Below are 72089 nucleotides of genomic sequence, written 5' to 3'. Positions count from 1 at the left end.
TAAACAAGCTTCTGTCCAAGTTTGGTAGAAATCCAGTATAGTTTAAGAAAGTTATTAAATTTTCAAAAACTTTAACCACAGAGTGAATATTTGTGGACGCCGCCGCCGACGGAATGTAGGATCGCTTAGTCTCGCTTTTTTGACTAAAGTCGAAGGCTCGACAAAAACCAAGGATGCAGAACATTTGACACACATTCCTAAACCTCACCTAAGTACATCCTTAAGCTAATAATATTAAATAAAAAACTATTGTGATAGTTAGCAACTAACCACTTTTTACATGTATAAAATTAATCAATTTTCTTTTTTCCAGGTTAGAATAAATTACCTTCGTTCAAAGAGATTTTCTAAAGTCAATATCGCCTCAATAGTTACAAGAAATTCAAAGGCTTTATCCCTGACCGTAGAACAGCTGGATGGACAGTTAGGATACTATCAAAAACAGTTTAAACTTTCAGGTAGGAACACATTTTTAGTGTCTTTTTGTCTGCCTATGCTATCCATCACATACATTCTTGTAAAAAAATTAAAAACAAGAAATGAGAAGCATTTATAAAACACATTTATAGACTATTTTTGCTACAAAGTGTTTTTTTTTTACTGTGGATTCATAACTGTGGATTCATTACATTATTATTCTTTGGATACCAATTTTCGTGGGAATAGATGAACCGCGAAATTAAATGTTCAATGAATACCAGATTTTCTATAAGCTTGTATGCAGATTTCTCCAAAACCAAGAAATTAAATATCCACAAACATATAAGTTTTCCTCAATCCACGAAAATTGGTATCCACAAAAATAAATGAATCCACATTATTAATCATTAGGTACTCATTTAAAGGCTTTCTTTGGTAAAGGTAGCTGATTTAAAATGTTCAAACTAATGTAGTTGTTTTATAGGCTAATGTCATTACACTTCTTTTGGAATCAAATACTGTGGATTCATTGATATTCATGGATACCACTTTCCGTGGATTTCGTGGGAACAGGAGAACCACCAATTGAAACGTTCAAAGAAATACAAATTTTCTAAAGGAATGTATGCAAACTTTTCCTAAATCAAGAATTTTAATATACATGAATATGCAAGTTTTCCTAAATCCATGAAAATTTGTAGCCACAAAAATGAATAAATCGACATTATACACGTACAAGAAAATTAAATTTTTATTCCAATTCACAAATATTGATATCCACGAAAAAAATGAATACTATATAGATATAGGAAGATGTGGTGTGAGTGCCAATGAGACAACTCTCCATCCAAATAACAATTTAAAAAGTAAACCATTATAGGTTAAAGTACAGCCTTCAACACGGAGCCTTGGCTCACACCAAACAACAAGCTATAAATGGCCCCAAAATTACTAGTGTAAAACCATTCAAACGGGAAAACCAACAGTCTAATATGCATGTAAATAATGAGTATGTGTTCCATTTCAGGTAGTGAGGTGCGACAGTCAATGACTAAGTGTCCTAAGTTGATTACACAAAAAAGATTTAGAGTACAGGTATACTGTAAATTATCAAGAAAATAAAAAAAGGGGGGTATATATTTGTCAATAAGAAAGCAACCCAAGAATAAAAGCAACTAAATGGCATATAGAGAGCAACAATAGACTGATGAGATGTCTGACAAATCTTCAAGCTTGTTATTGTCGAAAGTCTTCACTTGTAAATTGAACCAGATTAAATTATAAAATTCTTAATTCCAGGGTATAATTGATCTGCAATTAAAAAGCTTACTAAATTTGTCATTTTCTTAGCTTAAAAAATTGTATATTTTAGAATTGAATGCTTCTTTTTGTAACTTCATTGGGGTGTAAAAGCGTTGAACAAAGTAAATTTTGTATGAAGCGCGGAAGCCCTTCATTCTAAAAATGTGCACAAAGTCAACGCTTTTACAACCCAATGAAGTTACAAAAAGAAGCATTCAATACTTATAAATACATTTTTTAGCTATGATCAGGGGTCTAAATTAGCGTGGTGGTCCGAGACCAGTAGAATTTTCGTCAGATCAGTAGACTTTGTCAGCTGGTGGTTCAATGGATCAGCAGAGAATTGTCGATTTAAATCACTAACTGCTTGGTATTTCAATTTATTTACCAAAAAAATGCCTGTGAATTAAATTATGTTTATTGGGGGTGGGGGGATGGGTTATTATTCATATTAGTGTTTGTGGAATGAACGACATTTTTAGGACCAGTAGATTTGGAGCCGGACCAGTAGATTATTAGTCCACTGGTCCGACTGGCCAGTACACAAAAAAGCTTATATTCGACCCCTGGCTATGATCATGAAAACACAAATTTTATAATTGTTTTATTTAATTCACCTGTAAACTTTATTGTGGGACCATGTGTTATCATGATTGAAAAGTTTTATGAGTAATGCAATTGCTTAAGGAATAACATGTGATGTGCAGTTAGCCAATCAGAATAAAGTATTATAATGAAACATACATCTAAGAGGGTGGTAAAGGGGGGTACTGAATACAGAAACAAGTGACATAAAAATCGCAAAAACGTAGCAAAAATTAAAATCGGGAAAAATGAAGCACGAGGTATAAAATCGTAAATATTAAGAAAAAAAGTACCAACAGTTGTTACTCAGCCGTTCTTGTAGACATTGTTAATGAACGTAAAGACCTTGTGGTCACCTTTTAGCGTATGCTACTTGCATATGATTTGAAGAAAAAAATATTATTATGATGGACTTTATTACATGTATAGCATACATGAAATTATACAATAGAAAGTAGAATGGTAACAATAAACTACATCAATTTCTATTAAATTACACAAGTTTCAAAAGGTACAATAACTCACTGACTTTGAGTTAGTTCCAATTTACTTTTTAATCAAATGTGGAACAATGCAAGAACGAAAAATTAAGAGCGCCGACACGGAACACGGAAAATAAATAAGGGGAAATACGAAGCACGCACATCTAACAAAACACGAGAAAACGAGAAATAAAACACGAAAACATGAAAACATGTGAAATAAAAAGGCAAAAAACGTTGTACGAAAATAACCCTTTACCGCCCTCATCTAATGTAATTATTTGTTTTTGCATCTTGATCTTGGTTTAAAACTGTATTTTTTAAAGGCAATCAAGGAGGACTTATTAGATATACTTGGTTTCACTCAGAGCGAGGTCAAGAAGATGTTTATGTTAAGTCCTAATATACTGCTTACACGTAAGTTAAACAATAGGGTGTTTATGTTAAGTCCTAATATACTTCTTACATGTAAGTTAAACAATAGGGTGTTAATGTTAAGTCCTAAAATACTTCTTACATGTAAGTTAAACAATAGGGAGTTTATTTTATGTCCTAATATACTTCTTACATGTAAGTTAAACAATAGGGTGTTTATATTAAGTCCTAATATACTTCTTACATGTAAGTTAAACAATAGGGTGTTTATGTTAAGTCCTAATATACTTCTTACATGTAAGTTAATCAATAGGGAGTTTATTTTATGTCCTAATATACTTCTTACATGTAAGTTAAACAATAGGGTGTTTATGTTAAGTTCTGATATACTTCTTACATGTAAGTTAAACAATAGGGTGTTTATATTAAGTCCTAATATACTTCTTACATGTAAGTTAAACAGTAGGGAGTTTATGTTATGTCCTAATATACTTCTTACATGTAAGTTAAACAATAGGGTGTTTATGTTAAGTTCTTATATACTTCTTACACGTAAGTTAAACAATAAGGTGTTTATGTTAAGTCCTAATATACTTCTTACATGTAAGTTAAACAATAGGGTGTTTATGTTATGTCCTAATATACTTCTTACATGTAAGTTAAACAATAAGGTGTTTATGTTAAGTCATAAGTCGGGTTAGGTAGACACAAGATAGTTTGTAAGTGTATTAATTCCTGCTCTAATATACTTCTTACATGTAAGTTAAACAATAAAGTGTTTATGTTAAGTCCTAATACACTTCTTGCATGTAAGTTAAACAATAGGGTGTTTATGTTATGTCCTAATATACTTCTTACAAGTAAGTTAAACAATAGGGTGTTTATGTTAAGTCCTAATATACTTCTTACAAGTAAGTTAAACAATAGGGTGTTTATGTTAAGTCCTAATATACTTCTTACAAGTAAGTTAAACAAAAGGATGTTTATGTTAAGTTCTAATATACTTCTTACATGTAAGTTAAACAATAGGGTGTTTATGTTAAGTTCTAATATACTTCTTACATGTAAGTTAAACAATAGGGTGTTTATGTTAAGTTCTTATATACTTCTTACACGTAAGTTAAACAATAGGGTGTTTATGTTTAGTCCTAATATACTTCTTACATGTAAGTTAAACAATAGGGTGTTTATGTTATGTCCTAATATACTTCTTACATGTAAGTTAAACAATAAGGTGTTTATGTTAAGTCATAAGTCAGGTTAGGTAGACACAAGATAGTTTGTAAGTGTATTAATTCCTGCTCTAATATACTTCTTACATGTAAGTTAAACAATAAAGTGTTTATGTTAAGTTCTAATACACTTCTTGCATGTAAGTTAAACAATAGGGTGTTTATGTTATGTCCTAATATACTTCTTACAAGTAAGTTAAACAATAGGGTGTTTATGTTAAGTCCTAATATACTTCTTACAAGTAAGTTAAACAATAGGGTGTTTATGTTAAGTCCTAATATACTTCTTACAAGTAAGTTAAACAAAAGGATGTTTATGTTAAGTTCTAATATACTTCTTACATGTAAGTTAAACAATAGGGTGTTTATGTTAAGTTCTTATATACTTCTTACACGTAAGTTAAACAATAAGGTGTTTATGTTAAGTCCTAATATACTTCTTACACGTAAGTTAAACAATAGGGTGTTTATGGTAAAACCTAATATACTTCTTACACGTAAGTTAAACAATAAGGTGTTTATGTTAAGTTCTTATATACTTCTTACACGTAAGTTAAACAATAAGGTGTTTATGTTAAGTCCTAATATACTTCTTACACGTAAGTTAAACAATAGGGTGTTTATGGTAAAACCTAATATACTTCTTACACGTAAGTTAAACAATAAGGTGTTTATGTTAAGTTCTTATATACTTCTTACACGTAAGTTAAACAATAAGGTGTTTATGTTAAGTCCTAATATACTTCTTACACGTAAGTTAAACAATAGGGTGTTTATGGTAAAACCTAATATACTTCTTACACGTAAGTTAAACAATAAGGTGTTTATGTTAAGTTCTTATATACTTCTTACACGTAAGTTAAACAATAAGGTGTTTATGTTAAGTCCTAATATACTTCTTACACGTAAGTCAAACAATAGGGTGTTTATGTTAAGTTCTTATAAATTTCTTACACGTAAGTTAAACAATAGGGTGTTTATGTTAAGTCCTTATATACTTCTTACACGTAAGTTAAACAATAGGGTGTTTATGGTAAAACCTAATATACTTCTTACATGTAAGTTTAACAATAGGGTGTTTATGTTAAGTTCTTATAAATTTCTTACACGTAAGTTAAACAATAGGGTGTTTATGTTAAGTCCTAATATACTTCTTACACGTAAGTTAAACAATAGGGTGTTTATGGTAAAACCTAATATACTTCTTACATGTAAGTTAAACAATAGGGTGTTTATGTTATGTCCTAATATACTTCTTACATGTAAGTTAAACAATAAGGTGTTTATGTTAAGTCATAAGTCAGGTTAGGTAGACACAAGATAGTTTGTAAGTGTATTAATTCCTGCTCTAATATACTTCTTACATGTAAGTTAAACAATAAAGTGTTTATGTTAAGTTCTAATACACTTCTTGCATGTAAGTTAAACAATAGGGTGTTTATGCTATGTCCTAATATACTTCTTACAAGTAAGTTAAACCAAAGGATGTTTATGTTAAGTTCTAATATACTTCTTACATGTAAGTTAAACAATAGGGTGTTTATGTTAAGTTCTTATATACTTCTTACACGTAAGTTAAACAATAAGGTGTTTATGTTAAGTTCTTATATACTTCTTACACGTAAGTTAAACAATAAGGTGTTTATGTTAAGTCCTAATATACTTCTTACACGTAAGTTAAACAATAGGGTGTTTATGGTAAAACCTAATATACTTCTTACACGTAAGTTAAACAATAAGGTGTTTATGTTAAGTTCTTATATACTTCTTACACGTAAGTTAAACAATAAGGTGTTTATGTTAAGTCCTAATATACTTCTTACACGTAAGTTAAACAATAGGGTGTTTATGGTAAAACCTAATATACTTCTTACACGTAAGTTAAACAATAGGTTGTTTATGGTAAAACCTAATATACTTCTTACACGTAAGTTAAACAATAGGGTGTTTATGTTTAGTCCTAATATACTTCTTACACGTAAGTTAAACAATAGGGTGTTTATGGTAAAACCTAATATACTTCTTACACATAAGTTAAAAAATAGGGTGTTTATGTTAAGTTCTTATATACTTCTTACAAGTAAGTAAAACAAAAGGATGTTTATGTTAAGTCCTAATATACTTCTTACATGTAAGTTAAACAATAGGGTGTTTATGTTAAGTTCTTATATACTTCTTACACGTAAGTTAAACAATAAGGTGTTTATGTTAAGTCCTAATATACTTCTTACACGTAAGTTAAACAATAGGGTGTTTATGGTAAAACCTAATATACTTCTTACACGTAAGTTAAACAATAGGGTGTTTATGGTAAAACCTAATATACTTCTTACACGTAAGTTAAACAAAAGGATGTTTATGTTAAGTCCTAATATACTTCTTACACGTAAGTTAAACAATAGGGTGTTTATGGTAAAACCTAATATACTTCTTACACGTAAGTTAAACAATAGGGTGTTTATGGTAAAACCTAATATACTTCTTACAAGTAAGTTAAACAATAGGGTGTTTATGTTAAGTTCTTATATACTTCTTACAAGTAAGTAAAACAAAAGGATGTTTATGTTAAGTCCTAATATACTTCTTACATGTAAGTTAAACAATAGGGTGTTTATGTTAAGTTCTTATATACTTCTTACACGTATAAAGTTAAACAATAAGGTATTTATGTTAAGTCCTAATATACTTCTTACACATAAGTCAAACAATAGAGTGTTTATGTTAAGTCCTAATATACTTCTTACACGTAAGTTAAACAATAGGGTGTTTATGTTAAGTCCTAACATACTTCTTACACGTAAGTTAAACAATAAGGTGTTTATGTTAAGTTCTTATATACTTCTTACACGTAAGTTAAACAATAAGGTGTTTATGTTAAGTCCTAATATACTTCTTACACATAAGTCAAACAATAGAGTGTTTATGGTAAAACCTAATATACTTCTTACATGTAAGTTAAACAATAGGGTGTTTATGTTAAGTCCTAATATACTTCTTACAAGTAAGTTAAACAATAGGGTGTTTATGTTAAGTTCTTATATACTTCTTACATGTAAGTTAAACAATAGGGTGTTTATGTTAAGTCCTAATATACTTCTTACAAGTAAGTTAAACAATAGGGTGTTTATGGTAAAACCTAATATACTTCTTACATGTAAGTTAAACAATAGGGTGTTTATGTTAAGTCCTAATATACTTCTTACAAGTAAGTTAAACAATAGGGTGTTTATGGTAAAACCTAATATACTTCTTACATGTAAGTTAAACAATAGGGTGTTTATGGTAAAACCTAATATACTTCTTACATGTAAGTTAAACAATAGGGTGTTTATGTTAAGTCCTAATATACTTCTTACAAGTAAGTTAAACAATAGGGTGTTTATGGTAAAACCTAATATACTTCTTACATGTAAGTTAAAAAATAGGGTGTTTATGTTAAGTTCTTATAAATTTCTTACACGTAAGTTAAACAATAAGGTGTTTATGTTAAGTCCTAATATACTTCTTACACGTAAGTTAAACAATAGGGTGTTTATGTTAAGTCCTAATATACTTCTTACAAGAAGGTTAAACAATAGGATGTTAATGTTATGTCCTAATATACTTCTTATACGGTACGTAAGTTAAACAATAGGGTGTTTATGTTAAGTCCTAACATACTTCTTAATGTAAGTTAAACAATAGGGTGTTTATGTTAAGTCCTAATACACTTCTTACACGTCAGTTAAACAATAGAGTGTTTATGTTAAGTCCTAATATACTTCTTAAACGTAAGTTAAACAATAGGGTGTTTATGTTTAGTCCTAATATACTTCTAACACGTAAGTTAAACAATAGGGTGTTTATGTTTAGTCCTAATATACTTCTTACATGTAAGTTAAACAATAGGGTGTTTATGTTAAGTTCTTATATACTTCTTACACGTAAGTCAAACAATAGAGTGTTTATGTTCAGTCCTAATATACTTCTTACAAGTAAGTTAAACAATAGGGTGTTTATGTTATGTCCTAATATACTTCTTACAAGTAAGTTAAACAATAGGGTGTTTATGGTAAAACCTAATATACTTCTTACACGTAAGTTAAAAAATAGGGTGTTAATGTTAAGTTCTTATATACTTCTTACAAGTAAGTAAAACAAAAGGATGTTTATGTTCAGTCCTAATATACTTCTTACATGTAAGTTAAACAATAGGGTGTTTATGGTAAAACCTAATATACTTCTTACATGTAAGTTAAAAAATAGGGTGTTTATGTTAAGTTCTTATAAATTTCTTACACGTAAGTTAAACAATAGGATGTTTATGTTAAGTCCTAATATACTTCTTACAAGAAGGTTAAACAATAGGATGTTAATGTTATGTCCTAATATACTTCTTATACGGTACGTAAGTTAAACAATAGGGTGTTTATGGTAAAACCTAATATACTTCTTACATGTAAGTTAAAAAATAGGGTGTTTATGTTAAGTTCTTATAAATTTCTTACATGTAAGTTAAACAATAAGGTGTTTATGTTTAGTCCTTATATACTTCTTACACGTAAGTTAAACAATAGGGTGTTTATGTTTAGTCCTAATATACTTCTTACACGTAAGTCAAACAATAGAGTGTTTATGTTAAGTCCTAATATACTTCTTACAAGTAAGTTAAACAATAGGGTGTTTATGTTAAGTCCTAACATACTTCTTACACGTAAGTTAAAAAATAGGGTGTTTATGTTAAGTTCTTATAAATTTCTTACATGTAAGTTAAACAATAAGGTGTTTATGTTTAGTCCTAATACACTTCTTGCACATTAGTTAAACAATAGGGTGTTTATGTTTAGTCCTAATATACTTCTTACAAGTAAGTTAAACAATAGGGTGTTTATGTTATGTTCTAATATACTTCTTACATGTAAGTTAAACAATAAGGTGTTTATGTAAAGTCCTAATACACTTCTTGCACATAAGTTAAACAATAGGGTGTTTATGTTATGTCCTAATATACTTCTTACAAGTAAGTTAAACAATAGGGTGTTTATGTTAAGTCCTAATATACTTCTTACACGTAAGTTAAACAATAGGGTGTTTATGTTAAGTCCTAATATACTTCTTACAAGAAGGTTAAACAATAGGATGTTAATGTTATGTCCTAATATACTTCTAATACGTAAGTTAAACAATAGGGTGTTTATGTTAAGTCCTAACATACTTCTTAATGTAAGTTAAACAATAGGGTGTTTATGTTAAGTCCTTACATACTTCTTAATGTAAGTTAAACAATAGGGTGTTTATGTTAAGTCTTAATATACTTCTTACACGTAAGTTAAACATAGGGTGTTTATGTTAAGTCTTAATATACTTCTTACAAGTAAGTTTAACAATAGGGTGTTTATGTTAAGTCCTAATACACTTTTTACATGTAAGTTAAACAGTAGGGTGTTTATGTTAAGTCCTAATATACTTCTTACACGTAAGATGAACAATAGGGTGTTTATGTTAAGTCCTAATATACTTCTTACATGTAAGTTAAACAATAAGGTGTTTATGTTAAGTCCTAATACACTTTTTACATGTAAGTTAAACAATAGAGTGTTTATGTTAAGTCCTAATATACTTCTTACAAGTAAGTTAAACACTAGGGTGTTTATGTTAAGTCCTAACATACTTCTTACACGTAAGTTAAACAATAAAGTGTTTATGTTAAGTCCTAACATACTTCTTACACGTAAGTTAAATAATAGAGTGTTTATGTTAAGTCCTAATACACTTTTTACACGTAAGTTAAACAATAGGGTGTTTATGTTAAGTCCTAATATACTTCTTACATGTAAGATGAACAATGGAGTGTTTATGTTAAGTCCTAATATACTTCTTACACGTAAGTTAAACAATAGAGTGTTTATGTTAAGTCCTAATATACTTCTTACAAGTAAGTTAAACACTAGGGTGTTTATGTTAAGTCCTAACATACTTCTTACACGTAAGTTAAACAATAAAGTGTTTATGTTAAGTCCTAACATACTTCTTACACGTAAGTTAAATAATAGAGTGTTTATGTTAAGTCCTAATACACTTTTTACACGTAAGTTAAACAATAGGGTGTTTATGTTAAGTCCTAATATACTTCTTACATGTAAGATGAACAATGGAGTGTTTATGTTAAGTCCTAATACACTTCTTACACGTAAGTTAAACAATAGAGTGTTTATGTTAAGTCCTAATACACTTCTTGCACGTAAGTTAAACAATAGGGTGTTTATGTTAAGTCCTAATATATTTCTTACACGTAAGTTAAACAATAGAGTGTTTATGTTAAATCCTAATATACTTCTTACACATAAGTTAAACAATAGGGTGTTTATGTTAAGTCCTTATATACTTCTTACACATAAGTTAAACAATAGGGTGTTAATGTTCAGTCCTTATATACTTCTTACACATAAGTTAAACAATAGGGTGTTTATGTTAAGTCCTTATATACTTCTTACACATAAGTTAAACAATAGGGTGTTAATGTTAAGTCCTTATATACTTCTTACACATAAGTTAAACAATAGAGTGTTTATGTTAAGTCCTAACATACTTCTTAATGTAAGTTAAACAATAGGGTGTTTATGTTAAGTCCTAATATACTTCTTACAAGAAGGTTAAACAATAGGGTGTTTATGTTAAGTCCTAATACACTTCTTACACGTCAGTTAAACAATAGGGTGTTTATGTTAAGTCCTAATATACTTCTTACACGTAAGTTAAACACTAGGGTGTTTATGTTAAGTCCTAACATACTTCTTACACGTTAGTTAAACAATAGAGTGTTTATGTTAAGTCCTAACATACTTCTTACACATTAGTTAAACAATAGGGTGTTTATGTTAAGTCCTAACATACTTCTTCCACGTAAGTTAAATAATAGAGTGTTTATGTTAAGTCCTAATACACTTCTTACACGTAAGTTAAACAATAGGGTGTTTATGTTAAGTCCTAATATACTTCTTACACGTAAGATGAACAATAGAGTGTTTATGTTAAGTCCTAATACACTTCTTACACGTAAGTTAAACAATAGAGTGTTTATGTTAAGTCCTAATACACTTCTTGCACGTTAGTTAAACAATAGGGTGTTTATGTTAAGTCCTAATATATTTCTTACACGTAAGTTAAACAATAGAGTGTTTATGTTAAGTTCTTATATACTTCTTACACATAAGTTAAACAATAGGGTGTTTATGTTAAGTCCTAATATACTTCTTAATGTAAGTTAACAATAGGGTGTTTATGTTAAGTCCTAATATACTTCTTACATGTAAGTTAAACAATAGGGTGTTTATGTTAAGTCCTAATATACTTCTTACACGTAAGTTAAACAATAGGGTGTTTATGTTAAGTCCTAATATACTTCTTACACGTAAGTTAAACAATAGGGTGTTTATGTTAAGTCCTAATATACTTCTTACACGTAAGTTAAATAATAGGGTGTTTATGTTAAGTCCTAATATACTTCTTACACGTAAGTTAAACAATAGGGTGTTTATGTTAAGTCCTAATATACTTCTTACACGTAAGTTAAACAATTGGGTGTTTATGTTATGTCCTAATATACTTCTTACACGTAAGTTAAACAATAGGGTGTTTATGTTAAGTCCTTATATACTTTTTACACCTAAGTTTCACAATACACTAGTAGATATCAATGTGTAAATAGAATGGTCATTTAACATAACTGACATTACAGACAAGGTACTGGTAGTTGGAAGGTGAGGGAATTACTAAAAATTTGTAAGTGTGCCACGGAACCCAGTGTCTTGCCTACTTTTGCTGTTAATCACACACTCAACAAAAATGATAAAAAAAATCAATAAAAATGTTCCCCTCGATACTATCTTTTGATTGTCAGAAGCTTCTGTCCAAGTTTGGTAAAAATCCAGGATAGTTTAAGGATCTTAAAAATGTTTTAAAACTTTAACTGCACACTTTATGTAATGTTAACTGGAAGAAAAACTAAGTCCATTTATAAGTAAAATACAGGAAAAATGTGATTTTTTTTTACAAAATTTACTTCTGGATACTATCTTATGATTAGAATCATGATTCTGTCCAAGTTTGGTACAAATCCAGGATAGTTTAAGAAAGTTATCAAGATTGTTAAAATTTTAATCACACAGTTTCGGCAAAAAAACTAAGTCCAATTATAAGTAAAATCTGGTTCTGTTTAGAAAGATATTAAATACTGTAAATTCAAATCATTGCATGCATTTATTATTGGGATTTTGACATATTAGATGCTAATGCAATTTCAGTTTTTACAATTTTGGAGAAAAATCCTGTTGAATTCATATGAAATATTTGAAAATGTGAGTTTAAATTATTCCATTTACAACTCTCGCATTTTTCACAATAATTAAAATCGCAATTATTTCTGAATTTTTTACTAGTTTGGTACCAAACATTATTGACCTATCACATTGACTATACATCATTGTCGTTTCAGATATAAAACAACTTAGTGCTAATTTTGACTATTTACACAACGTAATGGGACTATCACACAAGGACGTTCTTATGTGGCCACAGATCTTCCAAACCATTACGGACAGATTAAAACGTAGGCATCAGTTCTTAGCTAGCTTGGGAAGAGATCAGTACGATCCTAAAAAGGAGAATTTTGTCTCCTTACATGATCTTGTTTCTGGTACAGATAATTATTTCAGTGAAAATGTAGCAAAATCGACAATAGAGTTACATGATGATTTTATTAAAACATTATGAAATGTTTGTGTCATTTTGAAAATATTGTAAGGGAAAAATCTGTTAGCATTGATGACAAACATTGCATGACAAACACTTTTGGTATTTAGCTGTATCTTGCCTCCGAATGACCTTAGTTGGACTCCGAATCACCTTTTGACGTCAAGCAACAATCACTTTTAAATTGTGACGTCAAATATTTTAAATTATGATGTCAAAGTTTACGGGAACCTGTGTGATTTTACGTAATGGCGGACAAATTTGCATACAAGTGTAAATACGTCTATTATAACTCTTGTCTGTCTGTACGTCTGTTTGTCCCAGGATTGGTTTATGCTCTCTTAACTTTAGTTTGCCTCAACTAAATGTTATGAAACTTATACACAAGACTTTATATTAACACAAAATACAGATAAAGTTTAAATTTTACTATTCTAGAGTTATGCTCCTTTACAAATGGAAAAAAAATAGTTTATAGATATAGGAAGATGTGGTGTGAGTGCCAATGAGACAACTCCCCATCCAGATAACAATTTAAAAAGTAAACCATCATAGGTTAAAGTACGGCCTTTAACACGGAGCCTTGGCTCACACCGAACAACAAGCTATAAAGGGCCTCAAAATTACTATTACTAAAAAACCATTCAAACGGGAAAACCAACGGTCTAATCTATATAAACAAAACGAGAAACGAGAAACACGTATATATTACATAAACAAATGACAACTACTGTACATCAGATTCCTGATTTAGGACAGGTGCAAACATTTTAGTTTGATTGGCTTCTTATTAAAATTAACCTTCATTTCAAAATGAAATGTAACAATCATGATGACAGGAGCTTCCACATTAAAGTGCACAAGTAAATAAAAGAAAATTCAAGAAATTATTTGAATCTAGAATAATTTTAAATTCTGGAAAATTGATCAGAAATTTATGATGAAAACTAACCCCACTAAAGGGTGGTTAGTTAGTTTATACTGAAATGATAGTGAAAGTAAAATTGACCTTGTGTATGGCTAACCTTATTTCATGTATTTAGTTGGGTTAGTTTTCATCATACATATTTAAGCAATAGGTTAACTATATTTGGTGCACAGAATTATTAAAAGTCAGACAGGGTTCAACTGACCTTGAACCCATTTATATGCATCATTGATAATGTTAGTTTTATGTATAACAAATAACTCACACACTCCTTATTAATGTAGCCATCATCAAACAGGAATATGATTACCTATTAATTCCAGTTAGCTTTGTATACACACTCAAGTTCCTTACAAAAAGGTAAATTGGCATATCAAATGCATCTTCAGGACCAGACAAATAATAATTTGTGCAATAATATTGTGAGACCTGTATTAGATTAGACTGACAAGCTGAGCTGGCTTTTTTAACATGCTAGTTCACAAGGTAAAGGAATGTCATCCTAACCCGTAGACCTTATTCTAACAACAAGCTGACCAGTCTTTTATTTAGACCTGTTACTACAATATGTCAAGTGCTTAGCTGAGAAGCAGTGAATACCAATTTTACACTCTTTTAGAGTGTCAGACCTAGCTGGGGTACAAACTCAGAACCTCCGACACTTGAGTCAGTCCTGTAACAGAGAGTAAACAAACTAGAGGCTTGTTAAAGACTGTCATTCACATTCAACAAAGGAAACTCTTCAACAAATGATGAGAATAGAAATCAAGGTTTAATGGAGTACATTTATGTCTGTGTTATGTATTGTCTTTTTTTGTATTTATCCTATCTGCCCTGGTATTGTCTATATACATGCATCTTTCATTCTGCTGGCATCATATTGTTTTTCCATATGAATAAATTGTGACAAGAGAGAATTGTCTCATATGTGTGCAATTTGAAAAGTACATTGCAAATGTTAAAACAGGTATTTCAAATGACGGTTGGAACCTATTAAAACGTTAAGTGTGAGCCAAGGCTCTGTATTGAAGGCTGTACTTAAAACTATAATGGTTTACTTTTACAAATTGTGACATGGATTGAGATTTGTCTCATTGGCACTCATACCCCATCTTCTGATATCTATTTACGAAGTCATAAGTGAATGAACAATGAATGATAGGGTTGGGGTCACATGATCTTCATAGAAATGAGAGGTGCCAATACTAATACAACAGCACACCAAATAGTATGGTGTTACCAAAAGTAATTCCTCTTAAACTGACCTAATTATATATCTTAACAATTTTGACACAAGCCATACCAGAAACAACATGCCTAAATCCCGTCTCAACTACTTTGTTGTTGTGTTGTGGGGAGACAAAAAAAGACAAAGTATAAAGACAATTTTTTATATATAATTGTGGCATTCACATATCAAATGATGCCATATAATATAACAAGTGACATAATACAATGGAAGGATGAAGGATTCACACAGCATCATTCTGACAAAGAGGGGTCCATTCTTTTCTAAAAGGCAAATTATAGAAACATACATGTGGCAGAGACAGCCCACTCTTACTCCACCCAAATTTTTTTTATTTTTAAATTGTCAGATTTTTTCCTTTTTGGTCCTCTTTGCTGAAAATTCTGGATCGGCCAGTCATACAAATTTAAAATCAAGGAATAATTCTCACAAATGAACATTTTTCCTAGGCAATTGTTTTTTATTTTAAGGATACAACTTATTACCCGTAAAACCCAGGCCCAATAGATTTAAATTACAAGTTTTATTTGACTGTGATTTAGCATATTCCAAGGATTTGTATAGTAAGTAACTATACAAATCCTTGGCATATTTATAAGGTTTTTAAAAATTCTTCAATTCCATTGGTAGAGAAAATATGAACGGGTTCCTGGTCTAAATTATAACTGATGTAGGAATGTGCTGTGATCACTTAAGGAATCTCTTCATCAACAAAACCCTGAATTTAATATCACAATATCTATACAATATAACAAATGGCAACCAAAATAAACATATTTACAATCTGTCAATAAAAAAACAAACTTCTGGACTGTCTCAAAGATGACATTATTTCAATTCTGGACTGTCTCAAAGATGATATTATTTCACTTCTGGACCGTTTCAAATATGATATTGTTTCAATTCTGGACTGTCACAAAGATGATATTATTTGAATTCTGGACTGTCTAAAAGAACAAATCACAAATTATTTATAAATGCTTTTAAAAATAACTTCTAAAATGCTGTTTAAAAATAACTCCTAGAATGCTTTTTAAAATAACTCCTAGAATGCTGTTTAAAATCACTCCTAGAATGCTTTTTAAAATTACTCCCGTAATGCCATTTAAAATAAGTCTCAATGCCCTTTTAATAAAATAATTCAGAAACTGAATGGTAAAGTATCACATATAAAATCATTATAGATATGTTATCTTTAGGAATCCTCTACTTCCAACACAACTATACTGGTTATTAGTTATCAAAAGGTATCAGGATTAAAATTTTATACGCCAGACGCACGTTTCGTTTACATAAGACTCATCAGTGATGCTCATATCAAAATATTTAAAAAGCCAAACAATTACAAAGTTGAAGAGCACTTAGGATCCAAAATTCCAAAAAGTTGTACCAAATACGGCTAAGGTAATCTATGCCTGGGACAAGAAAATCCTTTGTTTTTTTGAAAAATTCAAAGTTAGGGCTAATACGGAATCTATAAAATGCAATGTGGTCAATTTCTAACTTAAAAATAATAATTTTTATCAACATAACGTTTTACAGGGTTACCCAACACTTCAACTAAAATTAATTGGCTTGTTTAATTTTCATATAATTTAGACAAAATATTAACTTTGATGTGTTGTGTATAAATATGTCAAGAAATTTGAACCACACAATTTACATATTTTTTTTTTATAATAGCCATGTAATCTTCTAGCAAAAAATCAAAACCAATTTTATTATGTGATATTTAAACCAGCAAGCAAGTTCTAACTTGTGGTTTGCCTTATATCTCTACATGCTCTTTATCTAAACACTAAGGGGGAAAAAACCCTGTAAATATTACAAAAGCTACATTTTCATACTGTATAGTGACATTTGGCAAGAATGTGGTCATTTATACATTTTTTGTGCATAAACAATATAGTAAGCACTTCTTGGTAAAACATGGCATATGATAAAGTGATGAATAAAAAACAATGTACATTAATGAATATAATTTACATACAATTATGACACAATGAATACAAATGATTATGGGTAATTCATATATTTTTCCTTTGATCTTACTGGTTATATTTTCAAGTATCAACGTACTGGCTGTATCACTGAAAATATTAGGCAATACATTGCGTGACTTCATAACATTGTGTGACGTCATAATTACTGATAAACAGAATAATAGGTAGTTTCGTTTCTGATACTGACTATATCATGTTCAATATCTTAACTCGCCCTAACGGGCTCGTCTAGATATTCCATAATGATATAGTCAATATCAAAAACACATCTACCTATTATTCTCTATGTATTTCAAATCTTTACCAAGATGAGACACTAACATTATATAACACTTTGTTAACAAACACCTCCAGACAGATAAAACTAGGTAAATATGTTCATCTTTTATGACCATATTTGACAACTGTACTTTTGATGTCATATGACAATTAATTTTGTAGTGTGGCATAAAACTGTTTATTTTGTAATGACAAAATTTAATAGAAACCAATCTGTTTTAAATTAAATCCTTGAATTGCTCTGGTCCTTGATGCGAGACATATTAGAACTGGAGCAACTCAAGGATTTAATTTTAATTAGCTTGAACAGGACTATTTGTGATATCTAATAGCAATAAGGTGTTTGTAAACAATCATATCATCTGCATATTCCTTAGTTTAATATGTTTGATGTTAATAATTAAATTTTTAAGTCTCAACCTATTCAATACTTGTTTGTGAAATCTAGATACATTTTGTCAAAAGAACATGTTTAAATGTACAAAAATGATGTTTAAAAATGATCACATCTAGAAACCATACACAAAATTTATCAAATATCATACATTGTACAAAAATATACAAATATTTGGATGGAATTTTACATTGCATTATACAACAAGTATTTATAACTAAAATAGGAGTGAGTATATTTAATAAAAGACGTCACCACGGCTACTATTCATTAACTAGCAAAACTCGGCTTAAAAGTTCATTCTTAAGGTGGTACCCAACACTTCCACTTCCAAAATTAGTTTGGCTCGTTTAATTTTCATAAAACTTTGTCAAAGTATTAACCTTGACCCTTTAACAAAAATGCAAAATTTTCTAAAATTTTAAACCAACCCTTTTGTCAGAAAAAATACACTGGTTATATAGCAGTTTGACAAACACTAATTTAAATCATTGAGAAGCTTAATATTCCCATAACAACACAACGTCATTAAAATGTTTAGGTGATTTTACAGAGTTATCTCCCTGTAATGTTAGGTACCACCTTAAAAGTTCATTCTTAAACTTAGGAAATCCAAAAACTTATTGTGCTATTGGCAGATCTTTGAAAGTCTATTAAATTCCTTTAAAACTATTCTTGACAAGGAACATTTTTGTCCACCATGGGACATAAAATCAACTATTTTGACGAGTTATGAATCTCGTAAATATGAGTTGTATGAAAAATTGCATTGTAAGTGCATTCAAGTCAATATTTCTTTTAGATATATGAAAAACATTTTAAAGAACAAACAAACTATTATTTTCACAGTTATTGAAACAAAACAGGAAAAAAATAATTTCCTGTAAACCATTCTGACCTAAACTATTTAGCAACATCAGCAAATGATCTCAAAATTAAATATGTGATAGCTATTTGTTGTTCACAATATAGTTTATACTGTGGATTCATTATTATTTTTGTGGGTTTCAAGGAAACAGGTGAACCATTATTCAAAGGTGCAATAAATTAGAAATTGGCAAAACCACAAAAATCAAATATCGACAAATATGCAAGTTTTACCCAACATGAAAAATAATACCAATGAAAATATATAAATTCACGGTAGTTACAAAAATGACAATGGGAGTCTCATTGGGGGGTCGATCCCGGATCCCACTTACTGTTTTGTTAGATTCCCGTATCCTGCTAACACTATGTGCGTAAGCAATTCTATTTTTTTTGTCATTTCCCGGTTCCTGCAAGAGCTCATTTCTCATTTTCACGACACAATAATTTGACTTTCACATTTCTCGCTTATGATAAATCGGCAATCCTGCATCAAGCTTAGACCCCAATGAGACCCACAACAATGTCAACAAGCTACATTTGTATTAATAAATGGATAAATGGTCAGGTGAGATATTATTTACAATTATCTATAAAGAAACTACCTGCAATATATTCTGCATATCAAATTTATAAAAGTCAATAACAAATTGATATATTATCCTATATAATGCTGTTTCTCCACAACAATGAAAGACAACAAAAACAAATACCAACAGGGTCAATTATACATACATTGTATTATACTCTAGTTTCAAAATATTTTAAGTAACTAAGTATTTGATTATATGATCCAAAACAACTAAATTTACAAAGGATTTAATTTCGTTTCTTTTGTGGAAAGAATATATCCAAAACACCATGAAAATTTAACCTGCATATAAGATCACTTCCATTTACTATGTAAAAAAAAACAATGAAATTTTAACCAATCAAAAATTAATGTTTCTAGTGTATATGTATGAAGCTTTCCCTAAAATAGCAATAATTTCTGAATTTACAGTACTATACATGAACACATATTTTGACAATTTTGAAATATGCTGAATGCAAAATTTGTTTAACAGCTGGACTGCTTGACTAATATTTGAACACAGGCTTCCATCTATGACTAGATTTGGTAAAAAACAAAATGCATTTTGTTATTAAAAACAACTGACCAGAAATAAATTTGATCACTTTTTGCTTTTATGGAAACCATGCTCACTTCAAAGGGGGGATAGGAGGGGTCCTGATCCAGAAATCCCAGGCTTAAAAACACGAAATCCTGAAATCCCTGACTTAATAACACGAAATCCCAAGGTTCAGAAATTTGAATAAAAAATTCTCGGATCCCGAAAGGGTCAATCCCAAGCTTAAAAAAACCCGATCCCAGAGTCACAATAAAGGTCCTATCCCCCCTCACTTCAAGGTCAGGAAAAGTCTAACTTGAGAAAGGTCAAGCACAACCTTGAAAAAGTTGTACTTGCTTCTGATGCACTTAAATTTTGGAGTTTGAAATAATATCATGAATGTCCTTGGATCTGACGAAGTTAAAAACACTGGTGTGAAAAGAATTCCAGGATTCAAATCTATATCAGTTAAACTTTCTTATTTTAAAAAATTTTAATGCCCATTTCACTGACCCTTGCTATGTCATAAGAAAAAAAGTTTTCATTAGTGGAAGAAGCCAACAACATGGAGAGAGAAACAGGGTGACAGACATTCTGCAGAAAAACTGATAATCCTTGTAAATTTAAACATTTACCACACCTTGCCATTCCAACTTCCTTAAAAAATATACATGAAATGCCAAAATTAAAGATTCAAGTTGTTTTTTAATATCATCACAGATAACTGGACATTCCTGTTTCTAATTCTACAAAACAATACAAAATAACATATGCAATATAAAAACAATTATCATCCTTAGCAATACTGATACATATTTTGGCTAATATTTGATTCCAACAAGGCCACATTTAATAGAATGTCTGTTTCCCCTCCCCCGGGTCTACCCTTTGTAAACAGACCAGGAAGGCAGGTTCTTTTTTTCTTTTCTTTTTTAACTGGGTCACATGAATGGTTTGACTTGTCCAGTCCAGGCCACTTATCAGTTGTTTGTGCTCAATTTTGAGTGAATTTATTTAAATTATCAATCCTTCTACTTTCAAGCACTTTCCAGAAATGGAAACAAATTATTTTCAGGAAAAAAATAATTTCCAATTTTTTTACCCAGGGGGTTATTTTTGACCCGGGTGTGGGGAGGGGAAACAAACATATTTTTAATTTTGGCCCAACAATAAATTACATCTTGCATTGATATTTTGCAACAACTTCTTTTACAATAAATAACATAAAAATATTTTCACACCTCAACTTTAGCATCCAGTTTATATTATATAACCTCTTTTAATCACAATTCTATAATAAATCAAGTTCACCTAACTCCTATTCAAATACAATTTTAATAACTTAAAAATATTTACTCCTTCAAAAAAAATAATAATGAAAAACTATATACTGTAATATTATAGTTTTATATCTATATGTTTTGTCATAAATAAATCTGGTGGGTGCACAAATTAAAAAATCAAAGAATATATATATATATGTTTATTCTCTTTCAAGCACAGAAGATATTTTGTCTTTAATGATAAGGAATAGGATTTATTAAGTCTATTTAAAATAAATGAAGAATATGTCCATGGGACACAGATGATGCTCCTGCCTGCAAACACAGATAAATAATGGTAAGAGGAACGCTACCCACATACAAACTTGATATGTGCTTTGTGGTAAATTGTAATAAGCATTGTGTACAAGTTTCATAAAACTTAAGTTAGAGAATGTTAAACTAATATTAGGAAAAACAGACGTACAGACAAACTAGGATTACACTTAATGCCCACTTGCCGTGATATAGCCTTGTGCTAATGCGGCGTAAAGCAACCAACAATCAATCAATAATTCAATTAATGCCCCCTTTGCTTCTACAGGGTTGCAATATTATGTACCAGTACTCAAAAATCAAACCTAAATTGCACATAACTAAAATATCATATATATATATTTATTAAAACAATTTAAAAAAAAAATGTGAAAGTATCATGACTTGTTACTGTGTTACATATTTAAAACTTTTGTTTTAGTATTCAAAATTTTAGTTTATTTCAACTTCACAGGTGAAAGACACCAACCAAAAAATAACTTCATGCACAATTTGACAAAGTTACAAAATCAAACTGCAAAAATACAAACATCTTACATTTGAACAAATATTTAACCTAAAATATACACAAGCACTTAGGAAACAATAGGGTCTGAAAGCTCCGTAAATCACACTGTAGATTCTGTATCAAGCATTGAGGAAAAGACAGTTGGCTCACAAGGAACATCATCTCCAGCTTCAGAACTCTTGTGCCGATATTTTAACTTCCTGTTCCACTGATCCGGTTCACTGAACTGCTTGTCAGATTCACCATCACCTGAATGTTTGACTTCACTTTTTTTGTCTTTTGGATGTTTGTAATGTCTTTGGTCATAATCCAAATCCATCCTTTCTACTGAAGACACAGAATTAAAAATATCTCTCACCTGCAAAAATGAAAAAAGAAAATCAAGAATACTGAAATCTCTAGGGTTTTATACAAATTTTGCAGTATTGATTTATCTACGCCTTTTGAAGAATTAAATTTTCAATGACATTAATTTCAAATTCAAATGTATTTTAAGTTTCCTGAATCATTAAGCCCCTCAAAAAGTGCTATGTTCATAATATAAAATAACCCTTTAATAGATGATTTTGTCTTTGCATGCAGATTCAGGCAAACTTTTGCTTCCAGAAAAATACAACATGTTAATATAAACATTGCAAATGTGTTAAACATGGCTATTTTTAAAATCAGTACACCAACAAAGCTTCATGTCAAATCTGCTAGAAAAGGCAAAATGTGAAAAAAATATCCCCCCAAAAGACTTTGTTTTTGTAAATAAAACTAACTGTTATGGTTCCTGTGTCTTCTTTGTCTCTTATATACATCAGTACCCATACAGAGAAAAATAATATAGCACCTAGACACTTCAGACCAGCTGAAACACCTGAAAAACAAATCAAGGAGGAAAGTTAGAACTATAAATCAAAACACAGCACTAAAAGTGAAATATAATGTAGCCCAGGAAAACTTTAATGACACCACTGTGATTGATTGATTGATATTGAATATCTTCACCAAAATTGACTGCATATATGTTCCACTTCGTACTTCCACAGCATCCAAGATTATCCTCAGGTTTTTGGTGGTGTTCGTATTGTTTCGGTTTTAAATTTTCTATGACATGTTATGTAGACTCTTTTGTATCTTTTATTCTATGTTATGGTATCATCGTTGGTTTTTTTTTAATTGTGATATTTTGGTGCCTTTTCTTTTTATCTGAATTCATTACAAGCTGATTCATCTAGACTTAAATAATACACAATGAAAAACTATGAAGTCAACTAATATTCCAATAAAATTGCCTGCAAATGAAAACCTTCAATATTTATCAAAACATTTCTACAGCTGGTAAGAACCAGTTTGAAAGCTGTTCTATTTATTACTGAAAATGATTTATCTCCCTTAGGCTGCTTCTCTCATTATCTTTTAATTATTGGATCAATCATTTTGTTTTCTTTCTAATCGATTTTCTTACTTGTCTTCATATTTAACTTATATTTTTTAATTATTCTGCCTACAAATAAGTGGTTATTTATTCTTTTTGATGCACTTATACAGATAGCATAACAAGAATGATCTGTTTATTTGGTTTTACTAATATATATATTACATACCAACATATTTATATCTAAATTGTACAATATCATACAACAAACATGAACCATGATTTCACTAGCTAAAGTATATGATTACATACCAAAATATTTATATCAAAATTGTACAATATCATACAACAAACATGAACCATGATTTCACTAGCTAAATTATATAATTACATACCAACATATTTATATCTAAACTGTACAATATCATACAACAAACATGAACCATGATTTCCACACTTCGTATTCCAAACGAGACATGAGGTATCTATGGTATTACCAAACATGATAGGAGCTGGAATATAGGCTGAAAATAAAAATAAAAACATTTAATTTCTCATCCTAAACCAAACATGGATCCTTATTCACTTCTATAAATTAGGCAGATAGTTTTCTCATTAGAATTCAAGTTTTTCATGGGTGACTAAACAGTAGCATTTTTTTCTCATTGTTGAAGGCCTTAAAGTGACCCATAATTGGTTTTATCTAAGATGTTTGAACTCTAGAGAATAGGCAATGATACCACACATCTCTTTATTTTTATATTGAAGTATTTATTGTATTTTCAAACATGACAGAAGCAGGAATAAAGGCTTAATCAGAAAAGAATACATTTTGGGCTTACCAAATAGTACAATTTCTTTTTTTAAAACTAAATGTAATAATTAATGGAGTAGAGCCAGAAACATGAATAAAAGGCCAGTAAAGGTGTGTTTTTGATACTTCAATGATGAAAGTTAATCTAAAGGATATGTATATGCACTCCTCAAGAAATGATATTTAAAGATATTAAATGAATATTGTAAATTTTATTGAAAAGTGAAGCATATGGTTAATAAAGATAAATTCTAAACAAAATATTTAAGGGAGGATGGCGTCACAGTTCATTTAAAAAAAAAATCAAAAATTTTGCAGAATTCTTACCAAACAGTCTCAATATCACAAACTGTAAGCCCAAAGCAAAACTCTTTTCTTCTTCATGAACAGACCTACAAAATAAAAATATTGAGACAAAGGCATACAGTATCATGAATGTATATCAATATCAACACATAATCAGTATCACTTTCCAAACTTTGTGGGGACTATTTTACAGAAGATTTACTGAAGAAAAATTTTTGTCATTGTTTTTCACTATTTTTAATCTTTCTTTTCGAAGCAAAAAAATGTTTTTTTAAAAATATCATGACTAGCATTCACAAAATATAACAAAAGGTCAATACCATAATGCCTATATTTTAGATCCCAAATCCCTTTTTATTCTTATATACAATAGGTTTGACAGTATCTATGTTGGTGCTTAACATTACTTTCAGCTATTTGACTATATCAAAGTTGGACAAATTTTATTGGTGGACGATCCAGACACTGGAACACTGGCAATCTACAATAATTGATATAAGAGTAGATAACTCTTACCTCAAGGTCACCATTAATAAAGGCATCTGTGTACCAGCCACAGTGAAGGTCACAACCACAAGTAGAAAGAGGAATGGATAAAGATTATGACATGTTGATTTACATGGACCATTGGTTGCTACGGGTGACACAATGACCTCTGGTGATACAGGATTATCCATGATACATGTACAGCCACTGAAATTCTGAAAAAAAGGAAACATGTAATAAATCCAATAATTTGTCATTTTTCTTAAATCTACATTAGGTTCCTTTTTTTCTAAACTTTATTTCTCCTCACCAGTGAAAAATTTGTTTTCAGCAAATTATTGGTTGAAATTTTAAAGTGAGGTTAACTTTTCTTCATTTATTCGCAATTTTCCTATTGTAATGTCACATAACCAGGAACTTAATTTTCTTCAAATCTTTGAAAAGGAAGTATAAAAATCATTAGAGAAACAGATTTCACCACTATAACTCATGTATTACGAAATTTCTCCACCCTCAAAAGTTAAATTTTAGTTATTTAAAAATCTTGGCATGCCTCATGCTTTAAATATTATAATGTAATTGTCTCAAGTGGAGAAATATTGTAACACATTTGTTGCAATTGTCGTTGTTGTGGAATATATATCTTATATTGATATGGTCCAGTGCACACATAAGCTGGCTTCTTATCTATCGACATGGTCCATAACACAGCAATTACTGTGGATTCATTTAAATTTTATGATAAAAAAATTCTAGGATCTGGTGGGTGCAGGTGAACTACGAATTTCAATGTTCAACAAATTACAAATTTTGCATAAGGTCAATGTGTGCAGACTTTGGCAAAACCACAACATTAAATGTCCACGAAAATACTTTATTGGTAATTATGACATCACACAATGTATTGCCTAATATTTTCAGTGATACAGCCAGAATGTTGATACTCGAAAATATTAGGCAGTAAGATCAACATGATCAAAGGAAAAATATACGAATTACCAATAAAAAACATTAATGGTACCAATGTAGAAATATTTTCATGAAGAGCCCTACTATGAGTTTTTCTACAGTGTTAACTACAGGCTCCTGACTTGGGGCAGGCTTATAATGAATGTGGTGGGGTAAAACATTAGTTTGTTTCTATCAACATGGTCCATAATATTCAAGCAATTACATTTCTGGCCTTGCACTCTTGCAGTTTTTTTGTATTGAAAGATTAAAATAGTAAATTTTTTTTTTTACTAAGACAGCGAGACTAATTAAATTTCTAAAATGTAGAAATGTTCGTATGAAGAGCTGTACCATGAGTTTCTCCTCTGGTGTAATGTAACTATAGAACCGTGTACATCCAGCGTGACATGGAGAGAAGTATGTGATCCCATTAATACCACAGATAGGTTGTGATTCTCTCTGGGAACAATCACAGTTCATGTTACATGTAGATGTCAAGTTAGCTTCTGCATTATCCAAGTCAAAACCATAATCATCAAAATCAGTACTGAAAAAAAATAAAAATATATGTATCTTTGATTAAAACATAATCATTAAAATCAGTACTGAAAAACTAGAGGCTCTAAAGAGCCTGTGTCGCTCACCTTGGTCTATGTGAATATTAAACAAAGGACACAGATGGATTCATGACAAAATTGTGTTTTGGTGATAGTGATGTGTTTGTAGATCTTACTTTACTAAACATTCTTGCTGCTTACAATTATCTGTATCTGTACTACGTCCAGTTAGTTTCAGTGGAAAATTATAGTGAAAATTTACAAATTATAAGAAAATTGTTAAAAATTGACTATAAAGGGCAATAACTCCTTAGGAGGTCAATTGACCATTTTGGTCATATTGACCATTTTGGTCATATTGACTTAATTGTAAATCTTACTCAGCTGAACAATATTGCTGTTTACAGTTTATCTCTATCTATAATAATATTCAAGATATTAACCAAAAACAGCAAAATTTCCTTAAAATTACCAATTCAAGGGCAGCAACCTAACAAGTGGTTGTCCGATTCATCTAAAAAATTTCTGGGCAGATAGATCTTGACCTGATTAACAATTAAACCTCACGTCAGATTTGCTCTAAATGCTTTGGTTTTTGAGTTATAAGCCAAAAACTGCATTTGACCCCTATGTTCTATTTTTAGCCGTAGCAGCCATCTTAATTGGTTTGCCCGGTCACAAAACACAATTTTTAAACTAGATATCCTAATAATGATTCTGGCTGTGTTTGGTAAAATTTGGCCCCGTAGTTTCAGAGGAGAAGATTTTTGTAAAAGATCATGGAGATTTACGAAAAATGGTTAAAAATTGACTATAAAGGGCAATAACTCCTAAAGGGGTCAACTGACCATTTTGGTCCTGTTGACTTATTTGTAAATCTTATTTTGCTGAACATTTTTGCTGTTTACAGTTTATTTCTATCCATAATAATATTCCAGATAATATCCAAAAACAGCAAAATTTCCTTAAAATTACCCATTCAGGGGCAGCAACCCAACAACAGGTTGTCCCATTCATCTTAAAATTTCTGGGCAGATGATCTTGGCCTGATAAACAATCTTACAACTTGTCAGATTTGCTCTAAATGCTTTGGTTTTTGAGTTATAAGCCAAAAACTGCATTTTACCCCTATGTTCTATTTTTAGCCATGGTGGCCATCTTGGTTGGTTGGCCGGGTAAAAAAACACAAATTTTAAACTAGATACATCAATGATGATTGTGGCCAAGTTTGGTTTAATTTGGCCCAGTAGTTTCAGAGGAGAAGATTTGTAAAAGATCATGGAGATTTACGAAAAATGGTTAAAAAGTGACTATAAAGGGCAATAACTCCTAAAGGGGTCAACTGACCATTTTGGTCGTGTTGACTTATTTGTAAATCTTACTTTGCTGAACATTATTGCTGTTTACAGTTTATCTCCATCTATAATAATATTCAAGATAATAACCAAAAACAGTAACATTTCCTTAAAATTACCAATTTAGGGGCAGCAATCCAACAATGGGTTGTCTGATTCATCTTAAAATTTCAGGGCAGATAGATCTTGACCTGATAAACAATTTTACCCAACTCAGATTTGCTCTAAATGCTTTGGTTTTTGAGTTACAAGCCAAAAACTGCATTTTACCCCTATGTTCTATTTTTAGCCATGGCGGCCATCTTGGTTGGTTGGCCGGGTAAAAAAACACAAATTTTAAACTAGATACATCAATGATGATTGTGGCCAAGTTTGGTTTAATTTGGCCCAGTAGTTTCAGAGGAGAAGATTTTTGTAAAAGTTAACGACGACGGAAAACGACAGACGACGGACGCCAAGTGATGAGAAAAGCTCACTTGGCCTTTTAGACCAGGTGAGCCTAAAAACAAAAAACATTTATCTTTCATTAAAATATTTAATATTCAATGATTTCAATCCCACTTTTATAACCTAATCAGTATTTGGCACAACCTTTTGAAATATTTGGCCATTAATGCTTTTTAACTTCATCCTTTATTTGGCCTTTTTATAATTTTGAGTGTCACTGACGAGTTTCTTATTGATGAACATGTTTGGTATTTATAAAAATAATCCAAGTTATTTTTAAGCATTTCTGTAATACACTAAAAGATCTTACTATGCATATCTGAATTGCACATCGTGTGAAAATGTTTAATTTTTTTTTGAGCATTGGTCAATAATTAATATTTATCTTTAATACAAAGATCAATTTTCTATGAATCAAAAAATCATATACAAATTTTGTTAACCCCTTCCTCAAAAATCTAATCACAAATTCCTAAGCCTTAATCACAATTCAACTCAACAATGTATCAATTACAATTTATTTTTTTAATATACTTTGTGTTTTTTTAAATCAACAAATGGCATAATCCCACTACATGCACTAAAAACCTATCAAGAGATTCATTTTTTATGGAAATAGAAATTGCAAAATATATTGTAAAGATGACATTATGAAATGCACTTATCAGAACATTGCACAATCTTATGACTCAAAGTATGCACTATAATCACTTATTGATTTTTAAAGTAGATTAAATTTGATCTTAATTCAAAATTTGCGTCCATTAATTTCGTGAAGTGTAAAACTCATTTCATATTTTTGCTATAAGGAATAGATATTTAATTAATTTTGAGACGTAGAACTTCGTCAGTTACATCAGAGGTTATAACTGAACATGAAATTCTAAATGAATGTATTGGTTTTATACAAGGCTTACGTCCTGTATAATTGTGTATAAGATGTATGTGTCATAATAATTACACAATGACTAATCTATAAAGCTAAAAGAGAAATCATTCCTTGAACCTTTTTGTTCTTGGAATTTTAGAAAATTTCACCAAACATTGTTCAAGTCAAAGGTCTGAGCCTGCTTCTAGTGTGTCAAACATCACATTCATGTTAGCTTTTTAACTTTTTAGCCATAATAATTATTCAGAATTGAATTAAATTTAAAAAAAAAATAGTTTTAGGTGAAAAACATAAATGTTTAGAAGAAATTACATATCTCTTTTGCCACAGAGGTTAAGAAGTCTGTTGTGACCTTCCGAAGTCATTATTGACCTTATGAATAGTCTACAGGAATGTTGTAATTTCCTATTAATTTGCAGTAGAGTAAAACCAAATGAACACATTTTTCCTATCTCTTATTTATATCACTGAGGTCAAACTGATAATAGAAATATTTATTCTTGTGGATAAAAGTTAACAGGCCACAGCCATAGGAGAATCAAAATACTGTAAATTCAGAAATTAATGCGAGGTTTTTATTATTGCGAAAAATGCGACTGAGTTGTAAACGCAATAATTTAAATTCGCATTTTGAAATATTTTATATGAGTTTAACCAGATTTTTCTCAAAATCGTAAAAATTAAAATCGCATTTAAGTCTAAAATGACAAAATCGCAATAATAAATGCACGCAATAATTTATGAATTTACAGTAGTTCATTGAACAAATCTTCTTCCGATTTTCTTATCTAATTTTCATACACTATGTTATTCTTGTGCAGTGTTCTCCCCAGATATTTTTTATAGCATCCTGGTAAACAGGGACATTTGAAATACCATTATGTTTCTGAAAAATGATAGCATCACATCCACAAACCAAATCAGATAGCATCACATTCAAGAGTGAGAAATATAGCATCATATTGCCATGATGCTAAAAGGCCCTTGGGAGAACACTGATTTAATATATCAAATATAACCTCTGACTGCATAAAACATTTGAATTAACATAATTCCAATCAAATTTCTAAGTGTTAAACAGCAAATTGATTCAAACATTTAAAGTATTTACCTGTTAACATAAGCATGATATGGAAATGTAGCCCCTGCCATCTTGACATTTTCACAACCGAGCACCATAAATAAAACAAAACCTGACAAAGCCAGAGCATCTAGCACCAAGGCCAACTTTATAGCACCTGAAAATACACAATCAAAAACAACATAGTACTATAATAAACTTTTTTTCAGGAAACATGATATTTACTAATTCTCATCCTTACTTTTTGTGTATTGTTTTATAAACTGTTATTTCTTTATGGGGGGTCTCATTGGGGGGTTCCGATCCCACTTACTGTCTTGTCAGATTCCCGTATCCCGCTTATACTTTGAACGTAAGCAATTTTCATTTTTTTTGTCATTACCCAGGTCCTGCTAGACCTCATTTCCTGTTTTCACGACACAATAATTTGACTTTCCAGTGGCATGCTTACCAAAAAATGTCACGCCGTGTCACGCTTAGACCCCAATTATACCCACTTTATGGGTTTTTATAGTAGGGTTTACTGGTAAGTGTTGTGCGGTGTTTTGTGGGCAGTTAGTTTGGGACCCTCTATAGCTTGCTGTTCTGTGTGAACCAAGGCTCTGTGTTGAAGGCGGTACCTTGACCTTTAATGGTTTACTTTTTTAAAATTGTTATTTGGATGGAGAGTTGTCTCATAGGCACTCACACCACATCTTCCTATATCTAGTTACATGTAGTTGTCTTGTTAGACAAGTTTTGCACTTACATAACTCATACTTTATAAATTTTGAAGTAGAATTTGTTTGTTAACTTATCAATAATATTGACAGTATGAAATAATCACTGAATCTACAGTAAGTATTCCATTCTAATTCCCAGTACTATACTGTGGTAAACCTACTTCTGATTGACCCTAATCTAAACAACTATGTTATCAATGTTATCTTGTTCTGATATCAATTTATCGACTAACCAAACAAGTGAGGTTAACATATCCTTTGTTTCAATGTTTGTCTGTCATGTCTTTAGTTATCACACTAATGTCCAGACAAGATGGAATTTAAGTATCACTTAGAAACAATGATGTGGCTTAAGTAAGATCAATAGATCAGATACCGAAGATTCTTTTTGTTATGCGTCATAGATAATAATATGTCTTTTTTTTCTTCTGACACAAATGATGCCCCTCTTTTGCATATATTTACAAATGTAACACTAAAAAGGGGCATAACTTGAGAACAGTGAAAGTGATGCCCCCATCCCCAAATTGGAACTTAATCTGGATTTTTTTCTTTCAGTAATCAGCATTGTTAAGTTTCAGAAAATTTGGTTGAGGCAAAGTATCACTTTAATAGAAAGAATGATTTAGTTTAAGTAAGATTAATAGATCAAATACTGAAATTTTTGTTTGTTATGTGTCATATAGATCAGCTTTTTTCTTCCAACACAGATGATGTCCCTTCTTTTATATATATAACGATATAAAGGGGCATAACTTTAGAACAGTAAAAGTTGTCCCCCCTCCCCCTTAAGTTGAACTTGATCCGTGTTTTTTTTATGTTTGTTTTGGTCATAAGCATTGTGTCCAAGTTTCATAACATTTGATAGAGGCAAATTAAAGTAGTGAACAGAAACCGATTTTGGGATAACGTTACTCTTAATTACCCCTCCCACGACAGCTAGGGCATAAAAGTATTAAGAATTCAAAATAACTGGCATGTCACATATTTTGTCCCTTTAAAGTAAGCTTAACCTTTTGGAAACTATGTCAGAAATAATTTGTATAGGTTGAAAGTATGTCAACCTTTCTAAATCACTTATTACACAATTATTTGCAGAGACACTGAATAAATATTGGATTGAAGTCACAGTACACTGTTCATTAACTTTGGTTAAAACAACGATACTATCATGATTATCTTGCTCTGATTTTATTTATCTACAAAACAAACAGTTGAGGTTAACTTTAATATCCTAAATGTTTGTCTGTAATCAGCATACTTACATGACTTTACTGTTTAGTGGAAAAATTTGAAAAAGGAGTTTGTTTTCACTAATTTCTTCTCAATTAAGATAAAATCATAAAAAAAAATCCTATGCTTAATTTGACTTCAAAGGAAGATAAGAATCAAAGATTAGGTTTAGCCTTAGGAATTCTAAAATAAAAACACTCCATGAAAGTAAACCATTTTACAATGTTATAATACTACAACACACTTATAATATATTATTGTTATATTATAATATTGTGATGTACCTTTAGGATGTAGCTGGAATCTTTTTAATATAAAACCTCCGACAAGTAATTGTTATATTATAATATTGTGACGTACCTTTAGGATGTAGCTGGAATCTTTTCAATATAAAACCTCCGACAAGTAATTGTTATATTATAATATTGTGACGTACCTTTAGGATGTAGCTGGAATCTTTTTAATATAAAACCTCCGACAAGAATACCAACTACAGCACCAGGTATACCTATACCACCTGAAAATACAAAACACGTCGCAACATTAAATAATTATTCTAAATCAATTAATGCATGGAAATTACATAAAGAGACGACAATGCACAAATAATACAATAAGAAATTAAATTGCCATTTCTATTTTATTCTCATAGTTTTTTCCATTGCAAATTTTTACATGAGGAAAGGGAAAAGCTTCTCATGCTGTAAGGCAAAACAAAGTTAACTCACATACATCTTTGTTTGGCCTTACAGCATGAGAAGCTTTTCTCAACTTTGTTTGGCCTAACAGCATGAAAAGCTTTTCCCTACTCATACCTACCCTAATTTTATTCCAAACCTTCAAGTGGTTTTTTTAACCATTTTTGGTTAAAGTCACAATATGTTTCTACCGTAGACTCAATGCGAAATATTTTTTTCAGCATGTGGTTATATTTATACACATAGATATAGGAAGATGTGGTGTGAGTGACAATGAGACAACTCTCCATTCAAATTTAACCAGATGCTCCGCAGGGCGTAGCTTTATACGACCGCAGAGGTTGAACCCTGAACAGTTGGGGCAAGTATGGACACAACATTCAAGCTGGATTCCGCTCTACATTTGGATTGTGATTAAATAGTTGACACAGCATAGGTTTCTGACACAGAATGAATGTATTCAAATGAACTTAAAATTTTTGTTTTCTCTTAGAGCAATTCACTATGCTGTTGAATATTAATCCTCTCAAAAAAATGTTTGAAGAAATTTTCTTTTTATTTATGAAATTTCAAATGAGAAAAATTGAACCCAATTTTTTATTCACATCCCCCTTTCCCTTATTCCAAAACTAATTTCAATTAAAATATTCTAATGGAGTTTGCAACAATAACTACTCATTTAAATACATCATAAAATATTAAGATGTAAAAAAACTGCTTGTTATCACTGAATGGTAAAGATTATTTAAATTTATCAGTTGGTAGTAAAAAGTGAATATACATTGTATATTGTATATAACAAAGATTTAAGTTGATTCTGGACAAAGAAAGATAACTCCAATTAAAAAAAAATCTTGCAGATATTTCATGCTTACTATACTGGACAAAGAAAGATAACTCTTAATTAAAAAAAAAATTGCTATTTCACAATATTGTGAAATTAGATATTTCTTGCCATTGCACAATACTGTGCAATTGAAAAGACTTGCTATTGCACAATACTTAATATAATAATTTTAGATCCTGATTTGGACCTACTTGAAAACTGGGCCCATAATCAAAAATCTAAGTACATGTTTAGATTCAGCATATCAAAAGAGGCCCAAGAATTTAATTTTTGTTAAAATCAAACTTAGTATAATTTTGGACCCTTTGCACTTTAATTTAGACCAATTTTAAAACTGGGCCAAAAATTAAGAATCTACATACACAGTTAGATTTGGCATATCAAAGAACCCCAATTATTCAATTTTTGATGAAATCAAACAATGTTTAATTTTGGACCTCGATTTGGGCCAACTTGAAAACTGGGCCAATAATAAAAAATCTAAGTACATTTTTAGATTCAGCATATCAAAGAACCCCAAGGTTTCAATTTTTGTTAAAATCAAACTAAGTTTAATTTTGGACCCTTTGGACCTTAATGTAGACCAATTTGAAAAACGGGACCAAAAATTAAGAATCTACATACACAGTTAGATTCGGCATATTAAAGAACCCCAATTATTCAATTTTGATGAAATCAAACAAAGTTTAATTTTGGACCCTTTGGGCCCCTTTTTCCTTAACTGTTGGGACCAAAACTCCCAAAATCAATACCAACCTTCCTTTTATAGTCATAAACCTTATGTTTAAATTTCATAGATTTCTATTTACTTATACTAACGCTATGGTGCGAAAACCAAGAAAAATGCTTATTTGGGTCCCTTTTTGGCCCCTAATTCCTAAACTGTTGGGACCGAAACTCCCAAAATCAATACCAACCTTCCTTTTGTGGTCATAAACATTGTGTTTAAATTTCATTGATTTCTATTCACTTTAACTAAAGTTATTGTGCGAAAACCAAGAATAATGCTTATTTGGGCCCTTTTTTGGCCCCTAATTCCTAAACTGTTGAAACCAAAACTCCCAAAATCAATCCCAACCTTTCTTTTGTGGTCATAAACCTTGTGTCAAAATTTCATAGATTTCTATTAACTTAAACTAAAGTTATAGTGCGAAAACCAAGAAAATGCTTATTTGGGCCATTTTTGGCCCCTAATTCCTAAAATGTTGGCACCAAAACTCCCAAAATCAATACCAGCCTTCCTTTTATGGTCATAAACCTTGTGTTAAAATTTCATAGATTTCTATTCACTTTTACTAAAGTTAGAGTGCGAAAACTAAAAGTATTCGGATGACGACAAGGACGACAAGGACGACGACGACGCCAACGTGATAGCAATATACGACGACAATTTTTTCAAAATTTGCGGTCGTATAAAAAGTAAACCATTATAGGTTAAAGTACCTTTTTGTTTGGTGTAATGCAACAATGCAAGTTAAAATCAAGTTAAAATCAATTTGAAAATGTGACAACTTATAATCAAGACACTTACACCACAAATGATGGTCTCAAATTGTGAATTCAAGCAATGATATTGGTGACCGATTTAAATACTTAATTTATTGGTGTTTTCTTTCAGATGCATTTGAATTGGAAATTATCAGCTAACACATTGCCATTTAATTCAATTTGCAACAAACAAATTGCCAATTGTTTTTTGGAAACCATCAAATACAATATTGCTATCTCGATCATAATAGTACTACTGTACAGAACACAAAGAAATAACACTTTGAAGTTATGGTGGGAGATTAGAAAAACATTGGGGCATAACTTAGATCTAAAATTAATAGTCTTTCAAATGATCTCCGTTTTCCACGTTGAATAAGGGAATTGTAGAATATACTTCAATATAAAAAGATACAATTGTATTATAAACTTTTTGTTTCAATTTTTACATATTTAAAAGTGCACTTGTACTCTGAGTCTCTAGCCATGATGAAAGTCAATTTTAATTTAATTCATTACCAAAAGTGCAAGACCCTCATGGTTAGTAAAGTTTGTTATAAAATAACTCTGTACTCATTAATATAAACATTAAAAATTATATAATCCTCAACAAAGCATTAACAAAATTTTGTTTTAAAATGCTGATATTGTCCTTCATAAATGTCAACTTGTTTTGACACAGTTCTGTGACAAAATCATTGACTCTCCTCATGTTATGATTACTATAATATTGAGAATGGAAATGGGGAATGTGTCAAAGAGGCAACAACCCGACCATAGAAAAAACAATAGCAGAAGGTCACCAACAGGTCTTCAATGTAGCGAGAAATTCCCACACCCGCAGGCGTTCTTCAGCTGGCCCCTAAACAAATATATATAAGTTCAGTGATAATGAACGCCATACTAATTTCCAAATTGTACAAATTGTATATATTTCATAAATGGCATTTCACAAATAACATTCCATGATTACATATTTGATAAGCTGGACCAAAACAAAACACCTCAACTTTCTCTTGTACCTAATTACCTCATGGTAAGATTTTAACAAGTCCTATTGTATTTTTTAAAAGGTCATTCACTACTGTTTTTCATCATGCAAACATTTGTGAATCTTCTAAGAGTTCTTTGAAAAACATAAAATGTATAGTTCCAATTAGAGAGATTTGCAATTGAAAACTTCAATTTCAAGATCAAATTAATTAGCTAAAATTACAAAAGCACAAATAAGCAGCATCATGCATTGTGTATGTTGAACAGATAATTCTTTGGAATTTATAATCAACAAAAAACGTGCAAAGCATGTTTTCTTTCTAAGAAAAAAAAGATAATAGGGTGTCTTGATTACTTCAAGTGTCTTTACTTGAATTAATTGATGGTGAGACTTTGTGTTATAATTTCCAAGGACACAAATGATGTAAACAAACAAAATTATAAAGAAGACAAATAGTTACTGTAAATTCAGAAATTATTGCGTGCATTTATTATTGCGATGTTGTCATTTTAGACTTAAATGCGATTCTTATTTTTAAGATTTTGAGAAAAATCCTGTTAAATTTATATTAAATATTTCAAAATGCAAGTTTACAACTCAGTCACATTTTTTCGCAATAATAAAAACCTCACATTAATTTCTGAATTTACAGTATACAATTTAGGCATTAGATCTAATATATGCAACATTTTGGTACACATTAAAAATATCAAAATGGACAAGCAATTTACAAATCACTTCTTTGTTTCATATCATATACATGTATAATAAATAAATATCTGTTACACATAGAACATTGTGTATGATCTTTCACCGGTTTCCCAACAAAATATCAAACTTTACAGAACATCTGTCAATATAGGAGGGGGGGGGTCCTTTTTTTGGGACATCGGGATCAGATATTATTAAGCTTGGGATTACTCCTATCAGTATCTGGCAATTCTCTTTTAGAAATTTTGGAATGTCTTCAAATTCGGAACCTCAGGATTCCATGTCAGGTTTTTTTTCTTCGAATTTTGGGATGTCGTCAAATTCTGGACCTCAGGATTCCATGTTTTTAAGGCCTGAATTTCAGGATCAGGACCCCTCCAACCCCCCTGAACCAATGAGACAATTATCCACCAGATACCAAATGACACAGAAATTAACAACTATAGGTCACTACTGTATGACCTTCAACTATGCGCAAAACACATAGTCAGCTTTAAAAGGTCAAATTAATAACGAACTTTTTTTCTCCTTAAACAATAAATCTGTAACATAAAGTTTAAGGAGAAAACAATTCATAAACTGTAAACATTGATTCTCCAACTTTTCCTCCATTACTAGGCTACCTCTGATAGAACCACTGTATTTATTACTCAAAACTTTCCTCCATTACTAGGCTACCTCTGATAGAACCACTGTATTTATTACTCAAAACTTTGGTTATATTGACCTCTGATAGAACCACTGTATTTATTATTCAAAACTTTGGTTATATTGACCTCTGATAGAACCACTGTATTTATTACTCAAAACTTTGGTTATATTGACATTTTATAGCTGAATGTGCTGTATGGGCTTGGCTCATTGTTGAAGGCCATACAGTGACCTATAGTTGTTAATTTCTGTGTCATTTTATTCTCTTGTGGACAGTTGTCTCATTGGCAATCATACCACATCTTCTTTTTTTATATCTGATAGAACCACTGTATTCATTGCTCCAAACTTTCCTCAATAACTCGGTGACCTCTGATAGAACCACTGTATTCATTGCTCCAAACTTTCCTCAATAACTTGGTGAACTCTGATAGAACCACTGTATTCATTAATTCTAACAAGTACTTTTACTTAAGACAGAACTAATGCAATGAGAATAATCAGACAATATCTAATGTATTGTGAAGAATCCCATGATGTAGTAACTGACAGCCTGCGATCCTGATCTGTACATACTAATAACTTAATGGTTTATGTCCATTTAATTGTCAATATACAAGCTAATGCTTCTTTGATTGGCACAAGGAATCCTTAAATATGACAGATAGGGAGAGAATATGCTGCAGTGCATGATATTCATAAATTGTTCTTACTGTAGAATTATAGACAGATATTGTTTAATGGTGTCAGGGTGTCTTGGTCAGTTTATGAATACTTAAGTATGGTCAAGGACAAGGAGAGATTATGGAGATACATATATGATAGAGAATATGCTGAGGTGCATGATATTCCTTAATTGTTCTTACTTGGAAATTATTGCACAGACATTGTTAAATGATGTAAGGGCGTCTTGGCCATGGTCAGTTCATGATTACATACATAATATAGTAAGGTCAAGGACAGAATTATATAAAGGTCACTTCTATTATGGCAGCAATATAGAGAGAATAATGGAGATATAAAGAATATATGCTGAGGTGCATGATATTAATAAATTGTTCTAACTGTATAGGGCCATAATAAATAATAGGTTTGTTTGCCCAAAAGCTACCTACCCAGAAAAAAGCTGCCTACTCAAATTCTTTTATTGTCCTAATTTGAAGAAGTTATTTTTAATCAAATAGGCATGAAGACTAATAAACATCTGATACTTCAATTTCTTTTTTTGAAAAAAAAAAGAAAATGCCTACCTACCTACCCACTGTCTCAACCTTCGGGTACAGTCTGTACCGTACAGACATTGCTAAATGGTGTCAGAGTTTTGGTCAGTTTATAAATTCTAGAAGTATTGTCAAGGAGAGAATTATATATATTGTATACAGTAAAACTTGCTTTAAAGGTCAAATTAATTTAGTGAAAACATTTGTGGTCAGCTCAATGAGCTCATCCTTCTCTTGTCCAGTAAAACAGTTATCATACCTTTTTCATTTTATTAGCTTATCTTAAATTCCATTTGTTATTTTTTAATTAGTTCTTCTTCAACTTGGCACACTGTGGTGAGAGGTCTTCAACAATAAATAAAGAGACTTTGACTTTTAATCTTACAACAATATAAGATGAACAGAGTCTAGCATATCACAAACTCTATCTGAATGACAAAATGTCAGACAAAAATTCATTTGGTCAAAAAGAAATTTCTGTTTTTTTGTTGAAAATTTCTTTTTCGGTCAGACAAATACTAAAACAGTTTGGCACAGACTGACAGACACTAAATTCCTCAAAATTTTGTTACACATATTTGGTCAAAATTAGATATAGTTATTGGTCATATTGGTAGTTTTAATATTTATCGCTGTCAGACATTGGTAAAGTACACTTTTGAAGCATGACATCAAAATCAAGATGTTCAGCCAGGCATCTAAGTTCACCAAAAAATGTGTCAGACATTGATCAGAATAGCTGCTATCCAATCCATATAAGACAACTGACTTAAAATACTATTATTGGTAATTAAGAGATTATTCTGTCAGAAATTTGGTCAGATATATTTGAAAGTCTATTTGACCTGAACAAAATACATTTGGTTGGTCAATTTTGAGATTCTGTGTTGTCCCTTTTTACTGTCTTATTGAACTTTTGATGTCGTCCCTTACAACATATTTACATTAATCATTGAACACCAATTCTCAAAGTTCAAGTAGACTCATATCCTTAATTGGACCATTTTTTCTTTTAATTTTTCCTTCCTTAAATTTTTTATTTTCAACATAAATAAAAATATCAAATTCAACTCAAAATTGGCAGAAGAAACAATTCAACATCAGTTTAGAAGAAATAGTTCCATAAAAGATCTAACTCCAATTAATATCAAGTAAAACACACATTTTGGAGCCATAAAAGATGTAGTAAAGACATTTTCTAAGATATCATCAATTAACATAATTATAATGTGTCCTTACACTTGAGGTTTATAGCTGTGAAAATATGTGCTCTTTTACTTGGCAATAATCAATAATGTGTACATAAACTAATTGACAAAATAGGAAATAAATGAAACTGTGAACAATAATGTGACTGTAAGTCAAACAGTTTACAGAAAATAGAAATGGATAAAGGTCACTATCAAACAAATGGCAAGCAATTTGCATTATCCTTGGTCTAATGGACAAGCTTCTAACAAAATGGTAAGCTCTTCAGATAACCATGAGTCAATTCAAATTACTTAACATGCTTAATAATATAAGGACATGTACTGAATTGAAACTTTCTTTTTATTCCTCCAACAAATGTCCAAAGCACAATAAACCTAATTTACCCCTAATTCTGGAAAATATTGAGTGATAACCCCCCAAAGTCAATACTAACCATCCCTTCATGATATGGAAACTTGTGGTATAATTTCAGAAGAGATTCATACACTTTTAAAACACAAGTTTATTAATGGTTTGAAAACTACAAAAATGCTTATTTTGGCCCCCCTTTTTGGCCCCTAAATCCTAAACTATTGGGACCATAACCCCCAAAAACAATCCAAACCTTCCTTTAGTGATATTAAACCTTCTGGTAAAAATTTATAGATATCCATTAGCTAAATCTAAAGTAATTGTCGGGAAACAAAATGTGTCTTCAAATGACGACGACAACGCAGACGACTACATGACACCATTAAACGAGTCAGACAAAATTTTTGCACTCATGAAATCATTTTTATATAAAATCAAACTGGTCAAATAACAGAATTACTGATAGATTGGTAAAATATAGACTTAACTAACTTTCTCGTTTATCTATTAGATGTAGAAATATAGATTCTACCACTGCATCGAGTGTATTACGATATTTATCCACTCGAGACAGTTAAATTTTCAAATTTAAAACACGAGACTTGCCCGAGCGTTTTAAATATTTAAAATTTAACTGTCGAGAGTGGATAATTATCGTATTACACGAGGTTTGGTGGTGGAAACTGTTTCCCTAACAATTTTCCAACATTATGCAGGCAAACTTATTCCTTCTTTTCAAATGATCTGCAAAAAGATGTGTTCTTTCTATGTGACGTCATCAGGCATGGTCGCCTTTTTTCATGCAGTCACAATAGGAATTTCAGAGGAAAGCAAGAAAATTCATAATTGGATTTTAACCAATGAAGTACTGAGATCAAATGTACCACACGTTGATTAAATTTTTTTTATACAATGGGTGCATGCAGAAGGGGATAAATTGACGAAGAATAGAGAAAGTAGCTAATACAAAGTAGCAAGATCAAATCAGCAAAACTTACAGATTTGTCTCGATGTAAATAAAAATGTACTAGGTCTTTTCTTAAACATTTAAAAAAAGTTCTTAATTAGCCCCTGGAATATATAACTAACATCATTTTAAGTCATGTAAGTACTGACAAAAACTCCAAAGTGTACAATAAGGATCCAATGCTATTCCTTAGAGCTAATAGTAATAAACAACCATGAAAATATATAGCAAAACACTCATAGTCATAAAACCAAGTATTAAGAATGTCAAAGTATTGGGAAAAAAGTCAATAATGTGGAGCCGTAATGGAAATGTTTTCCGTATAATTCACATAACAATATAATATAGTCGGTAAGATGTTTGATTCCATACGTTTACTTAAACGGAAATTGAATTACCTCGTCGTCTAAGGTCAATATAAACTGTTGCTCAATATATCGGTGACAAATTATGGTAAACGGAGTGAATCGGCAGATGTTTCACTTTGTTTGATGTATTCACTATGTATGGCTTATGCAGATTTTTCAAACAAATGCATGATAAACAGATATTGTACATATAAATTAAGAAATTTGTGCATGCATTTTAATATGAGGATCTTGATAAGTTTTACAGAATAGAGAATAATGGGTAAAATGTGCAAAATAAAGAACAAAAAATATACACAATATTTTAGGAAAAATAGTAGAAAAAATAAATTAAAAATAGAAAATAAGATGTCTCAAAAAGTTCAGCCACAACTAGACATCAGTGATGACCCAGACAATGGACGGCAACATCTGAATTAGGATCTCCAAGTCTTGCCATTGTAACTTTCACCACATGCACATGATGCACATGATGCAGGACGACAAGAACATACAAATACTGAAGGTTATTTTCCTTTTAATATTTTCAAGAGAGTTTTATCACTGAAATATTTAATCCTTGTTTTCAAAATTCCAATAGGGAACATACTTTATATCATTGTTACAATATGACAATAATCAATATCTAAAAATGAAATATTTTTATGAACATGAGGGGATAGCAATTTTCTAGCACTTATATATTAATTATATTATAATGAAACTAAGCAGCATTTTCCAGGAGGGTGTTCTACATTATTAAAGGATATTGTAACATACTAATGATGGACTTCACGATTTCAAATTTACATTTCGTCACTTGTAAAGACAATATGATGGACTTCTATTTCTACAAGTCCATGGACATAATTTCAAATTTCTATTTCACCACTTGTAAAGACAATATATTTAATTCAATGACAATTCCCATTCAGCATGTTCAGAGCAAACCATACTTTTAAGAGAGTTTTATCAATGACATATTTCAATGAATGGACAGTACAATGTAGTTTTCTAGAATTATATATTATTGTGGGTAGAATCATAATTACATAATTAATCTAAGCAGCATTTTCCTGGAAGGGGTTCTATGTTATTAACAACATTGATGGACTTCTAATCTACAAGTTCCGTGGACACGATTTCAAATTTCCTTTTCACCACTTGTAAAGACAATATATATAATTCAATGACAATTCCCATTCAGAGTAACCATAATCATCTATTGTCGTATTGACAAATATAATACTCATCTCTCCAAGGGTCTATATTACACTAAATTCCATCAATATATTCAGACAAGGGATTATAATTAAATTGTATGGAAACTTCATATATATGAGGGTGTGGATGGGGTTAAGATGTTGCTAAGTATTTAGTTTTCTATGTTGTGTCTCTTGTACTATTGTTTGTCTGTCTGCCTTTTTCTTTTTTAGCCATGGTGTTGTCAGTACATTTTCAATTTATATGAGTAAGAATGTCCCTCTCACGCACTGACATCTTTTGCCAATCTTTTAAAGAGAAGAGAATGAGTTAAAGTGAAGAATAAAAACAAGGAATACTGAAAAAACAAGCGAAACAATTTAAAAATAGAGAATAATGGGGTGCAGCACCTGCTATAATATAAATACTAGTTATAGAGAATAAATTTGGGCAAAAATACAGAGAATACAGAATAAATTTGGGCAAAAGTACAAAGTATAGAGAAAATATCCTGTTATATTCAAGAATACTAAAATGGACGACTTCAATGACTATACCATCTAAACCCTCTCATATGATGGAAGAGAAATTTCCTGATGATGTTTACAAAATCTGACATTAAACAGGACAGTAAACCACTCCAGTGTACATAAAAATTGGAGACAAAATTAAATGAACAGTGAAACCTGTTTAAACCGAACCTCTACAGGATTTTTTTCGGTTTTGGCCAATGTTCGGCTTTATCAGGTTCACAACGCATACAATTTGATATGACGGTGATTAAGCACATGTTTGGTTAATACAGGTTTTCGGTTTAGCCAGGTTTCACTGTACATATATCTAACTTTGCTTTCGGGCAGATTTGAATATAAAATTCATTAAACAGTATTTTCAATTCATTAATATTTTATAAAGTAAATATATTGTTTTGATTGAAAATGAAATCAAACATTCCCACATGAAAACAAGTAATATCCAAACTGATTAAAAACTTGTAATTCCTTGAATTCTGATTATTCCAGAACTTAGGTAATTTAAACATGTTAAACAAAATAAATATGTTTTATTGCTTTTCAGCAAGAAATCAACTGACTTTGTCAACCAGATGCTCCGCAGGGCGTAGCTTTATAAGACCGCAGAGGTTGAACCCTGAACGGTTGGGGCAAGTATGGACACAACATTCAAGCTGGATTCAGCTCCAAATTTGGATTGTGATTAAATAGTTGACACAGCATAGGTTTCTGACACAGAATGAATGTGTTCTTATGAACTTAAATTTTTTGTTTTCTCTTAGAGCAATTCACTATGCTGTTGAATATTAATCCTCTCAAAAAAATGTTTGAAGAAATTTTCTATTTATTTATGAAATTTCAAATGAGAAAAATTGAACCCATTTTTTTTAATCACATCCCCCTTTCCCTAATTCCAAAACTAATCTCAATTAAAATTTCTAATGGAGTTTGCAACAATAACTACTCATTTAAATACATCATAAAATATTAAGATGTAAAAAAACTGCTTGTCATCACTGAATGGTAAAGATTATTTTAATTTATCAGTTGGTAGTAAAAAGTGAATATACATTGTATATTAAATATGTAGGACTCAAATCTATGGTTGGTTCCAAATCTATGGCAGATTCCTAATCTATGGCAAATGTGACGTCATGCCATCCCAAATCTATGGCAGATTTTTTAAACCTTAATCTTTGGCGAGTTTTGTTATTTCCTAATCTATGGCGGATTTGTGTTGTTTCCAAATCTATGGCAGATTTTGTGCAAACGTAAAACAAGGCAGTACATATACGATCAATGACTTGTCTTAAACAAGTGGACTTCTCATTTCTAGTTTTGATATAGATTAGACCGTTGGTTTTCCCGTTTGAATGGATTTACACTAGTAATTTTTATGGGCCTTTATATGTCGTTGTTCGCTGTGAGCCAAGGCTCCGTGTTGAAGGCCGTACATTGTACCTTGACTTATATTGGTTTACTTTTATAATTTTTGTTAAAATGATGCGCCTGGTAAAAAATAGAACTTTTTAAATCTTAACATGGTACCGGTTTAGTCCGTTCATAAACCAACTAGTAAATCCCTTATCAAACAAGAAAGGCGGGTTTTTACATGTATATAAAAAAAATATATGAAAAATAAAAATGGGATCTGACATCGTATAAATCGGCTGCGACGATGCAAAATGGCGTTATTTATTTGTGACGTTATGAAAAATATCTGCCATAGATTTGGAGAAAACAAAAACCTGCCATAGATTTGAGTTGTTTGGCGTTTGTAACGTCACATTTGCCATAGATCAGGAATCTGCCATAGATTTGGAACCCGCCATAGATTTGAGTCCTACATTATTATGTACATATATAACAAAGATTTAAGTTGATTCTGGACAAAGAAAGATAACTCCAATTAAAAAAAATTCTTGCTATTGCACAATATTGTGCAATTAGATATTTCTTGCTTACTATTCTGGACAAGGAAAGATAACTCTAATTAAAAAAAAAATTTGCTATTTCACAATATTGTGCAATTAGATATTTCTTGCCATTGCGCAATACTGTGCAATTGAAAAGACTTGCTATTGCACAATACTTAATATAATAATTTTAGATCCTGATTTGGACCAACTTGAAAACTGGGCCCATAATCAAAAATCTAAGTACATGTTTGGATTCAGCATATCAAAGAACCCCAAGATTTCAATTTTTGTTAAAATCAAACTAAGTTTAATTTTGAACCCTTTGGACTTTAATGTAGACCAATATGAAAACAGGACCAAAAATGAAGAATCTACATACACAGTTAGATTTGGCATATCAAAGAACCCCATTTATTCAATTTTTGATGAAATCAAATAAAGTTTAATTTTGGACCCAGATTTGGACCAACTTGAAAACTGATCCAATAATCAAGAATTTAAGTACATTTTTAGATTCAACATATCAAAGAACCCAACCGATTCATTTTTTGTCAAATTCAAACTAAGTTTAATTTTGGACCCTTTGGACCTTAATGTAGACCAATTTGAAAACATGACCAAAAGTTAAGAATCTACATACACAGTTAGATTCGGCATATCAAAGAACCCCAATTATTCAATTTTGATGAAATCAAACAAAGTTTAATTTTGGACCCTTTGGGCCCCTTATTCCTAAACTGTTGGGACCAAAACTCCCAAAATCAATACCAACCTTCCTTTTATGGTCACAAACCTTGTGTTTAAATTTCATAGATTTCTTTTTACTTATACTAACGTTATGGTGCAAAAACCAAGAAAAATGCTTATTTGGGTCCCTTTTTGGCCCCTAATACCTAAACTGTTGGGACCTAAACTCCCAAAATCAATACCAACCTTCCTTTTGTGGTCATAAACATTGTGTTTAAATTTCATTGATTTCTATTTACTTAAACTAACATTATTGTGCGAAAACCAAGAATAATGCTTATTTGGGCCCTTTTTGGCCCCTAATTCCTAAACTGTTGAAACCAAAACTCCCAAAATCAATACCAACCTTCCTTTTGTGGTCATAAACATTGTGTCAAAATTTCATAGATTTCTATCAACTTAAACTAAATTTATAGTGCGAAAACCAAGAAAATGCTTATTTGGACCCTTTTTGGCCCCTAATTCCTAAAATGTTGGGACCAAAACTCCCAAAATCAATACCAACCTTCCTTTTGTGGTCATAAACCTTGTGTTAAAATTTCATAGATTTCTATTCACTTTTACTAAAGTTAGAGTGCGAAAACTAAAAGTATTCGGATGAAGACGACGACAATGCAGACGACGACGCCAACATGATAGCAATATACGACGAAATTTTTTTCAAATTTTGCGGTCGTATAAAAAAACAATTTGCAGTGCACCCAAACCTAGTTGTTTTCATAAATAGATCAAATCATCATTGCCATTGAGGTTTACGTAGGATTTAACAGGTGTTTGGTTTGCAAAACAATACAAAGCAATGGAAGTTCAGGAACCCTCCTTTTTTTTTTGCACAATCAATGCATTTGAATGGGGACGTATAGTTGGACCCCCCCCCCCCCCCCCCCCCTTTTTTTTTTTAAATTGGCTGGATCGGCCCCTGCCTTTGGTTTGAATGCTGATAAATATGTACATGTACAGTATCGGCCAATTTTATTTCTGTTCTGAATTAAATCAGCCATGGTGAAAAAGAAGAAGAGTATAATTCTTCCACATTCTATAACTGTGCTTATAAACTGGTGTTTCATAATTCAAACAGCTGTATACCTCTTATTTTAACCCGTTTGGAAAATTAAGCTGACATATATATGTCCTTTTCCTAGACTTCAATAAATTCTATTCCCTGTTCTAACATAAACACTCAACAGCTAGGAAATACAGTAAATTCAGAAACTATTGTGAGGTTTTTATTATTGCGAAAAATGTGAGTGTTGTACATGTTGTACACGCAATAATTTAAACTCGGATTTTGAAATATTTTATATGAATTAAACAGGACTTTTCCCAAAATCGAAAAAATTAAAAGTGCATTTAAGTTTAAAGTGACAAAATCGCAATAATAAATGCACGCAATAATTTCTGAATTTACAGTAATATTAAGTTGACCTTTGACTTACCTGTGAAAAGATTGGCCATCGATTTAGATGTACCAAACTGTGTCTCTAAATATTTTGGAAGGAAGACGACAAATCCACTGACTATGGCGATCTCACAGCAAATACCAAGACTGGTCAACACGTAAATCTTATTCTTCAATAAGTTCAACATAGAACGAGGAATGTCTGAAAAAAATAAAAAAAAAATTGTGAATGTTCAGCAGTAAACAAACACGTAAAAAATATTAGTAAATTTTCTGTAGAATTCTTTATGAACATGATGAACTGCTGTAAATTCAAATTTGAGTGTGCATTTATTTTTGTAATATTTGAAAAACGGAAAAATATGACATTAAATCAACTATTTATGTATAGACAAATGATACATGCATACAAATGAAGCTATCTAATTTCAAATTAGTGTTTTTATTTTTGTGAAACCCATCTCATCATTTTTTTGTCATGATTATATATATATATGTATGTTTTTGCCACTGAACATTGTAATCATTTATATATGGGTCAGAATTTACTGTCATGAAATTTTTGTTACATCCAAAACTGTCTATATGGAAAATTTCAAACTACTCAGAAAATAAAAAGGCCACTGTGAATTAAACCAAGGGATCAAGGCCTTTCCATTTTTGTATGCAAAAAGATAACTTGTTCATGCAACATGATATTAGTGGCATTTTTTCATTTCATTGAATGATGTAACACATGCAGACTCCAAAACTTCTTGTTCATACAGGTTTTCAGAAAATCTATGAACAATTTGAAATCTGTGTAGGGTTAAGTGTGTTCATTATCTCTTAACAGATTAAATACTAGTAGTATTCTGTCTAATTTTGTACCATATTCAAGAAATTTCACGTTTAAACTCATGTAACAGGACACAATTTCGGTTTTCTTTTCATGTTTCTGAATATTTATATATATAATTAACAGCAATCAATTTATCTTTAAATCCACACTCCTCCTCATATCAAGAGACAGGAAGTTAGCATACAAACTTTTATAGCCGATTATACGTTACACAGTATGCAAGATAGTTGTTTCATAGGCACAAATTCTTATTTAAATATTGACGCTTATATTGACATAAAATATAAATCAATTTTCTAGTCTTAAAGGGAAGTAACTTTAAATTTAACGCACCTCTGATAGTTTTACCATACTCCTCCCCATGTTTGGAAGTCCTATCATCCTGATTCAACAATTCTTCTTTTGTTTTCACTTCCAAGATTTTTCTTTTCTCCTCAACCAAAATTCGTGGAAATGATAGAAAAGGAAAGGCAAGAACAAACAGTAGAATTCCACAGATTAGAAATCCACCCCACCAAGCCCCTATCCACTGTGGATCTGATGGACGAATGTTGACGATATAGCTGAACACGTCAACGTAGTACTGTAGTAACAGTGCTCCTAAAGCATAGCCTAACACAGGACCTAATACTCCAGATGCATAAATAAAAGCTGAAAAACACAACAAATAAATTAGTACATAAGCATGGCATAATCTAGGTTTTCATGTTTTTGTGACATACATTGTAGTGACTACTTCCTAGCTAGCTATAGATTTGGCAGTGCTCATGATCATGATCAGTGGTAATTTTCTGCAGAAGCAGGTTTATTTTTTTCTGTTTTTGTCTTTTAACAAATTAAAATTAGCAAATAAGTTTTACATCATAGTTACATGTAAGTTTGACAATATACAAATGTATGATCTGAAACATATCTGCTGATGACTCCAGTATATATTTGTATACAAGTATTGTATTTACGAAAATTATTAAGAACTATCATGACAATAATAAAGGGAAATATATTGCTTTATAGTAAATTAAAGTAATACCAAATTAATTTACCATCTGTAAATGACTTTTTCACATGAATAGTACTACAATGAAGCTTGATCTTAATTTACATTATTGTACATGTATAAGTACTGCACACATTTACCTCGTAAATTATTTTTTATTCTAAAGATTAACAGCAATAGTCAATACTTCCATTTGAACCCCCTTATGGTATGACGGTTACCTTTATATTTTTCTTATTCCCTCAGCCATTTGTGCTGGTCAAATGAATATCTTTCCCAGTGATAGTTAAAAATATATAATAGATACAGTAATTGCAGTCTTCGCAATAAACTTATAAATACACAGATTGAGGCTGAATTTAACAAATTTAACAATTTTTATAAAGTTAGATTCTATTGGTCTAGAGATGATTTTTACTGACCTGTGAGGAAGATTTTATTTCAAACCTGGGCTGGTGGGCCTGTGTTTGAGCTCAAACTCAAAGATTGTAATTGCTATATAAAAGTAACAGTGTAAACTAAAGATAATATTCTAGTTCCCTGTCTTACCTAGATATGCTGGTGCCTTATCTTTAGGAACATGATTGTCAACATAGGTTGTTCCAAGCGTCAACACTGGTGTTCCTCCTGTCCCTATCAATATCTGAGCCGATATAAGAATCAACACGTAAACCCAGTTCCCCGAGGTCTCACCAATACACTTCTCTTTATATTGTCCACTTAAGTCATCCACCACTTTACAAATATTTTCTTCTGTTTCATTGTGTGAAATTCCACGATGGACTGTATATTTTTTAGCAATGATATGTGGTAATGCAAAAAGGAATGCCCCAAGTGACATTAGGAAAACTCCATAGCTGATCCATTTTGGAATGTGACGTCTTCCACCTAAATAACTAATAAAAATAACGGTGACTAGAGAACCAAATTCATAAGATGCTACAATTAAGCCAGATATGGAACTGCCGATTTCAAAGCGTTTCTCTATCGTAGTTATCACACTGTTGAAGTAACCAGTTGACATCGTCCCCGTTGTCACCATCAGAAGACACATGCATGTAACAAACATTTTTATATTGGCGCAGGTCTGAAGTCCATTTGGTCGACATCTTCCTATCCCACAAGGCTTATCTTCTTCTATTTCATCAACAACCTCAATATCAACTTGAAGACGCGCTTTGACATATTCGTCTTTTTCTGTTTTGCCTTTCAAAAACTGACTTTGGCTTCCGACGGAAAAATCACTGACTGAAGATTGCTGGCCCACACTGATTCCACCAGGGGTCTCAACATTTTCACTTATGATATGTATCGATAAATTTTCCAACTCCTTTAAGTCTGGTCGTGCCGCCATTATGTCCTCCAAATTTCTACACAATCAGGACTTTAAGTAGTTCTGTGTCATTGTGTGTTGACAATCCTCTTCATACATACAACTCTTCCCCTGGTGTAATAAAACATCCTTCATAATGGTCTGTAAAAACAGAGAGAAAGTAGATATTATATAATAACTGAAGCTATCATGATGAAGTTTTCTGATAATCAACTGTTCTTTATTTCACAAATATAAAAATTATTCCATTCTTGTACGCGGACTTCTAGATCAATAAACAATATAGACACATTTATTAATTCTAAGTGATGAAATTGTATTGTTTATAAAATATATGTAATCAATTCTTCAAAAATATAATTTCTGACTCAAAACAACAACAAATTTGAAATATGTTTTACAGTAATACGAATTCAATTAGACTTCAACTAGTCTTCAGAAAAATTGCTTCCATTCTCAAACCTACATTACGTAATACAAATTATTGCTTAAATGCACTGATGATGATGAAATCATGAAAAAAAACTCTGCTAGACAAATTCAATATCTATGATTAATTTTCTTGGAAAAACAAAACAGAATTTTAAATAAGATTATCCAATCAGACGAAAAACTACACTCCTTAAAAAGCATCCCAAATGTGTAAAGCCAAGATAAACAAAAACATATACATTGTATCCTGTTATTTCATAACATTTATCAATAATTAAATATTTTAATTTCCTTCAGTCAATTATTTCTTAAGAGGTTTCTTCGCTAGCTGCTTTCCCATTTAATCTTGTCTACAGGAAAACACTAGGAATATATCCTGGTATTTAAAACTATTATCCTACTTTTCAACTTTATATGAGCCACTATAAAATAAGCTCCAATTAAAGTTCGAAGGATGTTTTCTCTTATTTTGTAGTAAACAATTTTAAAACAACAAATGGTTATGAACGCTGCTTTTATCATCAAATTTAAAATAGCTAGATGCAAAATAGTTTGTTTTTTTTACTGAGTAAATTATTATTGGTGGTTATTCCTATAAATCAAAATGGTTTCATTGTATTCAGACCAAAAAGACACTAAAATGTGATGTACACATCATCTGAATATGAAACTCCTGGTGACCTTAATTATAACCCTTTATGTGAATATATTGTAAACATGGTAAAGGGTACCCTACCTTGTGGACATATTTGAATATTTGAAAGAGTTAAATTTGAACGTACACAGACTCAAATTCAACCAACCAAAATTCAAGATTTGGAGTTTCAAGCACAAATTTTATACTCCTACTACAATATAGTACTAAGTAAAGTTCTGTGACTGAGGGCCTTGATCTATAGGATAAAACAAATACAATTATGTAAAACTCTGCAACTGACATGTCCAACCATTATTATTAATTTCTAAAATTACATAAAGGTTAATAATCTCTTTCAGTAATACTATCTAACATGAAACATGAACTACTACTTGAATTTAATTATCATGTCTTTCAAAGAAGTCATCAAATCCCACCCTTTATCGTTTTTGTTTACCTTACAATTGTAAGCTGAATGACCTTGAATCACAATACAAATAAGCAACGCCATTCCAGCAGCATATAATGCATTGGCGGACCCAAGGGGTGTTCCGGGGCTGGAAACCCCCCCTTTTTTTTGACGATCAATGCATTTGAATGGGAACATATAGTTGGGACCCCCCCCCCCCCCCTTTTACTCTGAGTTTGGAACCTCCCCCCCCCCTTTTTTTTGAATGGCTGGATCCATCCCTGTAATCTAATGTACAAATGTATGTTTAAAAGAACTGATTCAATTTTTTTGGTTTATAAGCAGATCTAAATTCAAACCTATATAAACCAGATTTATAAAACTTGTGTATGCCATAATACAATGTTATATATATATATATATTCTTATGTGCTCGAAATTTTCCTTCAAATCTTCCACATGTAGACACACTGAGATGACTGACTAATGCTGCAATTTGAATAGCATAATTATGATAGATTGTTCTACCTATATGAATGTAATATAACAAGACACCTACCTTATTCATGAAGGGGTATAATATAATATAACCTGGTACTATGAATTATTATATTGACCATGCTTACATGAAGTACAAGATGAAGTTCTACCCACAAATTACTATCTTTACATTTAACACCTTGTCATTACCAATTAACAGTTATAAGTTAGAACAGAACACATGATAAACCAGACATCCTTTTTTAATAAATTGAATCAATACCAATGCATTGGGTGTGATACAATATAGCTCCACTCTATAAAGTTAAATTTCCAAATTTAAAATACTGTGAATTCTTCATTATCTGTTGGATACCAATTTTCATGGTTTTCACGGGTACAGTTGAACCACGATAGGGTTTGTATGCTGAGATAGCAAAACCACAAAAACCAATATCCATGAAACGCAAGTTTTCCTCAATCCAAGAAAATTGATACCCAAATAAATGAATCCACAGTACAATTAAGGCTTACCAGCTTATTTCATCAAACATGCATAATCATCAGTTCAGGGGAGAACAAATTAGGGAGCAACCATTAAACTTCAAAACGGGGGGTGTATGCTATTTTGAACGAGTCTGAAATTTTTGTTTCGTGCAAAGAGCACAAACATTGTTTTCATGCTGAGTTCAAGCGTAATTCGAATTCTATTCACATTAACTAATTCGAATTAGTTTAATTTGCATTCAAAACATTTTACGTCCTAACGCCAATTCTAATTCGAATTGCAATACGCGTCAAATTCGCTTTACTGTCCAAACGACGTTAGCTTTTAATTCGTATTAACAAAACTTAATTTTAATGCGAATTGACTACTTCAAATTAGTTAATTCGAATCAATTCGAATTAAAAAAGAAGAGTATGTGAACGCGATAAGCGAATTCGATTCGCATTTGATTCGAATTCAATTCGAAATAAATATTCATGTGAATGAGGCATCAGATTTTCAACTCTATCAATCCCAATTTTTTAATTTTGTAACCTGCTTGACAGCTGACATGACAGAATATTAATTTTTTTTTCATTGATCAAATATTTATTTATAATCGACCCTTGCAGCCTCCCCATATATCTAATTTCCCCTAAATGCCAAGAGGCCACTCAAATAAAGTCCAATAATTTGAAAAGATTAAAGAATTTGTTTTCATCCCATGAGTTATCCTCATCTATGTATAAGATTGAGAAAATCGTGCAAACATGACTCTACAATAACTATGAGGTTACTTCAACTTATGTTCTGACACATCTATTGTTAGACATGCACAGTCATGAGGGTTGGGATGGGGTCCTATAATTGTTTCTTGAATTTCTCAAGCTAATTTTCAGTTTTCTTATAAAAAATTGTCATTATTCTCTATGTTAAATTTTCATAATTTAGCACCCCATAATTCTCCATTCAATTTTTTTTTTTTATCATCCATTTTTCTGTAAAACTGACCGGCCCATTATTTTTAGATCTCTCAATTCTTTAAACTCCATATAGACCCTCAGTCATATGATCTAGTACAGTTAATTATAATTAGAAAACTGAATTAAGCTAGCCTGTGGAATAATATACAAATCATGCAGAACACAAAAATAGATTTGGCTTTAGTTTATAAAGTAATTTCCTCTATGAAAATTACCAGATATCAAGGAGAGTTCAAAGGATTAGATTAATATTATAGCTTAGAGCTGCATGTTTTTTTGTCAAATTAACTATCTTTGTTTTTCTACCATCAAATCTACTAATTTATCATACTTATAGCTAAATATCTAGATTAAAACATTCTTACTATCTGACAGAATTTATGTGAATCCATTCATTTTATCAGCTAATTACTTGTAGTATAAACAAACAGCAGCTACCTTCTAGGCTTTAAACCACTCTATATTGTGTAAACAATAATTTGTCAATTTCCAAAAACAACAACTATAATTATAGTGAATTAAAAAAAAAAATATATACATGTATATATATATTGAAAGCTCTAAACAATATCTTTGTAGTTATAGCCTTAATGTATGAAATGTACAAATGGAGGCAGAAGAGCCAAAGGAGAGCACAATCTCCAAAATTACCACTAAACCAAGCATAATCTATTCCTCTACCAATTTGCCTAATGGAGTACAGGACCACTATACTTCTCCCCCTCAACAGTCATTATACATTAAAGATGATACATGTATCATATTATCCACATCAAACCCATGCAAAACTCAATGTTTACTGTCGGTTTTCAGTTGGATTGCAAAATGTAATGGACTTGCATGATTTTTCTCATAAAATTACCACAGCATTATAAACATGTATATCAAAGGTTCAGACTTGAGACACCTTACAAAGTAATGAGGCCACTTGTGCTATAGGAGTAACACTCCACTAGCTGTAGCCTTTCTATTAAATGTATTACATGTACATGTACCCACCTGCAAGGTGGTTTAATATCTACGAGAATATCTACTAGGTCAAAGGAACCATTACTTCAAGGTATTCATACGCTTACCTATAAATATAGACTAAGTCCTTCAATGCAAGCTGTTGATAATGCGTTATAACCATACAATTTCTTAAATACATGTATCACATACAATGTAGTCATTCTTTACTTTAATTCCAAATCAGAAATGTCCAATATAAAATTAAGTGAATTTAAGTCACAGAAATGTTGCATGCAATGAATCTATTGACTCTTTGTAAGAATAATCATATATATCCAAAACTCTGTATGACATGTAAATGTATGCATGTCTATTCAACTGAAACCAATATAAAACAGATACTTTTCCAATTCTATCATACATGTATGTACATGATGTTGTGTCGACCAGTTCAACTATGTTCATTCACTTATAAACAAATGTGCAAATAATTTTGCAACATCAGAACATTACCCTAGATATTGGACACAATATGCCAAGAAATACATTAGAACATGTATACAACAATCCATAGCCTTGACCTCCTGTTAAAAACACCTTGGAGTGATGCCTAACAATAAACAATTAATTATCCCTACAATATACAGCAGCCACTTGATAGATGTGCATCTTTAATTAGACACATGCACACAACAATTCATGGGATTACCCTGGATGTGGGTAATTAACTCACGATTCTCAAATAAATCTTTTAGATACGCCATATATCTGCCTTCAAATCTCTGATTTTACCCATATATCTGCCTTCAAATCTCTGATTTTAATACAGGAAATTTCATCTAATTTAGATTGATGTTATCAGGAAATAAACAAGATGGTTTTTTTAAACTAGCTTCATTATAAAAATGTATCAGATCGATTTATAAACATGTAGTACATTTTTCTCATACTGACATTCGTTATAAGTACTGTATTGTATCCAGTTAGATATATATTTTAAATAAAACATTTTTTATATATCATGTATATATTGTCTGTCATATATAGACTTAATCAGAAGTTCGGCAATATAAATGTGACACTAGGTAAAAAATTAACATCATTCCTTACCTTTAATATACTTTTTGGAAAAACCAGTAAGATTGAAAACACCTGCATCTTTAAACTTTGAATAACCTAAACATTACATCATAAAACATATATGAACTATTATATAAAGAATCTCTACCCTTGCATGTGCTTTTGTTTATCTTATTTTGACTGATAATGATGAACAAAGAACAATATAATGATAATAAACCTGACAGATGTACTGTATATTATGTATATATAATTTTACTTACTTACTTCATATACATTTTCCAATTATTATTTATGTTAACATATTAGTGTAACCTTTAATCTTTTAATTGTCCTAATTGATGACTGACAACAAGATACATGTACATATATGTACTAAGGGCAAAGTGTTGAATCTTCTTATTCAATCTTACAACATTGTACAATTTCATTCATTGGTGAAAGTAGGGCCAAATAAAATAGTATGTGTGGTTCCAGTTACATCCGAAAAAAAAATTAGGGTAGGTAGGTAGGGATTTTTTTTTTATTTTATGTTTTGTATAAAATTTACATTGAGTCTATCAGCTGGAGTCTATGGGAGCAACATTCTGACTTTCACAGTGCTTAATGAAAAATGGCCAAAAAATATTCAGGGTAGGCCATTATAGAGACTAAAAAGTAGGGTAGGTAGGGTTACTGGAACCACACATATATTTTTATTTGGCCTTACAACATTGTACAATTTCATTCATTGGTGAAAGTAAACACTCATCAGTCATAGAAATATATAAACATTCGTACATGTATATTACTAGCTGCCAAAATTACTCTGCACTAGCATTATTTCAACCTTTAATGGGGTATATTAGATGGGGACAAAGTTACTGAAATAGCTATCCAAACTGACATCAGAGGCGGATTTAGGTTTATGGAAAAAATTTTGGTTGCTTATATAGGGAATCACTGAAGCGTGACTGGAGCTGGTCCCCTCTTAGGTCAGTCAGTGGGCCCCACATATGAAAAATTCTGGATCCGCCACTGGACATATTGCTGGGGGAGTGACTATAAGTGAAGGGGACACCAGGTCATACAATTTTTTACAAGTTGAATAACTGTAGAAGGGACATAGATTTGGACTGACCTAGGGTATGATTAAATTCATCGATTTCTGAATGGTTCCAATGGAGCAAATAATCTCCATGGATATAAGATTTGCAACTAACTGCATACCAAATATCAGTGACTTGCCATTAATTAGTGCTTCCCCTTATCACAAAATTCAACCAATAAATTTAATAAGAGATTCAAACTCATTAGTCCATGAATGAAGTCTCAGACCCAAATAATCCTAATGAAAATGAGATGTGCAAAAGACTAATATCATTGACCTGCCACCAGTAGTTCTGAGTGACCAAAATTGAAATCATAAACTTATACATTGTTGATGCTAATACCTTCTCAGCAGGAATCAGTAAGCCTAAGTCTTGCCTTCCTGACTTCATCAAGATGTCACAGACCAGATATCAATTCATTATTAGTTACTTAGTACTTAGTTCTTAGATTTTACATACATGTACTGTCAACCTGGTCAAAGAAAGTTTTTCTATCAAAGAAAAGCAATGCTACTTACATGAAGCTTTATAAATAATATGAAATTAATTGACTACCAAAATAGCCACGTTTTCTATTAATTCAATACTAAAACTGCTTTAAAATATTCTAAATATATTCAAACTTACAACCAAACATATGAACTAGTTACAAAGTATCACTTTTATTATCAAAGCTTTATATATATATATATATACATGTAATATGGAATTAATTGACTACCAGAGTAGTTCAGTTTTCTATTAATTCAATACTAAACTGCTTTAAAATATTCTAAAAATATTCAAACTTACATCCAAACATATGAACTAGTTATAAAGTATTACTTTTATTATCAACTGCATGCATGTGATTTTGTTTTTATCTACTAGTCTCCCTCAGATAAAGTGAACCGAGAACAAAATACAAACTAGTTATAATTACACAACTACATGTATATAGAGTTCCTCAACCTTGAATTGTCTATATAGATATCATACAGGATCATATGTACCCGGTGCATGTATATATATACCAAATTATGTCAATTACCATATGGTAAAAATTAAATTATTTAATGCCTAAAAAGGCACAAGGCAGGGCTGACCATGCATGGGCTGTATAGCCAGTCAAGGTCATTAAAAACTTCCATTTGTTATGTATATATATATATGTACTGTTCACTATAATGTTGTTAGTACATGTGTGTACCCATTCTAAGTCCACTAAAATTGTAGAGTAATTATCTCCTTAAGACTTTGACCATCAAACTTTTCAAAAGGCTGATAAAATTTTGGTTTTAACTAATAGAAATATTAGTGAGGACCAGCAGATTTTCTTCACAAACTACCAATTAAGGGATTTTTTTTCAAGAAATCTGAAAGTGCATGTTGATTTTTTACTTCCTGGCAAAGACATGTGAATCAACTCCAAATTTTAGAAAAAAGATGTATTCAAATGCTTTTAATTGCATACAGTGTGACTGTGTCATAAAGATATTTTTTCCATTTAAAAATCTAATTTTTCAAAATTGTCCAGAATACTATAAAAAATGTTTATAAATCATGTTTTGGCATGTGATGTGAAAATCTTCCTTTGACTGATAAGAAAATTATAGAGGGTCACCAGTGAGTCAATAGAAATGACAAAATTTAATTTAATAATACAGATATAGATACAGTTGTCATGGTTGTAACATTACAAAGTGACAAATCCATGTCTAACATTATTTAAATTAAGACATGTTTTGCAAATCATTTAACACTGACATTTGTAATCATTTTTATGCAAGGTCAAATTTATGTAACATCATTTATTACAAACTGGTGTACATGTTCATGTGAAACATGAATGGTAGACATGGAGACTTGTTAAACATTTCCAGTAATATATAAATTGTGTTTTAATTTAGTAGCAAGCTGACTAGTTACAGTAGAATTCAAATGAATTACACTTTATATTTAATAACTCGATTGTATTAGTATAATGCTTTCCTTTATTAATGAGCTGCAATGTACATGTACGACTGTCTTCCATGTTTCAGGAAAACAAATGTCATTGTCAATTTAAAGCCAAAAATTTGAGAAGTGCACCAGGAAGGCGTCAAAGCTAAATGAAATTTTCGGACAAGATGCAGAAAAAATTGTCTGAGATTTTTAATTCAGTCATATTATAATTTTGTAGATTTTTTTTCTCCTGGTGTGAACTTCTGGAAGATTTTTTATGATTAAATTTGGTTGAAACACATTGGATATATTACAAAATTCACGAAAATAGCTAAAATTTTGACAAATAGATAATGTTTTTATTTCCTCATCTGCTCATCCAAAAAAATAATTGTCCTTTTGTATAATTTTATTCAGTAAAATATTTTAAATAATAACATTTGTATTATAAATACTGATAGTAAAATAAACATTGCACAATGTATAAATTATAAACAGAACAATTTAAGTGTGCTCTGTTTATATTCAGAAAACGTGCATTGTTTTTAAAACTGAGAATTTAAATACCCGATTCGCTCGAATGCTCACAAATCAAAACATCCAGCACTCTGACAGATAGGCAAAATACTTCTCTTTACACGTTTCGCGATTTAAAATTGCGACCATTCAATCCACTATGTATAAATATGTCACTTACCTGTTGAAAATGAATGAAGCTGTGATAATATTGTCTTGGGAATGCAACAGATTTTCTCTTTCATCGATAACATGCACTTTTCATGACTTCTAATGAGATTTCTATCGCGATATCTGATTGGATCGGTGTTATGTCATGTGATGGAAATGGTTCTAGAGGTGGATTCGGTCCTTGAGTAGCTCGGCCTGTATTCATTTTTTATTGCAAAGACAGAAAGGTGGAGGACAAATTCATTTTTGAATATGCGATTAACGAAAAACGAAACATTAATGTCACGGTACCCAAATTGCACCGAGTATCCAAATTGCACCTATCGACTGAACATAAACCATAAATCTGAGATATTTTTGAAATTTGAAATTTTTACTTTATAAATCATAAATTATTTTTCAAAAATAATTTTAAACTGCAATTTTTTTTTTATTTAGTGCTCCATATATATGTTTTGGTATTTCGCAAGATACAGAGTTAATTCTGGTGCTGTTTTTTATTCATTTATTTTCACTGAGCGGCCGTATGATGCTGCATGCCTTGTTTTATTTGTTTTGCATACGTTTTATATTCGGTGAAAAGCTCATTAGAGCTTATGTTTGTACTATTTGTCAATATGCCGAATCCAAATAAAGTTTTACTCATTTACTTATTTTGAGAAATTCTTAAAAAGTTTTCTCAAAGTTGAGACTAACAATTTGTATTTGGATTATTTGTCATACGTCTTACAAAATAGGTGAAAATATTCAATTACACACTAAACAATTTGGGTACGCCTCATTACGATATCATGACATGCATTGGATGAGGTTGATTCAAATCCATTTTCTATAACTCAATAAGGATTACAAATCAATTCAAATTGATGTACCTTTATAAGACTTATAACAAAGAAGGATACGGCGATAAAAAAAACCCACAGTATGAAATTTTTGTCGTGGTCATAAAAAAACGTAAGTGAAAAACTTTTAAAATGGGTGCAATTTTGGGACCGTCACGTTACAGCTCTGTCTCTCTCTCTCTTTCTTTTTTTAGAGTAATAAGGCGTTTACATGTTACTTTTTTACGACGGTTTTCAAACTATACAGTATTCAGACGACCTTTTTGCTGTTATCAGTATTTTATATTATATTGTTCAGTAAACTTTCCTATACTATATTATGTCATGTGAAGATATGGAATATTTGTGCTCATTTTAGGACATTCACTTACATGCGAATTTGTCAAGGAGAGCCGCGTGATGGCAAGTATTAAATTAACCCAAGGCCGATTCAATTATATTTTTAAATCCTTGATTTGTCGGTGGTGATAAAAAAAAAATTGTCTCGACTGTCTTTCGTCATGTTCATAGTTTGATAATTGAAAATATCGAGAATCGATCACTATTATTGTAATAAATTGTTTTCGTTAATTGTTTAAGTACAGGCTAAGACGTTGGTTTTCTCTTTAGGGTATCATATTCTACTATCACATGCATGGCATGATCAGGTAATTTATATCTTCTCTGGCATGGTCATCCCATGTTTGAGCATCTTTTATAGGTTTAAAAAAATCGGTGTTTACGGCCGTAAGATGACATATCAATATTTGTTTTGCATCGCCATTATTACCAACTTATCACATCCTCTCATCTTTATTGAATTGCACTGCATGAATCTAAAGGTTGTTCGAGTAATGAATTTAACTGAAACGTTGTTTTTAAGCCAGTGCGACATTCTTGTAAGACTCCGCAAAATCGACGGTGCCTTTTAACTACTTATTGAAAATATATATATTTAAGATTTTTGAAAAATTAAAAAAAAATAAGATTTTAAAAGATCATAAATTATTACAGCTGATTTCCTAATGCTTGCAAAGTAAAACTTTGGTTGGCTTGCTTGCTTTGTTTGTATAATTGTTTATACAAGCTTTGTAAATAAACAAAGTTATCTTTAAACAATTTATATAGGCATAGTTTAACCTGTATACATCATATTTGAATTTAATTGGGTGTTATTCTAATGAGTGTACAATATACAAACAAAGCAAGCAAGCTGACCAAAAGTTTTGTTCTACATGCATTAGGAAATTAGCTGTAAAAAATTTAAAATGTTCCATTATTTATGTACTTGTTTATTTTGTCACCAATAAGTTTTGAGTTATCCTCCTTAGTTCATATTTCGAATAAGGATCAACATCAATGATTAGAGCTTTTGTCAAGTTATTTTTGTCGTTTGGTTGCTGTCTCGTTGACTCATACATTCTAACTTTTATTTTATTCATATGTGCAGGACATATAGGAAGATACACTTTCATCTGTAAAAAAGAAGGATTAAAATGGACATGGAAAAGGGTTTGACATCATAAATAGTCTTAAGACGCAAGATTGTCTTAAAAGTTGTACAATTTACAGTAAGCAGTTACAATATCACTGTACCAGCCAATAAGTATAAATGAAAAAAACAAGTATGGTAAAAACCTGCAGCAACAAACGACACCACTGAATTAAAGGCTTCTGATTTACTGTTCGCTTGCTCAAAGGAGTAGGTCCAGTAAGACCCCTTTTTGGCCCCAAAATATAGCAGTTTTACAAAATTGTTAAAATGTAAACTTTTAGATATTTATTGTACAGTAGAATGGTCCTGCTACATAAAAAATGGCCTGTTTTTGACAATGCAATGCACATATATCAGGTACTAGCACCATTAAGTCAGGCTAAATTACAGAAATCTTCACAATTCTAGCATTTTTGTTAAATTTTTGGCGGTTTTCGTGTGAAACGAAAGAGGCCGCATTCGTGTTCATTCTTAATATTAAAATGTAAGTCGTATTTTATGATAATACATAACATATATAAAGATTGAGGATGAACGGATGCGGCCACTTTCATTTTTGACGAAAACCATCTGAAAAGTGACATTTTTGGGCATATTTGGTAGATTTTTCATATTTGAGCTTGAATCGGGTCGTTTCAAATGACAAAATCAGTTAAAATCTGTCACATAAACTTATTGATTCAAATGAAATGGACACTTAAGTGTTTAAAAAGTGGTCAAAATCCTTCGTAAGATGAACCTAAAATTTGAGGCCAAAATCGGTCCTTACCGGACCTACTCCTTTGTATTTTTTGTGTTTTGTGGACTGTTATTCTTTTCGCCGTTTTTTGTTTTTTGTTCCAATAGTCGTAACTACAATCCCGTCCTCTTTCCACGAATGTAACCTCCGAATTAGGCTTATCAGCGGGTTCGTACTTACACAAACAACACGACGGTTGTCACATATGGAGCAGGATCTGCTTACCCTTCCAGCGCACCTGAGATCACCTCGGGTTTTTGGTGAGATTCATGTTGCTCAGTTTTTTCTTTTCATTGTTTTGATTTGTGGACGGCTGTTTTGGATTGAGCATGTTTACAAGTATGGTGTAGTATAAATTGCCTCAGTTCAAAATAAACCATTAATAGATATAACAGAACCTATCAATATCAATCAGATATCAACAACAAACTCCCAAAATGAATAAAAACTAAGTAGAACACACGATAATATCTCCCTTTTTGTCTCTATTAGTTGCATAACAAACCGTGAAAAAAAATCTTTTATTTTAAATTTACGGTCTTTTATGGCTATCTTTACGATTTAGGTATTGCTCAGTTTAAAGGACCGTGAGGTACCTTAGTGGTTTTAAAATCCTTGCTTGTAGTGTATAGTACCACAGGGGCACTAATTCCACGGCTACTTATTTTCATACTGCAGTAACAACACACAATGTTACAGTACCCTCAGCAGTTATAAACCTATTATGTTCTTACTCTAATATCGGAGATTGGACTTCACAGCAGATTTCATACAGCAAAATCATAAGCTGTACATATGGTAACGACTTTGCGCAATGCACCCAGTTCAATTTAGTTCATACACAATGTCCATGTGGAAACTTCAAAAATGAGGTTCTAGAGGGAGGTCTTTTAAGTTTTATACCATATTTGTTAAGGCCAAATTGTTCTACCCTTTATACATTTTAACCATCTTTAACTATTCTTTTTATTTTAGTACCCCATTATTCAATTACTATCTATCCTTTATTGTTATGGGGCGGGGATTGGGGGTGGGGTTCTCATATATATATATATATATATTCTTCACACCGTTAAACACATGTCTTATTAGACCTTTTCAATATCTCTCGATACCTACAGTTGAGAACGACTACGACAGGTAAAATGTGAGGGGTCGTCTCAAAAATTAAAAAAGGAGATCATTATTGATTTTATTGCTTTCATTGACAATGATACATCTTTCCTACAGAGTCCAAATGACATGGATTTCTTAATTTATCTAAGTCACATTTCATGTTTTAAGACGTTGAGCTTTTAGCTGTCCTGTTGAAATTTGGACAAATGAAAAGAACAAAGCATGTTTTATTTTAGTAAATATTTAATCAAACAATGTTTTATGTCTGTTGACAAGGGCAGCACATGTTTCCACAATGTCTGTCAGTTTTGGCCTTGAGTGCCTCCATAATGTACTCAATACTTTGTATCTTTTCAATTCACCAATTTTATGTTCCACTTCAATTCTGTATTCACCAATCACTCGATTAAGTTTTCTGCATTTTTGCGCCTGTCCTAAGTCAGGAGCCTCTGGTCTTCTATGATTTTTAATTTTAGTTTCTTGTGTACAAATTGGAGTTAAGTATGTCGTTCATTATTACTGAACTAGTATATATATTTGTTTAGGGGCTAGCTGAAGGACACCCCCGGGTGGGGGCATTTCTCGCTGAATTGAAGACCAGTTGTTGACCTTTTGCTGTTGTCTGCTCTATGGTCGGGTTGTTGTCTCTTTGACACATTTCTCTTTTTTTATTCTATAACCAAAACTATATACCGGAATTGAACATTGAGAAAAAATTATTGACCTGATGAAAACAAAACAAAATATAGCAATGGCAGAGTATAAAAAAAATCCACACAATTTTATCAACTTCTTGTAAGAAACCAAAATGTCATTTTCAGGAACGGGGGAAGGACACTACGACGGAAAGACAAGGTATGTTGTTTTCTTGTCCAAAAAGAGTTTGAAATGTTTTAAACAAACTCTTTAGTATAAACCAACAACTTAAAAAATAAATTTAATATCATACGCAACTATGTACAAAAAAAATGCACTTCTTAAATGTTGTAACCTTGAAACGAGAAGTCAATTATATATTTTTTTCAAAATTCATCAAGGAAAAACATCAACTCTCACAAGATATCTTGAAGCGGAGAAGTCCGTCGATGAAAAATAGATGTGATATTTTCCTTCCACTTTAACAATCATTATGTGATTTTTGCTCCAGAAATTGAATATGTACATCAACTAAGGTGAAGATCGGTGAAAAAACACCAAGTTGGTCGTGTTCGTAAGTGTGATACGGACGGACGGACGGTCTTGAAAGTAATTATTTTTTACAAATTTTGAAAAATTTCATAAAACCTATTACACCAACGATCATTACTAGCATGCGGCAAATATTTGGTGAAGACTCACATAATCATTAAATTGAAGGGATGCATACTGATTGCAGTATATATTTTTTTATCAATTCAACATGAAATTTCTTCTAAATACATACAAAATAAGAATATATATATATTTATTTATTTATTTGGTTAATATATATTCTGAAGCTATATATAGTTAACTCAGTATATAACCGCCAATCCAATATGTTACGCAATGAGAATCGGGATGGTTTTTTTTTGTCTTTGAGACGACCCATCCATTTTACCTGTAAACTGTAGGTGTCATTAGTCGGTGTCGAGAGATATTGAAAAGGTTTAATTCTATCTCTAGATTTGCCTTTCGTAACAAGGTAACACTGTGGTAGCCTCTTCGATAAGATTTTGTTATAAGTGGATTTAAATACCACCGTGTATTACTTGTTAGTCCTATAATATAAGACTCTGGACACGGGTATCATTCGGTTTATCGAGAGAAATGATCGTGAAAGAATATCTAACGACGGTCAAGTATTGAGCGACGATCGTGAAAGCTCTGGTAACGGATCGTGAAAGACATTTAATGAACATTCTAGGTCAGAATCTTTGAAAAAATCGCTTAATTTTCAAAACGCGGAACAAATCCGAACCAAAAATTATGTCTGTCAAAATTGTTTAACTTCCTCAACATAACTGTGAAATAAGAAAGAGAAAATATGTAGTACTTTATGAAAAAACACAAAAGGCGCAATTCATGTCTATGAAATTGATTCAAAAATAACACGCTTTTTGTTACTATAATGGTCATATTTCAGTTCATCGTGATATATTTGAAATTTAATCTTTGGTGTATCTGATAGTACAGTAAAATTAAGGTATATTCTTCTCTTAAAAGCATTAATTTGTATATGAAAACCTTGAATTTGTTGAATATCCATCAAACTTGATCGTGAAAGATCAGGCAACGCATTATTTTGATCGTGAAAGATAATGCGTGACCAAACTTATTACTAGTAATCAGAAATCAGTATTTCTTTTACCATTTGATAAACCTGCAACTGGTTGAAGCCTGTAACTATTTTAATAAGGATGAACATTAAAGCCATTTTTTTTATTCATCACTTTACCTCGAAAGTTAAAAAAGAAACAACAACTAAAACATCTCTAAATAAGTTTGAAAGATTCAGCTCTGAGAATCGGTCAAGTGCAATTCAGACAGACCGACACTATTTAGCCAATAATATGGATATGCAACGTTTAAACCAAAATGATATCTATCAAACAAAAAATTACAGCAAAAACAGCATCTTTCATGAGTAAATTGAGATTGAACGATAACCAACATTTTGTGCAACAGTACTTTCTTAAATTCTGTATATACAACGCAGATGTGGATTGATTTAACTATATACTACAGACTATAGAATACAAGAGCGCAAATGCTGTCCTGTCTCGTCTGCTTTACTTATGATAGTTAATTTTATGGAACGTCTATAATATCAAGGGTTTTAGTAGATGGTGTCAAATGCGCTTAATGCGTTAAATGTATTTTTGTCCATCTGGTGAGTTAAGCCTTTTCAATTGATTTTTATAGTTCGTTCTTATGTTGTACTGTTACGCCACTGTCTCATGTAAGGGGGAGGGTTGGGATCCCGCTAACATGTCTAACCCCGCCACATTATTTATGTATGTGCCTGTCCAAAGTCAGGAGCCTGTAATTCAGTGGTTGTTGTTTGTATATGTGTTACATATTTGTTTTTCGATCATTTTTTTTAAACAAATAAGGCCGTTAGTTTTTTTCGTTTGAATTGTTTTACATTTTCATATCGGGGCCTTTTATAGCTGACTATGCGGTATGGGGTTTGCTGATTGTTGAAGGCCGTACGGTGACCTATAATTGTTAATGTCTGTGTCACTTTGGTCTCTTGTGGATAGCTGTCTTTTTGGCAATCATACCACATCTTTCTTTCTATATTATGATTGTCAATGGTTCATAAAAAGAGTGCAAGGTCAAGATGAACCATGACAAACAGATTTCAACAAATATCCCGTAGACCAAATAAATGTGTTCCGATCTTTACAGTGCCTTAGAAACTGACAAATGTAAAAGTTATGCTTGGTCAATTAATTAGAAAAATAAGGTCAAAAGTATATGAACCCTGAACGACAGCCAGACATAGACATCTTACTATCATTCAATATATCAAATACAATTGACGTCATCATGGTCATATATGAAACATGCAAACAGACATGTACACCATACACGAAACACCATGGCGCTATAGCATACAGGTATATATCCAAAGGCTAAACAACATAAAATGAGCATTGCCGAATGATGCATGATAATGAGTTCGATGTTATTTGAAACCTTGCAGAAGTCGAAAATGTACACCTAACAATCATAACAACAGACAGTTATCCTAAAGCTGAACGAATCCGCGATACGGACTTGACCACAAAAATGAATCTTCATCCATGAAATAAGGCAAATTCGGGGTCAGGTGAATCCTGTCTGACGGACATGCAGTTTATATGATCCAATATACAAAATGAGGGTTATCCTATAATTCGTGATAAGTGAGTACTTCACATGACAATAAAAAGCTTCATCCTACAATCATCCAACTATTTTACATTTCATTTTCTAAAAAGATAATACTTTGAAAAGCTTAAACCTATTGAGGATGTTGACCTAAATTGCTTTTCTCAATACCAATAACAAATATTAACTATGATATAATTGAAGAATAATTTGAACGTCTTCGTAGCATCAGATTTTTCACGATCCTTTTCACGATCTCCAAGAATGCGGTACGTGATCTTTCACGATCCAAAAAATCCATTTTTGTTTAAAAAGTTCTTTATTTACCAAGTTTAAGATAATGTTGATAGAAAATAAGTATAAGAAGCATTTGATTAATTCAAATATAATGCCATTATACGTATTAAAGTAGGTTTTCTAGTAGAATTTGTGAAAAAATCTTGTTTGTTTACATTTTTTATGTCATTGAAATGTCGAGAAGCAATCTGCCTTTTGTTGTTTTGTAAAAACTATGTACTTTTAAAACTGGATATTCTCACATACTGATCACAATGTTGAACCATTTTGACAGACAGTTTTATTTTGTCGTAAATTTGTCTGTGTAATTAATTATGTTAGAATATGTATTGCCCTTTCATTTGTCTTCTCGATTAAATGTCTTTCACGATCCGTTACCAGAACTTTCACGATCGTCGCTCAATACTTGACCGCCGTTAGATATTCTTTCACGCTCATTTCTCTCGATAAACCGAATGACACCCGTGCTGGAGGTTCATATCATTTACATTCAACGTTTTTTTATCGGATATTTTGTTTTTACTATCAATTTTGAACCCCAGTAAAAATAAAAATCCGATAATATATTATAGGACTCAGATATCACTGTGTGATATTCCAGTATGTACATTTGAATTGGTTTGTGCCACGACAGTAACAACCTTTTTCCACAAGTTGGTAAGGATTAGTACTATGTTATAAGAATTATAATGTATTTCGTTTAAAAGGTTGAAGTTAACTATGGAGTATGTTAAGCACATAGTTTTGATAAAGAGTTCCCTTGATTTTAGATGCTTTTAATATTTGTTTAATTTATCAATGTTGTTAATCTGAACGACTGAACATTATATATAAAGACATTAATACTATGATTTGATGATTAAACATAATATTTGATCTCATTATGTTCATAACTTAAATGTATTTTTGAAGTGCAATGTTTTGTATAATACCATTATATGTAATGAAAGAATATCTTACTTATCATGCTGTATAGTCAGTCATGGTCGTTTTCATCATTCATTACCAGTCACGTCTCAGTCCTTACAGCTGAACGGACGTGCTGGGTCAGCTCTCCTTTACCCGCTATCTTCGATGAGGGTTTACAGCTAGATGTTCAACGACTTACTACTTAAGATGACAGAAACCAATCCATTCCGTACAGATAGACGTAGTAGTTTGCGTACCCGCGTTAACATGCCTCCAAAACCATTGTATATTATGGGGAGTGTCATGCCGATTAACGTCCGAGGGCTGTATCCTAGGCTGTTGGGTGATACGACCTACATTTCACTGCCTCACGGCTTTGGTCCTGATAATGCTTCCTGTCATCTTTTGAACTACGTCCGAGATCATCTACCAGTACTCCATCATCGAGGTTAGCGGGCTGCCAAGCTGACCAAACTGGCCCTGAAAGCAGCCGTTGTGAAGAATAAAGACCAAAATAGTAAAAAACCAAAAACAACTCACCAAAACCAAGATGGCGGCCTCCATTCGGCGTCCTTTGCTACCCGTTCCTGACCCACGGCACAAAATATTGAAATGCTCACCAATCGTCTTCGGGCACCGAGCCGACCGTGCGAGGGCTGAAAAGCCAGTCAAGGTCGTTAAACACTTCCATATATATCAGGGTCGTACCGACCGTGCAAGGGCTGTATAGCCAGTCAAGGTCGTTAAAAACTTCCATTTGTTGTCAGGGTCGTTAAAAACTTCCATTTGTTGTTGTCGGGGTCGTTCAATCCATTCATTCATTGCATTCAGTCACATCTCAGTCATTACAGCTGAACGGACGCGCTGGGCCAGCTCTCCTTTACCCGCTATTTTCGATGAGGGTTTACAGTTAAATATCAACAACTTACTACTTCAGATGACAGAAACCAATCCATGCCGTACAGATAGACGTAGTAGTTGGCGTACCCGCGTTAACATGCCTCCAAAACCATTGTATATTATGGGGAGTGTCATGCCGATTAACGTCCGAGGGCTGTATCCTAGGCTGTTGGGTGATACGACCTACATTTCACTGCCTCACGGCTTTGGTCCTGATAATGCTTCCTGTCATCTTTTGAACTACGTCCGAGATCATCTACCAGTACTCCATCATCGAGGTTAGTGGGCTGCCAAGCTGACCAAACTGGCCCTGAAAGCAGCCGTTGTGAAGAAGTAAAATCCAAAATAGTCAACAAACCAAAAACAACTCACCAAAACCAAGATGGCGGCCTCCATTCGGCGTCCTTTGCTACCCGTTCCTGACCCACGGCACAAAATATTGAAATGCTCACCAATCGTCTTCGGGCACCGAGCCGACCGTGCGAGGACTGAAAAGCCAGTCAATGTCGTTAAACACTTCCATATATATCAGGGTCGTTAAAAACTTCCATTTGTTTGTTGACCAGTAAAATTAGTTTCTCTAACTCTATGGAAATGTATCCCGTTCCTAACCCATTGTATAAAAAAATTTAATCAACGTCAGGTTGCTGGTGATCTCAAAAGATCATTGGATGATTTTGAGGGACATGACTTTTTTAGCTAACTGAATGAATCAAAATACGATAACAGGTGATAATGAAATTGACAACTACGTGCAATGTGAAAGTCACTCGAAGGGGATTTTCGGTTAACAAAAAAAGGAAATGTCTTTTTAATCATTAGAGAAACAGATTCTTACATAGTTACTCGTGGATTATCGGATTTATCCAATCTCGATAGTTAAATTATTAATTTTAAAGTCCTCGCCGAGGCGGCTCGGACTTTAAAATTGATAATTTAACTATCTCGATTGGATAAATCCGATAATCCACTGCTATCGGTCGTCCCTCTGTCTATATCACTCTGTTCAGCTCTTAATATTATTCTGTATCATGTCTTTGTGACGTCAAATACGTTGACCCGGCCTTAATAACTTTGACCCGGACTTATCAGCGACGTCATAATGTTTGAACCGACGTTAATAACTTTGACCCGAACTTATCAAGTCATCTTTTGTGTGCTGGCGAAACAAAGAAAACACTTCCGAAACACGCAAATATAGCCCGATAAATCGATTATCAGATTATTTGCATATTGATATTGTAAAATATCAGCTGCTTGGCATTATATGAAGGCTTTTTGATCTCGTTCGCTACGCTCACTCGACAAAACGCTTCATATCATGTCTCGCAGCTGATATTTTACGATATCAACATGCAGATAACCTGATAATCGATAGTATCAACGTAAGAATCTATATATAACTTCATTATATTGTTAATACAGGGAGGTTTACGTTACTGGTTAATAAATATCCTGAACCCTTACAAAGCGACTCTATTTTTCCTTGAGGCCTAAAAGTCAGCTATAACAACACTACGACTATTGAAGTTATATTTTTAAATAGCGGATGTGGTCGAGTGGTCTAGAGCGCTTGAAATGAGGCTAAGCTATTGGTGATGTAGTGTATGAAAGTTGTGAGTTCGAATACCGCAGAGGGACAGACAAAAATTTGTCAGCAGAAAATCTAATTCTAACATTGTCGGATGTAATTTTCAGACTTATATATCATATTTGCATGTGAAAAGTTAGTATTTTGATAAATTTTATGATATCTTTATCCTTTCTGAAATATAGTATATCGGCAATGAAATCGTTGATGTAACTGAACATTTACCGAAATCGAACAAACAGAGAAATGCAATCCATTAAAAACTGATATCAGAGGGGGATTTAACGGGGGAGATGGGGGAGGGTGGGTGGGGGTTGGCAGGCCGTTTGAATGGAGGCTGCACACAAAGTACTAATTCTTTGGCGTAAAACGATCAATCATGATGTAAACAATCATCTAAAGATTAATTATGAAATATCTGACATTGTAAAGTTCGACTACAGTAAAAGTTGTAAAATGCATTTTTGTTGTACAAAAACACTTCATTTTGTTATAAAAATTTTGGTTAGATAAAACTTT

The 72089-nt window shown here is 31.4% G+C and overlaps 2 protein-coding genes across 6 annotated transcripts in view; one reads left to right on the top strand and one right to left on the bottom strand.

Annotated features, from left to right (window-relative positions):
- Window positions 1–13153, top strand: part of LOC134691553 (transcription termination factor 3, mitochondrial-like) — a 15262-nt gene extending 2109 nt beyond the window's left edge. The window contains exons 3-6 of the mRNA XM_063552118.1: window positions 314–458; window positions 1448–1515; window positions 3116–3206; window positions 12870–13153. Of these exons, the coding sequence (XP_063408188.1) occupies window positions 314–458; window positions 1448–1515; window positions 3116–3206; window positions 12870–13147 (582 nt within the window). The 3' untranslated portion in view covers window positions 13148–13153. The remainder of the gene's footprint in view (window positions 1–313; window positions 459–1447; window positions 1516–3115; window positions 3207–12869) is intronic.
- A 5880-nt stretch (window positions 13154–19033) lies between these two features.
- LOC134690618 (solute carrier organic anion transporter family member 5A1-like) lies at window positions 19034–59997 on the bottom strand. 5 transcript variants are annotated; one of them, XM_063550587.1, is made up of 13 exons: window positions 59876–59997; window positions 49922–50846; window positions 48709–49026; window positions 47572–47736; window positions 32741–32785; window positions 32629–32664; window positions 30344–30470; window positions 26336–26531; window positions 25064–25248; window positions 24569–24633; window positions 23823–23951; window positions 22829–22926; window positions 19034–22422 (listed from the first exon to the last, which is right to left on the bottom strand). In XM_063550587.1, exons 2-13 carry the CDS (start codon window positions 50724–50726, stop codon window positions 22165–22167), a joined length of 2427 nt encoding a protein of 808 aa, XP_063406657.1. In that variant the 5' UTR covers window positions 50727–50846; window positions 59876–59997; the 3' UTR covers window positions 19034–22164. The 5 variants fall into 5 exon arrangements, with proteins under 5 accessions (XP_063406657.1, XP_063406660.1, XP_063406659.1 ...); XM_063550590.1 differs by lacking the exon at window positions 59876–59997 and adding an exon at window positions 56432–56456; XM_063550589.1 differs by lacking the exon at window positions 59876–59997 and adding an exon at window positions 56195–56298.
- Window positions 59998–72089: the final 12092 nt, after the last annotated feature.

This window comes from Mytilus trossulus, chromosome 11 (genome assembly GCF_036588685.1).
Source record: "Mytilus trossulus isolate FHL-02 chromosome 11, PNRI_Mtr1.1.1.hap1, whole genome shotgun sequence".
Classification (NCBI taxonomy): Eukaryota; Metazoa; Mollusca; class Bivalvia; order Mytilida; family Mytilidae; genus Mytilus; species Mytilus trossulus.
The sequence above is the reverse complement of the archived record's forward strand: the minus strand, read 5'-3'. Positions and strand labels throughout refer to the sequence as shown.

What these genes read in the sequence shown, in the direction of transcription:
- LOC134690618 (XM_063550588.1), bottom strand. Translation starts at nt 50,726, where the DNA reads ATGGCGGCACGACCAGACTTAAAGGAGTTGGAAAATTTATCGATACAT. An exon ending in ATTCCAGCTACATCCTAAAG is followed by an intron (nt 30,471 to 32,704) that starts GTACGTCACAAT and finishes GTGTATTTTCAG; the next exon opens with GTGCTATAAAGTTGGCCTTG. An exon ending in CACCAGAGGAGAAACTCATG is followed by an intron (nt 25,249 to 26,335) that starts GTACAGCTCTTC and finishes CCTTTTTTTCAG; the next exon opens with AATTTCAGTGGCTGTACATG.